Here is a 72,089-nt window from a genome sequence, read left to right as displayed (position 1 = left end):
GTTACACAAACTTACTTGAGCTATATCACACGACAAGTAGGTGAACGACACAAGATACTAGATCACACTATAGCACACGATATATCAAAAGCTGCAAGTGTGAACGTGTGGATATAGAGGGTATGCTTGAACGATTGATCTTGTACAGAGAAATAGCCAACACAATATAATGAGCACAAACAATATGCAATGTATGTATGCTCAAGTAACACAAGTAAACCACAAGTAAGGAGTTAGGGTTAAGGATAACCAAGGTCACTGAGACAAAGATGTATCCCGATGTTCACTTCCTTGGAGGGAAGCTAGTCACCTTTAGAGAGCTGGATGTTACCACGAAGGCACACCAACACCACGAAGGCTCACCCTATTCTCTCTTTGAGATAACACCACGAAGGCGTTTCTCAACCACTAGTGGTAAGCCTTTGAGGTGGCTTCCAAACCCTCACAAACTTTCCGGGGGTAATCACACGGATTGATTCCTCTCCGAAGTACTCCTACCGCCTAGGAGTCTCCAACCTCCAAGAGTAACAAGATCACGGGGAATTCTCAAAACTTGCTCAAATCTCAAATAGCTTGGGTTGAGAGGAGGAGGGGGAGACGATCTATCTTTTGATTGGAACAACTCTAAAAGGGGCTCACAAATGCTCTTGGGATCTAAGATTAGGTGTGAGCAAATGTGTGTGAGGTAGAAATGTGTTCATATGAGGATATGGCTGGGTTGGGCGACCACTCATGAAGTGGGAGGGGGTATATATATAGTGGGGAGTCTAAAGTAACCGTTGGGGTCACTTAAGTCTGACAGTGGTGGACATCCGACAGTTCTCGGATGTCCGGACGCCCCCAAGGGGTCGGACGTCCGACAGGGGTCGGTCGTCCGAGGGATGTATATATATATCAGGAACCACTGTGTAGTCGAACAGGGACCGGACGTCCGGAAGGAGTAGGATGTCCGAGACTTTGGCTCTATTCACGGGCACCGGTTTTCCGAAAGCGGTTGAACGTCCGGCCCACGGACGACAGGGGGAGGCCGGAAGTCCGAGTTATTTGACTCTGAATTTCTTTGGTGCAAGGTTCTGGTTTTCCGAAGTGGTCGGGCGTCCGGCCCTCGGACGTCCGGAGGGAGCCGGAAGTCCGAGTTATTTTACTCTGGATTTCTCTGGTATAAGGTTCCGGATTTCCGAAGTGGTCGGGCGTCTGTCCCTCAGATGTCTGGAGGAAGCCGGATGTCCGAGGCTTTGGTTCTGTTTTTGAGATCAAAGCAGAGCAGTGGAAATGTGTTATGAGCAGAAAAGTAGAGATGTAGTTTGAGCAAGTTCATCGCAAAACCCGTGATCCCCTCATAATAGTGCGGGACCCCTAAAGACTCAAGAATCATAAAAGGGTGATGATGATCCATACTTGAGTGTATACTTTTATTCGCTCATCATCACTCCGCACCACTAACGTCAAAGGAACTGATACCTTTGAGTTAGCCCTTTCACTTGAGCTTGATGTTGTTGTTCCTTCTTGGCTCAAGTTGAAAGCAAGACATGATGAAGTCTTCAAGTAGCTCTCCCATACACAATGTGGAAAGCCTAGCTTACGTATTCATCTTCATTTGTCCACCATGTGAACATCCACAAGAATCAAGCATGTAGTGCTCAGGAATGCTTATCTTGATCTTGTCCTGGTTAGCACATGAGCTTTTCCTTATCAACACATGATCATTAACAACAGCTTAAAGGGGATTTGTGATTAGTTATCTATATGTGTGTTGTCAGCAACACCAAAACACGATTAAGGGCATGACTGCACTTTCAATCTCCCCCTTTTTGGTAGTTGATGACAACATACATATAGCTCTCAAAAATAGTAATAAACATGTGTGGCTTAGGAGAGATTTGTTACGATGCTTATGAAGCTCCCCCTGATTATATGCATAGTAAAAATAGGTAAGTGCGGGAGCTCCCCCTTAATGCGTGCTTTGAAGATAATAGCATGATATAACATTACACCATAATAGTTCAACAATACATAGCATATCATATGAATCAATAATTCATAGCATATCATATGTATCAAAGCATATCATATGAATCAATAGGATAGCATAAAACTCATCATCATATGACACAACGATAATATCACGATAGCTCATCACCACATGATAGTTTAACAACACATCATCCATAAGTGATGGCATAGCACATCATCCATAAGTATCGTTACATGATGACATATCATTAAGTTCGACATACTACATCATACCATACATTATGAGAGAAACCAAAATCGAAACTAAGATAAGATAATGTCCTCCCCCTTTGGCATCAAGGACCAAAAAGGAAGGAACCCGGCAATGCTACCACATACTAAAATATCACCCTCATCAACATCATCATCATCAGGCAGGCCACTGCCACCAGCCTCGTGAAGGAAGTCAGCCCACTCAGGGCCAGATGGGAAGCCAAAGTCAGAAGGAGGAGCAGCAGGAAGATCCTCATCGTCACTCACATCAAGAGCACCCGAGTCTCTCAGACGAGCCTTGAGGGCATTCTTGGAGGAGATGAGGCGAGAAACCACATCATGAGTTTGACCGCACTAGAAAGAGAAAGCCTTCATCATGGTAGAATGTGCCTTGCCAATGAATTTGGCAAAGAGACCGAGAGGAGCTGAGCTGGATGAAGGGGTTGTTGACCGGGCAGCAGTGCGGTGAGTGGAGGTGGATGAGGTTTTCATAGGAGCATAGTCATCCGCCATGTGATTGGGAATGGCCCACTTGTGATGCGTGTGAGTGGGAGCAACAGTGAATTCAGCAACATGGTGAATAAAGGCCTGGATGAAGGGGGCATGAGTGAAGGCTCGCTTGTATTGAAGACTAGCGACCCGAATCTCATGCCAGAGAAAGTGAGGCACATTAATCTTGCGCTTGGGCAACTCGTGTAAATGTGACATGATATCAATACAGTAGCCGCTGCAGGTTCCCCTGTCACCCATCTTGGGATAGATGGTGCGGATAAGACACTGAAATATGATAAAGAAGGGAGAGCGCCAGATGGATACTTGGTTAAGATCCTTCATCCGTTCGTCTGCATCAAGTTCACGAAGTGGTTTGAGGAGAAGGCCACATGCCTCAATGGGCTTAGGTGCATGGTTAGGATCATTCTTATGGATTTTGGTGCCGGAGTCGGGGAAACCGAGTGCGTTAACAAACTCAGCATAAGAGGCTGTGAACTCAACATCAGAAGTCATCCAGCTAACAGTGTTGTTTGAGCCAAAGAAACATGTGGCATAAAATTGATGAATAGCGGCACTGTTAAAATCGCACCGAAAAGCAAAGGGGGCAGCGAGCCCCGATGACTTAATGAGCTCAATGGCACCCGGGTATTTCGCTCGGTGAGTGCGAATATGCTCAAGATCAATATAATGTACTGAGAGACCCTTAGGAACAATGACAGTAGAAAAGATGTCCGCTTGGACGTGTGTGTGGAAACGTGAGTCCATAGAGTCACGTTCAATAGAAAATTGGTTAACATCGCGGCGGAATGTAAAGTAGGAAGGCTTAGGAACCTTGGTGAAGTCCTTGACTTCACGACCTAAAGTTCAGGAGGAGGCGGTGGCATATATGAGGGCCTGCGAGTCCCCGGCTTCGATGTAGTCTTCCAAACGGCAACGTATTCAGCACGTTCCTCAGCTGCAAGCTCATCCTCGAAGTCAGAGCCATCAGACAAGGAGCGGGGCTGTGGAGGAGGACGCCGGGCGAGCCGTTTGAAGGGACGGCGTGGTACATCGGAGTCATCCGACCCCATGCCAGGAGTGGCACGAGCGGATGAGCCAACAGTGTTCTTCCGGGCAGTGTGCTTAATCTTGGGCATGATGGAAAAAAAGGCCTACACGATTGGAAACCCAACGGGGAACGGTCATGGTCAAAACACATGAACGAACACATGAGCTAGTGAGAAGGGGAACCAATCACGAGAGAAAACCGAGAGGATACCTGCAGATCGAGAGAGGAGAGGAATGGAAGAAGGATCCCACGGAGGAGGACAGCCAGATCGCGGGGCAGGGCCCCTGTGGCGGCGAGGTCGCTGGGCCGAGCTCCTCAGGCAGCTGGCGGCGGCTGTGGAGGCGGCGGTGAAAAAGGGGGGCGCGTGGGGGCTAGGGCAAGGCCCAGCCCGCGCCCCTCTATTTATAGAGGCTCCCGATGTGTCGGACGTCCGACGGGCGTCGGACGTCCGGAAGCCGTCAGCGGTCGGACGACCAACAGACGTCGGATGTGCGGAAGCTGTCAACAATCGGACAACCGAGCCGTGCCGGATGTCCGAGAGGGAGGCAGACATGACTGAATCATGATGGTGAGATGGTTCAAGTGAATAGAGCGGAGGTAACATCCAACAATATTTCATATAGTGACTATACCTTCCCAACGCTCGAACAATGGAGTGTGTGGTGGGTTTAACCACCAAGTTCGAGTGCTACCTCGAGACAGGGACACTTAAGCATTTTCTGTCTTGCTCATGATGGTGAGGTGATAAGGAGTATTCTCGCATGTGTAACAACCAAGGGCTTCTCAACTAACATATTTTGGACATGGTATGATGTAAATATTCTAACTCGATTACTATGATACGAGTGGGTCCAAAATACGATCAAACGCATGAGTGCATAGGATCATGCACAAGTTATCCTATTATAAGAGCAAGGCTCATGACACAAGGGCCATGGCACAAATTTGTCTCATTCATATGACCATGAAGAGCTAAGAGAACACCAACACTAAGCATTTCATCAGTGTGATTGACAAGGACATGCAGGAAATTACAAAGTGGAAAAAGTATTATGTTCATGCAATGATGCAACCTACACAGGGTTGACTCTAATGTTATACATGTATGAAGTAAATACTTGTTACCAGAAAAGCATTGGTATGGCGTAGAAGTAGCCGAGTCCTGTCTTGACTCTAATTTCTTCGTAACCAGCACCATCTTCTCCTGAGAATAAGTCAAGATAGCATTGCTTCTCCAAAGTACCTAAACCACCATTTAAGCACAATATGGTCCCCAAACTTATTGGGTCCGAAGTAGTTAGTCCAACTACAATATATATAGGGTAAGATCACTCAATTATGTGCATATAGATATAAGTTTTACTTTCAAGCACACATTAACCTTTTAATGGATACGTCTGATTTACCATATACATATATTGGATCAAAGATACGATAGACACGACATGTGCATCTACACATAGTAGATATGCCTACACAAGCCTATCAAAATCCAAGGATATACAATTTGGACAAATGAACACATAATTGTCAATTACAGAACATTCATGTCGTCCAAAATGGATCAGGGTGACAAATCAACATATGATAGCACCCCAAGTTCAACACATGAACCGGTCAAAGCATCAAACCATGTAAGGTATGCATTTCGCACAACCTTACATGCATGTCTCACCCGAGTAGATGTATAAGTGTAGGTAATATGATTATAACTCCCACAACATTATGAAATAAATCGTAGGAGCTCAAAGACATGCATGGGAGATTACAGGGAGACACATGAATTTCTCGGCAAGTTATGTAGGTCAAATGAAGACAAAGCCGAAATAGAATGACCATGAAAAACACTACCAAGCCAGAGATACCATGTGTGAGAGAACACAATGGTATTTAGAATTATCAGTGGTGGTAGATTCCAAACGAGCACAAAGATCGTTTTATACTCACACAAGTGTGATATGGGAGTTCAACCATAAGCATAATGTTTAGATGTCGTACGTTAACATCCCAATTAGTTAGATCATAGTGTAGAGAAATAATTCGAAAGGCATGCATCAACTATGCCCTTCTTTTGGGTACGATCTAGCGGCTAAGCCATGAGTATTGGTGTAGTAGAACGTCATACTCACGCACATCTAAGGGATTTAGACATCAACATGGTTATTATGCGAATTAAGACATGTGGAGCATGACACGCCACACAGTTATAGAATAACCCCATGTGGTAGATTCTGAGTAGCATACATCGGATGTTTATCTTACCAGGGGATGTGACGTGCATAAAGCATATCACACTCCCTTAATGTGATAATCCATGTATTTATCATACAAGGCAATCAATCATCCAACTAAGCTGATAAGTGGATGCCAATTTGAACTTCGGATGGCTTTGACATCCAACGGAATGATTGGATAATCTTGCACCGTGAATACTAGATGGAGTCCAATACATATATACACATTTTGGGTTAGTGATGTGCATAGAGCATAACACTCCCCCTTAATGTGATGAGCTATTAACGTCTCAAAAGACCCACACAACGGTGCAACTAGGATGCAAGTAATGATCAGGACTACACACAACTATATGACATACATAACGACCTACACATGATAGATAACACATAACAATCATACTAGTAGGCGGAACATGTCAAAGTACATGCTAGGTACCAAACCTAGACATGAGAAGGAGTGGGGCAGGTAACTTTCAATGTAAACAATTTAAGTACAAGTTACCGCAAAGAGGCACATTGGATATGGGATATGGGCTCGATAATCCAACTGACTTGGCTTGAGATAATACAAATGATCAAGAGTCCTCAAATCTTCATTGGGTATCCAAGTCTCCAATGTCCTCCAAAGTCACCTATTGATCAAGTTTGAGCTTGTTGGTCCCCAACTACGTTGGGTCCTAAGAGGTTAGTCACAATAGGCTTGGCAACCCAAATGGTTCTTTTCTTGACACCATTTTGAGTACCAACGAACTTGGCAAACACATTGCCAACCTTAACCTTCCCAAGGGAATAGCTATCATCAATAGTGATTGGGTTGGATAAGTTACCTCTCGTTCAAGACGAAGCGACGTGACCCTTCTCACGACATAAGTAACAACATCTACCCTTTGCTTTCTTCCTAGTTGATTTCTCACCTCGGGGAGTGTTGGCTTGGGTCTTATTGGGAAGAGGCCTTCCTTCAACTTGTAGCTGAGTATGTGATTGAGTTTGTGGCCGCTTCCCTTGTTGCTTGTGGCTTTGAGACTTCGTCTTCAGAGGGCAAGATCTAACATGGTTCCCTTTAACTTTGCACTTGAAGCAAATGATTTTGGCCGAATTCTTGACTTGTTCTAGGCCCCTCTTGTTCTTGTTTGAGTTTACTCCAACATCATTTTTATCATTCGGAGATGTTTGCTCACACAGGACGTTGTTGAGTGTGGACATCCCTTCATGACACTGTTCCAAGTCTTTCTTCAAAGAAGTGACTTGGGCCTTGAGCTCTTCGATTTCCTCTGCACGGTTAGTATCAACGCAAGTACTAGAGGAAGTGTAAGCTTCAATGTTAGAGCAACAAGGCAAGGAAAGTAATTCATCACACGATGTAGAAACATTATGAGTAGACGAATTACGAGGACTAGCACATGGAAATATATTACTTTGACTAGAAGTAGTGCCATTTTCCACATGAGGCTCACTTGATGTTACCTTGGTGATGATAGCCTCATGAGCTAACTTTTGCACATTATGGGATGTTAGAAGATCGGCATGAGATCTTGTGAGCATTACATGGTTTTCTTCCAACTTCCCATAATTGCTAGTTAGTAAATCAAGTTGAGCACGTAGCTCAGCATTCTCCTTCAATGTTGATACTTCAAATGAGGTAGAGTTAGATGTACAAGTATCATCAACAATATGAGAGGAGTAAGTAGCAATTAGAGACTTCTCATGAGTAGATTGAAGCTCCTCATAGATCTTAGAGGTTTTGATGAGCTCTCCCTTGACACTATTGCATTCAAGGAGAAGGACCTCAAAATCCTTTTTAAGTTTATCATGAGCAACTTCAATCTCTTCTTTTGAAGATCTTAAGTCTCTACATGCTTGATGACTCTTCTCAAGTTCATGTTCAAGTTGTTCACTTTTAGCTTGTTCATGATTAAGTGAATCATTACAATTTTCAAAGTAAGCAAGAACATCTTGGAATCTTTGAAGAGTGTTATTTTTAGCTTTATGAAGAATTTTACCGATCACATAGATATTTTCAGTCAAGTCATCATCATCATCCTCATCGCAAATATCATCGTTATTGCATAGATAAGATGATACCTCATTATTACCTCTTGCCATGAGGCACATGTGAACTGGAGGAGTTGATGATGATTCTTTTGGTGAATCGGATTCTTCATTAGTCAAAAGTACTTCATATTTCTTGATTTCCCCTAAACGATTAGTCATAGGACAACTAGGGAGAAACAAGATATTTTGATCAAGAGGACACAGGAAAGCAGGCATATCACCACAGACATTTGTCGAGGGATCTTTAGGTGAAATGCATGATCTATCAGCACAATAATTTACACTATGTGTGGTGCTAGATATGCTCGTGTCCATAGAGGCTACGACATTTTCATCAACATACATTTCTTCACTCACCATGTCATTACCTTGTGAGATTGAAGATGCTGAGGTGTGCAAGCAATCAGATCTGGAAGTAGTGGTGGACTTTTATGATCGAAAAGAGTGAAGAGCTCATGCACCAACTCCTTCATCATATTATCATCTTCATCAAGATTGGACCCATCATATATATCTTCAAGTTTAGTCCAAACTTCATGAGCTGACTTGCAAGTCGAGATAGACTTAAACACTTCAGGACTTATGGTTCGATGAATGGCAAGAAAAGCCTCACAATCAAGATACATTTCATTGGTAGATGAAGATGCATCATCCTTTTTGTCGGCAATCCCTACAAGAACAATTCGTAAAGTATTTGGGCCCATGGCCCGAAAGTGATGGAGCATACGAATTCTCCATAGGGTATAATTTGTGCCATCAAACTCAAAAGTGTCATTGTGCACTAATCCAATAGTCGACATCGATACTCTCTAGGTCATGAAACCTAATTAAAGAGATACCTTGCTCTGATACCAATTGAGAGGACCACGATGACGCCTAGAGGGGGGGTGAATAGGCTATTTAAAAACTTCTTCGGATTTGGCTTAAGCCTAATGCGGAAATAAACTAAGAGGATACTTTTCAAGCACAAATCCTAAATGCAATAGGCACCGCAACGTGTACCAACAACACGATCTACCAGGATGGACACAACACGGTTACTAACAAGCACAAGTAAGTTACACAAACTTACTTGAGCTATATCACACGACAAGTAGGTGAACGGCACAAGATACTAGATCACACTATAGCACACGATATATCAAAAGCTGCAAGTGTTAACGTGTGGATATAGAGGGTATGCTTGAACGATTAATCTTGTACAGAGAAATAGCCAACACAATATAATGAGCACAAACAATATGCAATGTATGTATGCTCAAGTAACACAAGTAAACCACAAGTAAACCACAAGTAAGGAGTTAGGGTTAAGGATAACCAAGGTCATGAGATAAAGATGTATCCTGATGTTCACTTCCTTGGAGGGAAGCTAGTCACCGTTAGGGAGGTGGATGTTACCACGAAGTCACACCAACGCCACGAAGGCTCACCCTACTCTCCCTTTGAGATAACACCACGAAGGCGTTTCTCAACCACTAGTGGTAAGCCTTTGAGGTGGCTTCCAAACCCTCACAAACTTTTCCGGGGGTAATCACACGGATTGATTCCTCTCCGAAGAACTCCTACCGCCTAGGAGTCTCCAACCTCCAAGAGTAACAAGATCACGAGGAATGCTCAAAACTTGCTCAAATCTAAAATAGCTTGGGTTGAGAGGAGGAGAGGGAGACGATCTATCTTTTGATTGGAACAACTCTCAAAGGGGCTCATAAATGCTCTTGGGATCTAAGATTTGGTGTGAGAAAATGTGTGTGAGGTAGAAATGTGTTCTTATGAGGATATGGCTGTGTTGGGCGACCACTCACGAAGTGGGAGGGGGTATATATAGTGGGGAGCCTAAAGTAACTGTTGGGGTCACTTAAGTCTGACAGTGGTCGAACATCCGGCAGTTCTCGGATGTCCGGACTCCCACAAGGGGTCAGACGTCTGACAGGGGTCTTCCTAGGGATGTATATATATCAGGAACCATTGTGTAGTCGAACAGGGACCGGACGTCCGGAGGGAGCAGGATGTCCGAGACTTTGGCTCTGTTCATGGGCACCGGTTTTCCGAAAGCGGTCGAACGTCCGGCCCATGGACGACAGGGGGAGGCCGGAAGTCCGAGTTATTTGACTCTGAATTTCTCTAGTGCAAGGTTCCGGTTTTCCGAAGTGGTCGGGCGTCCGGAGGGAGCCGGAAGTCCGAGTTATTTTACTCTGGATTTCTCTGGTATAAGGTTCCGGATTTCCGAAGTGGTCGGGCGTCCGGCCCTCGGACGTACGGAGGAAGCCGGATGTCCGAGGCTTTGGTTCTCTTTTTGAGATCAAAGTAGAGCAGTGGAGATGTGGTATGAGCAGAAAAGTAGAGATGTAGTTTGAGCAAGTTCATTGCAAAACCTGTGATCCCCTCTTAATAGTTCGGGATCCCTAAAGACTCAAGAATCATAAAAGTGTACTGATGATCCATACTTGAGTGTATACTTTCATTCGCTGATCATCACTCCGCACCACTAACGTCAAAGGAAGTGATACCTTTGAGTTAGCCCTTTCACTTGAGCTTGATGTTGTTGTTCCTTCTTGGCTCAAGTTGAAAGCAAGACATGATGAAGTCTTCAAGTAGTTCTCCCATACACAATGTGGAAAGCCTAGCTTATGTATTCATCTTCATTTGTCCACCATGTGAACATCCACAAGAATCAAGCATGTAGTGCTCAGGAATGCTTATCTTGATCTTGTCCTTGTTAGCACATGAGCTTGTCCTTATCAACACATGATCATTAACAACAGCTTAAAGGGGATTAGTGATTAGTTATCTATATGTGTGTTGTCAGCAACACCAAAACACGATTAAGGGCATGACTGCACTTTCAGAGTTGTTCCGTATTTAATTTTCGCGCGTGTACGGATTGTTCAAACCTAGTATATAAAATTCTCATGTTTTTTGAAACCTTTTTCCATGTATGTTAGAGTAGTTGTTGGTATTTTTGTATGTAGGATTCCGTAGCTAGTTTGCTATACCGTGTTTAGGACATATTCCCGCATATACGTGTCGCGTTGTTTTTATTTTGCAACCCCTCATGTTATATATGTTTTCGGGCTAGAAAAATCCATAGAATTTAACTATGCATTTAGTTTTAGCTTTTGAGCAAGTTAGTTCGCGTGTTATTTTGCCGTGATGCCCTTTTGTTTATTTTGTGGGATTTAATCCGTGCGTGATATGAAGGAGTTGTCAACTAGAGGTTTGCCCTTGGGTGTGTAGACTAGCCCCTGGTAATTTTGGTTGACATAGAAATCAATGTTGAGGTGTGGTTTGATTGCTCTCAACTTGCTAGGAAATAGTGCTGATTTGGAGATGCTGAAATATTTCTAAGTCTGAGATATGTTATATTTTGTTGTTGTCTTGTCATGAGTTTTTCAGGTGTTCTGTAGCTCTTTTGAGGTTGGTGCAATGGAGTTAGTTGTAGACTTTAGGATTCTATAGCATGCTGTGAACTTTCATGCCATTTGGAGTCATGTAGCTTATGGTTTTGCTGCTGTCAATATGCCTTCAGATTGAAAACTGCACTGTCATAAACTGTGTTTTTCACTAAGTCTGAAACTGTTTGTGAGATGCCTTTTTGTGACTTCTTTTCCTACTGATCCATGCTCCATGCTAGATATTATTAGTTGTATGTTATAGTGCATCTTGCCCTCTATCGCCTCATGCCTTGGTTGAGCATATTGGAGTTGCGTAGCTCGTAGTTGTGGGGTGTAGAAAATGCTATGTGGCTGATTTTGGCAGATTGTGTCTATTTCTTGTTTAGCTCATAGTTGTTGAACCGTTGCTCCGTTTTTATCGTGTCCTATATGAAACTTTTCTTAGAATCTCATGTAGTTTCATATTATCTTGCTGGTTGTGTGTTTTGGAATGCTCGTAACTATCGTTGCACACATATTGCATTCATGCCATCATATCTTGCGGTGTTTGTATCTTTTGTTCCGTAGCTCCGTTGGAGATGTTCTTTAGGTGTAAGTTTTTTGTAACGACACGTAGAATCACGTGAACCTATTTGTTTTGCTCTTTAACAAACATTTAAAAGTGTTAGTTCAGATCTGGACAAAATTACAAATTAACATATGAGGTCATCCCGGAGATGCTATATGTCATTTCCGACCTCATTTAAAATGCCTAGATAGGTAGATTAATTACGCTTCATCTCTTGCCATGTTTAACCACAATTAATATTGTCGTGTACCTAATCGGGATATAACTAAATAATCCGTATGTGGAGTTTCGTCAATATGCAACTCGTTGCATATTGAACTTCACTCAATGTGTAGAGTTTGATTGTTGTGAATTGACATGTCATGTCTTGCATATATTCAGCTGATCATGCATCATATGTGGATTGCATCTTGTCGTCCATGTGCCGTGGTGAATAGAGTTGATGCTTGTTTCCGGATTCCTTCGTCTCGATAGAGTTCCGCAAGCGTGTCGGAAAGTGAGGACCCGTTCAACTACGTCGGTTCGTCTCCTTCAAGGAGTCGTTCTTCTTCCAAGCGGGATCTCAGGCAAGATGACCATTTCCCCAGATACCATTACTCTCATTGCCATGCTAGTTATTTCGATTCTATCGTAATTGTCTCGCTGCCTACCACCTGTTAAATGTCAGCCTCTCAACATTGCCATGAAAACCTCCAACATGTTCACAACCTAGCAAACCACTGATTGGCTATGTTACTGCTTGCTTAACCGTATGATAGCGTTGCTAGTTGCAGGTGAAGTTTCTTCCATGTGATGGTTCCTTGTTATATCACCCTATTAAATGCTATTTAATTTAATTCACCTATATATTGGTAAAAGGTGGAAGGCTCGGCCTTTCTAGCCTAGTGTTTTGTTCCACCTTTGCCCCCTTAGTTTCGGCTACCAGTGTTATATTCCATATATGAGCGCTCCTAACACGATCGGGGTTGTTATGGGGACCCCCTTGATAATTCGTCTTAAATTAAAACTGGTTTGGCAGGGCCCAACTTTGGTTTTACATTTGCCTAATAACTAATAAATGCATAGGGACCCGCCGACACCCGCGGAGTAATTAATCAACCCCCGGGCCAGTGCTCCGCATGAGTGTTGGTCCAAACTGTCAGACTACGGGGCCATCGCGGGGCAACCTGAGGTTTGGTTTCTCTAGTGTGACCCATCCGACGTGTCCTGAGAACGAGATACGCGGCTCCTATCGGGTTCGTCGACACGTTGGGCGGCCTTGCTGGATTAGTGTTACCTTGGACGAAATATCTTGTGCATCGAGATTCCGGTGATGCTTTGGGTAATCTTAGAGTTGAAGTTTTCCACTAAGGAGTCCGACGAGATTGCGAGCTTCGTGATCGAGGATTTCTATGCGGCTTGTGGTAATTTGTGATGGACTAGTTGGAGCACCCCTGCAGGGTTAAATCTTTTCAGAAAGCCGTGCCTGCGGTTATGTGGCAACGTGGAAACTTTATTTAACACTGGTTCTAGATAACTTGAAGTTAACTTAATTAAAACTTGCCAACTGAGTGCGTAACCGTGACTGTCTCTTTCGCGAGTTCCTTCTCTGATCGAGGACACAGTGGGGTTATGTCTGACATAAGTAGGTGTTCAGGATCATTCTTTTGATCACTATTAGTTCACGTCCGCTATGCGTAGGTCTTTCCCCCTCTTTATTCTTGTACTCGTAAGTTAGCCACCTCATATATGCTTAGTCGCTTGCTGCAGCCTCACCACTTAACCATACCTCACCTAATAATCTTTGCTAGTGTTGATACCTTTGGAAATGAGATTGCTGAGTCCCGTGTGGCTCGCAGATTACTACAACACCAGTTGCAGGTACACGTAAAGGTTACTTGACGCGAGCGCGTTGATTGTTCATTTGGAGTTGCTTTTTCTTCTTCTTCTTCTTCTTCGATCTAGAATGGATTCCAGGCCGGCAGCCTGGGATAGCAAGGATGGACGTCGTTTTCTTTTCTCGTTTGTTTTCGTCCGTAGTCGGACCCACCTCTTCTTCATGATATTATGTATTGTACTGATGTGACTCTGATGTAGCTTGTGGCGAGTGTAAGCCAATTCCATATATCTCATCTTTTCAGTACATGTACTTGTAATGATATCCATTCTTGCGAAGCAACGAGATGCGCTTCTACCCCTGACGAGGCCCTCGTGCCAAATTAAGGATAGGGTCGCGTCTTGGGCGTTACAAGGGGCCCACTGGTTAGTTTGACCAGTCAACCCCACTGTTGATTGCTCATGTCATCATGGCATCATGTTGATGTCATATTTAAATTATGAAATTGAATTAAATCTATTTATTTATAAAATAATTATTAGAACTTTAAAAAATAATATAAAATAATCTGTAGTCCGGATGAAAATATTTTGTACCTGAAAGTTGATGCCAAAAACGAGACAAACCAGGATACGCTGTCCGTTCGTGTGTCACGCGTCCTTAGCATAACGAACATAGAATTTTTCCATCATTTTCGTGTGTCTGGTAGTAGCCACACACCCGGGAGACATCGTCAAATATTTTCCTGATCCGTCTATGACGTGTAGTTCTATGTTAGATCAAGCCTAGCACTGCCTATTGCCATGTCATGCATCAGGATGCATCTATCTGCTTTATATTTATTGTTTCTTTACCCTCTTCTCTCCGGTAGACGCTCACGCTGCTGCCGGGTAAGACTACCCTCTTGACGACTAGCCCTTTGTCGTTGAGCAGTAAGTTAAGCAACCCCCTTGATCATTCCTATATCGCTTATTCCTTCTCCCTCATGCTTGCATTAGATTTTGCTAGTGTTGTAGATAACTCCTATTCTGATGCATAGCATTTTTTTGATACACTATTATATACTCTACTGCAATATCAAATGCTTAGTATAGGTCGCTTAGTGATGCCCATTGACCCTAGTCCAGTTTCCCCCGCTTTATCATGGAAGTCTGGATCTATTGATCGATGAGCCAAGACCCATCACATCACAAGTAGTTGCATCACTCGAGGCGCTCGAGGAACTCGACGATGGGGATGGTCGGGGTCGCGCCGCCGCGGGACACCTGGACGAGGTTGTTCTCGGTGGGTTGGGAGGCGACGGAGTAGGTGAAGTGGCGGGACTCGGCCTCCACGAGCGACGCGAAGAGGCGGAGCGTCCTCGGGTTCCTATTGCCGCCGAGGCGCAGGACGTTGGAAGCCGACGACGCCATGGTGCTGGATCGAGGAGCTTTTTGCGAGAGCGCTAGGGTTTGCTTTCGCGAGATCGAAGGAGACGGTTGTAGCGGTAGAGATACGTAAGTATATGTATTGTCTACCCCGTATTTGTACAGCCATACGTTATGTGGAGGTAAAGCTACCTTTCCTTTCTTTCTTTTTTCCAGTCGAGTACATGGGCTACTGGAATTTTAAGCGAGGTCGTCGCCACGTCGGGTGGTCTTGCTAGACTTGTCTTACCTTAACGATATAACTTGTGCATGTGGATTCTAGTGAGACTTTGGGATTTCTTAGAGTTGAGGTTTTCTACTAACGAATCCAACGAGATCGCGACTTTCGTGATCGAGGATTTCTATGCGGCCTGTGGTAATTTATGATGGATTAGTTGGAGCACCCCTGCATGGTTAAATCTTTCGGAAAGCCATGCCCGGGGTTATGTGGCAAACATGGAAACTTTGTTAACATCCGGTTCTAAATTACTTGAACATAACTTAACTAAAACTGTCAATTGTGTGCGTAACCGTGAGTGTTTCCTTCAGAGTTCCTTCTCCGATCGAGAACACGGTGGGGTTATGAATGACATAAGTAGGTGTTCAAGATCACTTAGTGATTATTCCTAGTTCACGACCGTCATGCGTAGACCAATATATATTTAATTCTTGTTCAACGTAACTTAGCCACCATAAATCTTTATGTTGCTGTAAACTCAAACACATACCCCATCCTTACCCAACAACTTAGTTAAATTCGCTGTCATGGTCATGAGATTGCTGAGTCCTCGTGGCTCACAGATTACTACAACCACCCCACAGGTACAGGTGAAATAGAGGCAGGTTCATTCGACGTTACTGAGATCAAGTGGGAGTTTGACGAGGAAAGAGGTCAGATGTATGAGACGTACCCCCAGGACTAGAGGCACTTGGTCGTGATCATGGGCCTAGCAAGGCGGCATAGCATTAGCTTTTGTCGTTTATCTTGTCCATAGTCGGACCCTATTTTCCATTTGAATAATGATTGGCAGTGTGACTCTGTAATTTAGCTTGTGGCGAGTGTAAGCCAAATCATATTACTCTTCCATCTATTATGTATTGCAATGTTCATCCTTCTTGCAGAATGCTTAGATGCGACTCTTTCCCCTTTTGAGGCCTCACCCCCAAATAAGGAAAGTGCCTCATCTTAGACGTACAGTCCACTAGGAGGCTTTCGAGCCGCATCGACCTGACGAGCCGCAGTCGTCGCACCTCTCGTGTATTCGACTCTTGCTGAGGTCCCTCCCCAGCTTTCGCTGGAGGAGGAGCCAGCTTTGGCGGAAGTGGATTCTTACCCCGTCCAGCCAAATCAGGCCTTAGCGACGGCACACGCAGGGCTCTTCCCGAACCTAGCACTGGGAACCCAGGCTTAACACGCTGCGGAAGAACCCTAGCCGCCAGAGAGGTATTCGCACAGAAAGAATCAGCCGCGAGGGAATCCGCCGTATTGCCTATGTCATCATGACCTACCTCCACGCGGGCCTCGACCCGGGACACATAACCATCAATCAGTAGACCCAAACACGGCACATGTGCAACCGGGAACATATTTTGCAAGACAGGTCGAACAACCAAAATACTGCATGCATTTTCCTTTAGCAACTTGCCGAAATCATGAGAACAACCCTCGGCCGAATACCCAGTTATTGTTGTGCCTAACGATTCAGCCTGTAAATCCGGCCCTACCAAATTTAGTAAAGAATTCAAACATGCGTCCTGCAGATCCCGGATCGGCAAGACCACCATCGGCGTCGTCGTCTTCCCGGACTCCGGCCGACACTTCTTCTTCTTGGTTACGAGAGTCCAGTTTTCCGGCTTGATGCAGTCGGATAAGGTTAATGGAGGCAAATGTATCTTAGGGATCGGTCTGATCCAGGGACGGACTGCCTTCGACTTCGCCTTCCTATCTTTCCTCGGACCTCTCCCGCTCGAGCGAGGCTTCTCGTCAATGGCATAGGTGAAACGACGTCCAGACTCTCCTCCAACTCGTCCTTATCCTCTTCTCTCACTAGAACCCAAAAACGACCGCCAAACCGCGAATGCGCAACATGCACTGGAGAGGTAGTGAGGTCAACACATACGTGAGATGCAGACGTAGACGCCGTTGCCTCGACTTGCGGCGAAGGGATTGGTTCCCCCACCCCAACCAGATACACCTCGATCTCCAACTGCAGTCCAAGATATACCACCTCTCCCTCCTGCAGATATTTGCCGACGAGGATGTCACCATCATCACCCCTCACCGTGATCCACCGAGATTTCGGATGAAGGTATAAATTCCCATGCCAGTCGCCTCCCCCATGAACGGTAGAGAAACGCGCCAGCCATCTAACGTACGGGAAAGGATCAGCCGATCCAAGATCAGAAACCTCTCTCGAAGTGAGCGGCACCGGCGCATCTACGACCGGAATAGTCTTCGGCAGCAGCGACACGGGCCCAGTACCCACACCAGAGACCGGAACAGCCGATTGCAGATCTAGGACCCCGCCCGACGTAGGCACCACCTGCGCAACCGCGGTCGGAGGAGGTTCCAACGGCAGCGGTGCTGGGGACGCAGACGCCATCCGTCGTCAGTTGTTCATATACAATGTGCATGTGCGGGCGCCGTGTGGATATGCGGGACCATAAAAAAACTTGTGGCTTCTACGCGAATGACCGCTTGACCCACTATCGGGAATACTCCCTCCTTTCCTAAATATAAGACCTTTTAAAAATTATGCTATGAACTATATATGGATGTACATAGACATATTTTAAAATGTAGATTCACTCATTTTGTTTTGTATGTAGTCTTCTAGTGGAATCTTTAAAAGGTCTTATATTTAGGAATGGAGGGAGTACATGGCAACACAAAACGAATAGGGGGTGAGGAGAGTACGTGGAGGAGGGATTTATTTAGCAGCAGTGTAACGAGCTGACGGATCGACTCTTATGAGTAGTGGAAATAAGGGAGCGGACTGCAGCTGGATGAGAGCGCGCGACAAACGAAGACACCGCAACAACCAGAGACGGCATGAAGCTCCGCATCGAGCCGCGTACATAGGCAAGCCACCGACTGCTTGACACTGAAGGACGTGCGGCTCTTAGCAGAGTATTTCTTCAGCGAGGATTTGTTCTTTGCGCAGGCAGGGGTCGGCTCAACCGTGTCCGTGGCATGAGGCACATCCTTGGAAAATGGGGTTCGTGCCCTCCACCCTGGCCCGGGTACGGTAGCAGACGAGGCAGGGAAGACATCGACATGTCCATGGCACCAAACCTTCACCCTAGCAGGCCCAAGACGATCTAGTGAAGAGAGGTCGACCTCAATTTGCTTCACAATAAGCTCACTAAACGCCATGAGAAAAAGAGAGGAGCGCAGATCCGACGGGACATCATCACAGATAACCCCAAACATCCACTAGTAGAAAACAGGGCATTGAGCCAACCACATTGGACCCAGATTGGATATAAACCGGTTCTAAAGGGTCTGTCCGCTGGGCCCCCTCCCTGCAGCAAATGGCCGCAAGGCCTTTAGAACCGGTTTGTAACACAAACCGGTCCTAAAGGTTTTTGGACCGTTTGCTGCAGGGAGGGGAGCCCAGTGGACAGACCCTTTAGAACCGGTTTGTATCACAAACCGGTGCTAAAGGTTTTCTCATTTTTGCAGCAACTGCGGGGCCCCGCTGTCAGACCCTTTAGCACCGGTTTTTAACACAAACCGGTCCTAAAGCCCTCCTCCCCTTCCTCCCCGAGCACCCCTATATTCCACCCCGAGCTCAGCTCCATTTTTTCCAGCTCGAGCTCAACTCCATTTTTGCTCTCTCCTTCCTCTTGGGAGCTCTAATCCATCCCCATTTTTCTCCACCATTTGTCAAGATTGTTGGCACCCATCGGTCCTACGGTTAGCATCAACATTACCTCTTCCGACATTGCAAGTTTTGCTCGTTTTCTTGCTCATTTCATTTTTGTTGTGCTAGCTAGGTGTTTGATGAAATGCCTAAGCTAGAGAGAGTTCATCATTTGTTATGTATACATATGCAATTTGAGCTCAAATTTAATTATGATTTGTGGTTTTTTTTAGTGTCGCGCGCGTTGTCCCCTTCCTCACCGCCGTCGATCGCCCCGTCACCGACACAACCTTGGTGAGCCTATTGTTTTTATTTACCAAAACAAATTTTGATTTGTATGATTTAAATATTTACTTGTATATAATTTTCTTATTGTGTAAGATTTTTTTTATATGTATAGCGCCATGGTTTTGATATCCGTCCCTGTTGGCCCTCGTCCAGTCTATGATTCGGATGTGGTATATTATCTTTTATAACTACATATTTTCATTTCCTGATTATATATATGACAATTAATTACGCCGACCAACTTGACGTAGATATTTTTATCTAGGAGGTAGTGGAACCGGAAATGCCAATCGACCCTATTGTTGAGAAGTTACACTTACTTGAACAACAAAATGTTGGCCTGAAAGAAAGATTGAAAAAAACTAAAGAAAGGTTGGAAAAAACTGAAAGAGAGAAGATGACCTTAGAAAAGGTTCTTGCCGGTGTCGTCGATGGTCACAAGAGCAAGATGGACGCAATGCGCCTGAAGATTAGAAAGATTAGAAAATATGCAATTAGTAAAGAGGCTTGGTATCATTATGCCGTCGGGTCAATTGTTACCTTTGTTGCGATTTTGATCGCATTTGTTGTCGTTTTTAAATGCATTAACTAGAGAGAGTTTTTATGGTTGGTTTCAGTGTGTATTTTGATGAGAACTATATATGTATGGTCACTACGCTACTTTGGTTTTAACGTGTGATGAACTTTTTGTATTAATTAATTAATTTAGTCATGATGATTTAGCATAATGGTTTTTGATAAATTTATATAATGCAAATGAACCGGCAATGGATGTACAGTGATCGACGTCATCCCGAATTCCTTAATGGCATGCATAGTTTTCTCAATGTGGTTGAGAAAAACAGGCAAAATGGATTTATTTTTTGTCCATGTAAAAAATGCCAGAATAAGAGGAATTTCCCTAACTCAAGAACCATACACACCCACCTGTTGCAAGAAGGCTTCATGCCCAGTTATTTTTGTTGGACCAAGAACGGAGAAAGAGGGGTTGTAATGGAAGACAATGAAGAAGATGAGGATAATGATAACTATCCTATGTCCGGTGAACACGGTGATACTGAAATGGGGGAAGACGAGCCTGAACTTGAGGACATTGTTGATGAGTCTGATGATGATCTTCGTCAGGTCATTCGTGAAGAATAGATAAACTGCGCAAGTGAAAACGAGAGGTTGAAGTTGGAGCGCATGTTAGAAGATCACAAAAAATTGTTGTAACCAAATTGCGAAGATGGCCAGAAAAAGCTGGGCACCACCGTGGAATTGCTGCAATGGAAGGCAGAGAATGGAATATCTGACAAGGGATTTGAAAAGCTGCTGAAAATAATGAAGAAGATGCTTCCAAGAGATAACGTGCTGCCCTGCAGTACGTACGAAGCAAAGAAGGTTGTCTGCCCTCTAGGATTGGAAGTGCATAACATAGATGCATGCATCAATGACTGCATCCTCTACCGCGGTCAGCACAAGAATTTAAATGCCTGCCGGTATGCGGTGCATTTCGGTATAAGATCAGGCGAGATGACCCTGGTGATGTTGAGGGCGACGATCGCCCCAGGAAGAGGGTTCCTGCCAAGGTGATGTGGCATGCTCCTATAATACCACGGTTGAAACGTTTGTTCCGAAACAAAGAGCATGCCAAGTTGCTGCGATGGCACAAAGAAGACCGTAAGGAAGACGATATGCTGAGACAACCCGCTGATGGGTCGCAGTGGAGAAACATCGACGATAAGTACGAGGACTTTGCACGTGACCCAAGAAACTTAAGGTTTGGTCTAAGTACAGATGGCCTGAATCCGTTTGGGGAGCAGAGTAGCAGTCATAGCACCTGGCCCGTGACTCTATGTATCTATAACCTTCCTCCTTGGTTATGCATGAAGCGTAAGTTCATTATGATGCCAGTGCTTATCCCAGGCCCGTCGCAACCCGGCAACAACATTGATGTGTACCTGAGGCCATTGGTTGATGAACTTTTAGAGTTGTGGGCTGACGAAGGTGTACGTGTGTGGGACGAGTACAAACAGGAGGAATTTGACCTACGAGGGTTGCTGTTTGTAACCATCAATGATTGCCCGCTCTTAGTAACATCTCAGGACAGTCAAACAAGGGATACAACGCATGCACACACTGTTTAGGCGAGACTGAAAGTATACATATAGGCAAGAATGTGTACCCGGGGCATCGTCGATTTCTTCCAGACAGGCATCCCGTAAGAAAGAAAGGAAAGCATTTCAAAGGCGAGGCAGATACACGGAGGAAGCCAACCCTCCCTAAAGGTACTGATATATATGACACGGTCAAAGATATAAAAGTAATCTTTGGTAAGGGTCCTGGCACACAATCTGTTCCGAATGACGCCGACAACCACGTAGCCATGTGGAAGAAGAAATCTATATTCTGGGAACTACCCTATTGGAAATTCTTAGAGGTTCGCTCTGCGATCGACGTGATGCACGTGACGAAAAATATTTGCGTGAACCTGCTAAACTTATTGGGCGTGCATGGGAAGACGTCTCATTAATGACAACATTGTTGAAGATGAGCTATACTTGTTGGCCAAGCAACCATCTTCGACTGCATTGACCTTTAAAGGGTACGAGATAAATGGTAACACATTTTACACGGCAGACCAAGATAAAAAGAGCACCAACCAAAACAGTGGCATCCGGTTTGATGCAAAAGACGACAACGGGCAAAGGGTCACATACTATGGTTACATAGAGCAGATATGGGAACTTGACTACGGACCTTCCTTTAAGGTCCCTTTGTTCTGGTGCAAATGGTTCAACCTGTCAGGCGTGAAGGTAGACCCGAAGTACGGAATGACAACAGTGGATCAGAAGAATCTTGGGTACGGCAATGATCAATTCGTCCTAGCCAATGATGTGGCTTAGGTTTTCTATGTGAAGGACATGTCTAGCAGACCGAGAAAAAGAAAAGATAAGGAAGCGAATACATCAGACGATGAGCCAAGGCGCCACATAGTTCTTTTAGGGAAAAGAAACATCGTGGGAGTCGAGGACAAGACAGACATGTCAGAAGATTACAATAAATTTGATGAAATTCCTCCCTTCAAAGTCAAAGATGATCCAAGCATCCCGTTAAATGATGAAGATACTCCATGGTTACGGCGCAATCACAAGAAAGGCAAGAAAAAAAATAGATAGGGGGTGTTGTTGGTGATGTGTAATAATGTATTAAACCTTTTATGTAATTGTGTTGACCATTTTGATAAATATAAAAAATTTGACCAGTTTCCACTAAATTTGACCATTTTGATAAATACCATTTTTATTTTTTAAGTGTTAAAATGACATTTAGACAATTTGTAAACAAAATATCAGAAAATATAAATATGTTGTTATAATATTTGATTTTACAAAAGCTTTTTGAGTCTACTTTGATTTTATAAATAAATGTAAAAGAAAACAGAAAAGGGAAACAAAAAAGAAAAATAAAAGAAGAAACAGGAAAAAGAAAAAGGAAACAAAAAGAAAAAGAAAACAGAAAACAGAAAAAAGGAAAAAAGAAAAAGGAAAAAAACCTTTAGGACCAGTTTTTAACAACAACCGGTCCTAAAGGTGGGTTCGCTCGGGCGCCCAATTTTTGGACCTTTAGTACCGGTTTGTGTCAACACCAACCGGTGCTAAAGGCTTGTACTTTTCTTTTTTGTTTCCCGGTGCCGCCGTCTTCTCTCCTTCCCGCACGTCTTCTCTCCTTCTCTCCTCGCCGAGTCGACCCTCGCCGCGCGCCGCATCCTCGCCGCCCCACACCGTCGCCTCCTCGCCGCCGTCGCCGCCCCACGCCGTCGCCGTCCCACGCCTCCTCGCCGCCCCACGCCGTCCGCCGCCCCACGCCGTCCGCCGCTCCACGCCTCCTCGCCGCCCCACGCCGTCGTCGTCCCACACCTCCTCGCCACCCCACGCTGTCCGCCGCCCCACGCCTCCTTGCCACCCCACGCCGTCCGCCGCCCCGACGCCGTCTGCCTCCGCCGCCCCCACGCCGTCGTCCGCCGCCCCCACGCCTCCACGCCTCCGTCGCCTCCACGCCGCCGTCGCTAAGTTAATCATCGGAAAGTTAGAAATTTTTTGTTAAGTTAATCGGAAAGTTTTACGGAATCGTCGGAGTCGGAATCGTCGGAAAGTTTTGCTAAGTTAATCGGAAAATTATTAGTTAGAATTTTTTTGCTAAGTTAATCGGAAAGTTAGAAATTTTTCGCTAAGTTAATCGGAAAGTTTTACGGAATCGTCGGAGTCGGAATTGTCGGAAAGTTTTGCTAAGTTAATCGGAAAATTATTAGTTAGAAATTTTTTGCTAAGTTAATCGGAAAGTTTTACGGAATCGTCAGAGTCGGAATCGTCGGAAAGTTTTACGGAATCGTCAGAAAGTGAATCGTCGGAATCGTCGGAAAGTGAATCCTCGGAATCGTCGGAATCGTCGGAAAGTTTTACGGAATCGTCGGAAAGTTTGACGGAACCTTCGGAAACTTTCCGATGATTCCGTAAAACTTTCCGACGATTCTGACTCCGACGATTCCGTAAAACTTTTCCGTAAACTTTCCGACGATTACGACTCCGACGATTCCGTAAAAAATTTCCGTAAACTTTCCGGTTCCGTAAAAATTTTCCGTAAATAATTTTGCTAAGTTAAATTCTTGTTACTAGCAGGGTGTTGAGCTATGGATCCCCAAGAACCAGATGATCCGCACGCCGATCAGCTCACAGAAATTGGTGAGGCGGAGAAGGAAAGATACATGTGCCAGATGATTTTTGAAGATGCAACGACCATATATCATGATGACGACGGTGGACATGCGTTTAGCAATCAATTTTTGAACGACTCCGGTGACGGAGCTGAGAATATAGAAGATGTAGTAGATGCAGAAGTGCCCTCCGGAAGAAACTCTGCCAATGTATATCTCAAGTCACTGTTGACGCAACAATTAATTTGTATTGCACTTACTAACGAATCATTATTTTCCTGTTTAGGCGCCTTCCGGAACAGCTAGCGCAAGTACTGAGACAAAGTCGAAATGAGGCCCGGCCGCAACGTTGAAAGATACTGCAAGGTACTCGATCGATAAAGTTGCTGCTGATGGCAAACCACTGGAACCCCCAGAAACTTATCACAAATTTGTAAATCAGTGCGGAGTTGTTGTAAGAGACCTGGTCCCGATCAACTTAATAGAATGGAATAAGCCGAAGACCGGCGCCAACGTTGGAGCTACTTATGTCGATGACAGATTGAAAAGAGTGCTTTGCGACATGGTCTGGCTAAATTTCAGCGTAGCGGAAGATAAGAAGAAGAAAGTCGAGGAGTGGGCTTTGAAGAAGATGGCCACACAATTCCAGAGGTGGAAGAAAGACTTGTGGAAGAAATATAAGGACGAAGATCCAGTTTTCACTGGGCACCTAGTGAAGATAAGAGACGCTTGGCCTGATTTTAAGGTGTACAAGAAATCGGGTGTCTTTACATCCCGATCAGCCACAAATACGGAGAATGCGAAGAAGAAGAAATATCACCATATTTTGGGGTCAGGTGGCTACATGACTGCCCTGCCTAGGTGGCGACGCTATGAAGATGCGCTTCTGAAAAGAAATATCATTCCACAGACATATGACTGGCCCGATAGGTCCAAGTTCTGGTTGTTCGCGCATGGGGCAACGTTGGACGCTGAGAATGGGATGATTGTTGCGGAGGGACCATGGTCGGAAAAAATAACATAAGTCGTATCAGATCTAGAGAAGGCAATAGAAACTGTTCGAAAAGGAACTTTTGTTCCCAATAGAGAGAACGACGAGCTCACGAAGGCACTCGGGAACCCCGAAAAGTGGGGACGAACACGAGGCTTTGGAGCCACTACCCCGTGGAACCAAGGGTTTCTGGCGGACCTTGGCACTTACAGAAGCCGTGGTAGAAGCAAGAGGAAGGCGCTGGAACGGATATCGACATTAGAAGAAAAGGTGGCGTTTCTCTTGAAGAAAGGGGGACACCCTATACCTGACACTGAAGAGGAGGAAGAAGATCCTTCACCTGACGCTGATCAGCAGCAATTAGAAGACGATCCTGTAGCAGATGCCGTCCCATCTCAGCATAGAAGCAGCGTGGGTTCCACGCAGCTGCAGCTAGAAGACGGTCATGCAGTCGAACCGTCGGCGCCTCACTACCCCGTGGATGATATCACGGAGAAGAAAAACTGTGAGATACATATGCCAATGGGGAACATATCCTTCATGGTGGCGTCAGGCTATGCTTTACCGAATCAACCTGGAGCAACCTACCATGGTGGTCAGATTCCAGCATCCCATGCTCGTGTCGGGTTGTCAACAATTACGCCGGGATGCCAGTCAATTGAGCTTGATATTCCTGGAGGTGAAGGCGAGAAGACACTCGGAGAAATGGAGCTTGGTATCATCTTGTGGAAGAAGAAACACATCGTGTTTCCTAACGCGGCGCCAAGGCCACCGACTCCTCCAGGAACAAATGCACCACCTCCAACAATTACTGAATGTTGCACCACATGTAAGCCTATTTTTAATAGTTTTTTCACTTTCGTACAGAGAATGCACGACCTCCAAGTACACCCCCCAACGCACCTCCAAGTACACCCCACAACGAAGATTGGGAGCCCGAGGCCAAGAGTCCATCGCCCATGCACTCCAGTGAGCCGACGGATGCGCCCACTATGGGTACGGCAAAGCGGAAGCTGCAGTTCAGAAGAAACGGGACTCCTCCCAAGAAGAGAGAAAGGAAACCCAAGAAAGTCAAGACTCCCCCGAAGTTACCAGGCCTGATGACTCCGGAGGAACTAGACGAGGCCGTGAATGCCAAAAACAAAGCATGGTTCCAACGGTTTCCCCTGAAGCCCCCTCCAGACATCTGGAAGGAAACTCTGAAGAACATACCAAAGTGGAAAATTGAGCGTACCATCGACAACTTATATTATCCTGAACCGCCGCCACCGCCGCCCCTTTCAGACTATGAACGGTACATTGAAAAGATGCACACCGCACAGATGAAGCAGGCGGAGCAGACGAAATGGGGGAAACAAGTTCCCCAGCTCGGACAACAAGAAGCACAGTCAATTGCCCCGCTCAAGGTGTTATCTGACCAGGCTTCAGTGTCCGGTCCACGCATGGGCGATGTAGGTTACGCTATTGCTGATGTGGTATATAAATATAAGCCCGAGCACCCTCTGGTCGAAAATCCTAGTGCTCTAACAACCCAACTATGGAATTTATATGTTTGGTACTTGGAGGCCGCAAGGCAAAAGAGAGACTGTATCATGGCGGCAGTTCAGGATCAACACTACTTCGGAGAGTACGGTGTGGAGGTTGGGTTCGATGATTTTTTCCAGATGTACAATCAACGTGCCCTCGACAAAGCTATCGTCAGCTGCTACTGTTTTTAAGTGATTTATCTGTCTAATTTAATTATTTAGTTAAGCTCGCGTTCATTGCCCGTATAATTATCACTCACGAGACATTCTTTTTGTACGCTACTATGCAGAATGAAGATTCGTGAATGCAGGCTGGCAGGAATATGGGACTTTGGGTTCATTGACCCGTATTCGTTTCATCAAGAGACAATAGAAAAGTTCAACAAGGATACACCGGATGATTTGCTAAGGTTTTTGAAGCGACAAAGTACCAAAAAAGAAATACTTTGGCCCTACGGATTCAAGTGAGTGTTATTGTCTTGTACACATTCCATTTTGCTTACCTGATGTTAAGTGTAATTGATGAGTATGCATGACTGCGTGTGTACACGTGCGCAGGTCCCACTTCATATTGTTCATCATTAGAATCGATCAAGGACAAGTTGAAGTCTGGGACCCGTTAACCTAGGACGCTGACACATGGAAGAGCGCGCGTCAGATGCTTCAAAGGTATATATATCGGCCTCTTTCGTTCATCCGGCTCTTTTTCGTTCATTTCCTGATATCAAGTAAGTAATAATTAACTCTTGTATTCATTTTTCTTTGTCGGCCAGGGTTTGGCAAATGTTCATCAAGGAAGAACCCGGTACATGGGCAGACAAGCTCCACTTTCAGATTAACAAAGTAAGTAGTACTACGTACCCTGGTTTCAATACCATTACCATTCTTTTGATTATTATTAATTTGACTTAATTATGTTCTCGTATATAGGGCGTCCCGCAACAACCACCGGGCACTGATTATTGTGGATACTACGTTTGCGAGTACATTCAGAGGATTATCAATGAGAAATCCCGTACTTCCACAAATCTAGAGGTACGTAACCGAATCTTCACAACTTTATTTATGTTGCCATCAATTATGTTTAGTTTTGTTCATAACTTAATTGTTTTCATCTACTTCTTTTAAAGCTGCAACGAAAGCGAGCGATGCTCAGACCAATCCAACGTTGCAAGGCAGTTGCAGAGGAATTGGCAGGATTTCTCCTCACGCAAGTCATAGATGAAGGCGGAGAATTTTTCCATGCTATGAACCAATAGCCAGCTCCCTTCTCTATGCAAGTATACACCTATAGGAAATGAACTTCAAATTATGTAATGATAATCGGTCGAGTACTTCGTGTTACATGTATATATGTACTTTTATTTGGTGCATCAACATTTAACCGCAAACACGGAATCGGAAACACTTAACCGCAAACACGGAATCGGTGTTTCCGAATACGTGTTTCCGATTACGTGTTTCCGATTCCGTGTTCGTAAAAAACGGAACATGGACACACGGAATCGGAAACAAGGTATCGGAAATACGGAATCGGAAAGACGTAAACGGAAATACGGAACCGGAAACACGTAAACAGAAACCCTGAAAATACGAAACACGGAAACACCGAAATACGGAATCGGAAACCCTGAAAAGAAAAGAAAAAAGCATTAGGACCGGTTGGTGTTACCAACCGGTTCTAAAGGTCCTCCGCCTGCGCGCACTCTTCGGCGCCCACGTGGAGGCCTTTAGCACCGGTTTGTAAGACACCGGTGCTAAAGGGGGGGGGCCTTTAGTCCCGGATACGTAGCACCGGATGTGTATCCGGGTCCAAAGGCCCTTACCAACCGGTTCTAATACCCCTTTCTCCACTAGTGATCAGACACAGAGCCAACTGAATGATCTCCGCCAGCATCACCCTTGACAGATACCACCACTTGGAGAGGTAAAGTGAAGCTCCAACATGAAGCCATCATTTTCAGACCCTCCTTAGCAAAGCACAACTGTGCAAAGAAAACACCATCTTTGGAACAGAGTATGAACATGTAACTCTAGTTTAGAGTTGGCTTTCCTTAATCTCTCCGACACAAAATTATAAATTGTTTATTTATGTTTATGCTGTATATGCACTAGTGATGTCATCCATGGAGACGCATCGGTAGCAGTGCCGTGAAACAAGCAGTCCAAGCACTAATTGGAGATGGAGGTTCCAGTTTGCAAGAAAATAAGGCAAATGTTCAGAGTGAAGATGTTAAGGTCAGCGCTGGAAGAGTTGATGTGGGAAGGGATGCTCAAGAAAGAGATGAGGAGACCAATAAAATGACCGATGATAGTGTCATAGAGTTTAGAGTGGAATGACACACCGGATACTTGTGGCGATGAACATACCAGTTCGCATGCGCATAATTCGGGCAAGAGCAGTGAGTCTGAATGTGTAAGGGTGTTGTTGGACATAATGTGCATGAAAAACTAACATGATCTAAGAATAGCCAAACCTATTTATATAATAGCTACACTAGATGCAGCAATTTCTCACATGCTTGACAATTAGATTGCAGAATCTCTAACCCCCTAAAAAAATCTTTACTCTCCCAAACATGGTTATGTGGTTCACCACTCAAATGAAGCATTGTGAAATCAGATGTAAGTTCAACACTCAAACTAAGTACACACTTTTCCGACTAGAACAACAGCAGACTGTTTTAAGAAGTCATAGAAGCATACAACAAACATATATAGAGAGAGTTAGTCAAATGCTTTGAACAAATTCAGGCCAACAATTTTCCATTCATATCTGAAATTCATTACAATATGACTTGATAGTCGGTACATTGCAGACTTGCTTAGCTTAAAGCTTCACCCAAACACACACACACAAGAGTTCACTAACCAATGTTACTCGTCAGAAACTGCAACTTTAACTCACCAAGACGCCAATGCCTAAGAATCCAGTTCAGCTAAGATTAATTTTACAGGAAAGACAGCAGAGTCTCCAAACACCAGGCAGCTCACATGATTACATGTGCATCGACAAGTTCAATTCTATTCCTTTTTCCTGCTGCAAGCCGGGGTAGCAAACGGGCGTTTTCATTTTGCAGCGAGTGCGTTTTACGCTCTTTCCCGTGCCATAATTGCAGTACATGAGTTTCCATTTTTGGCTCATCTGCTTTACTTTGATTTATTGATTGAAAATGCCCTTTATTTACTTTAAACCCTTAACTTAGGACCAGGTGTGGATGTAGTGTAACTATGTCATACACATCTTAACATGGTTTTTGCTGCCTAGATGCATGGAGATTCTGCTGAAAATCTTGTAAAATTACTAATGACTGAAAGGGATTGAAAGAACACTAGCAATCTTGGTAATTAAGTGCAGAACCTAAAGAGACAAAGATTAACGAAACTAATGCATGGATGGTTTAGGAATCTAAAAGACTAGCAAAGGCGTAATACCACTGGACTCAAGCAAAGAATTGGTTGCTTCCTTGGTGCTGCAGCAGTGACACGGTTTTTGCTTCGGTAGCTCCCCCCATTCCCCCTTCTTGCAAGCAGAGTTGAAGTGGACTCAAAAGACACCGCAGGAGTTGGCCCTCAAATCCTCGCCATCTTGGGCGCGACGACGATCGGGTTATGGCGCGCGATCTGCTCCTGGCCGGGCCTGCCCTGTAGTCGAAGAAGCAGGTGTGCGCGTCGGCGTGGCGGTGCGCGCCGCAATAGGTGGCCCCGCACCGGCAGACGAATCCAAGCAGTCCCACCTTCTTCTGGCACGCGCTGCATCGCTTCTTCTCGGGCGTCTCCTCCTCGCCTCCAGCTTTCGTACAACGCGATGGTCAGCGACGGGAGGCCGGACATGGCGGCGCCATCGAAGGCCTTGACATCCAGCAGCTGTTGTTCTTTGAAGCACTTGGAGCAGAGATCGTTTGTCCCTGCGCCGGCGAAGAACCCGCAGCCGCTGGCGCACAGGATCGCGCCGCCGGCCTGCTGCTGCTGCTGCCTCGCCTCCATGTTGTCGAGCGAGAGATGGAGCAGGTCTCGCGCGCACGAGACGATCGTGCTCTCCCCGAGACGATTGATTGATCGCGAGATTTCGCTGCGCAGCAAAGGAGGAATTGGTTCGATGATTACACAGGCTTGTTTCGTGGCCTTTTATAGGAGTACTACGGAGCCCATGCCCATCGACCATGATTCAGGACCTCGTCACTTTCGTTCGCTACTCGGACTCGGAATCCGATAAGTGCAAGGAGACGCCGGCGCCAACCAGGCAATCCGGTCCCACCACGGACCGTGTTCTTTTCTCGACGATCCGGTCGGCCGTCGGTGCTCCGGGAGGTGCCCGGGATGCGGCCCCAGATGGTGATCATCTCCCGCGCCGGCACCGCGAGCTGCTGAACCTGAACTTGGACGAGGTGGCGACGGCGGCCACGAAGCTTGGGTTCAACGTGACGGTGGCCGAGGCTGGGGCCGACATGCCGGCGTTCGCGGCGCTGGTGAACGCGGAGGACGTGCTGCTGGCGGTGCACGGCGCCGGGCTGACGAACCAGATCTTCCTACCGACGCAGGCGGTGGTGCTGCAGATCGTGCCGTGGTGGAGCATGGACAGGATGACGACCAACTTCTACGGGCAGCCGGCGCGGGACATGCAGCTCCGGTACGTGGAGTACTACGTCGACGAGCAGGAGACGAGCATGACAATGGCAACTCTGAATCTTCAGATTCAGCCTTTACACTATTGTACTGCATGCAGTGAAAATGTCAATTTTAAATCTCCACATTCAACATTTTTCTACAGCTTAGATTATCTCATATGAAAATTAAAATTCAAAGTAGCATACATACGCTCTGTTTAGAACCACTCAGATTATATAATCCAGTTTTTATAATCTATTATGTCTCCAAACATGACAGATTATGATGTAGATTATAAAAACTAGATGAGCAGATTATTGAAAACTCATAATCTACTCTACCCAGCTAAAATCTGATTATGGATTGCTAATGACCCATTACCCTTGTAAAGTTGAAAATAATTACATTCCTGCCACCGCCACTCTTCTCTTTTTTTGAAAAAAAAACAGAGGACACACAGGTCATTATGCAATGTAAAACCTAGATTATAGTTTATATAATCTGACCTCCAAATATGTCCACCTAGATTATTTTTATAAATCAGATTATATAATTTATTTTCGTAATCCAGATTATCATAATCTATTATGGTTTCAAACAGGGCCATAGTACTGGAAATAACAAAATCAACAAACCAGCGAGCAAGTACTAGCATGTGTAGCAATGTAGCATACATAGTACAGGAAATAATAAGACGAGTATTAAATATCCCCTCTATAAACTAGTATAAGAGCTCTTTATTACTAAAATAAGTATTCTAAATATTTTTATATTAGTTTACGAAGGAAGTAGCAGATGTTGTCGTAACAAGGCTGTACTAGCATGCCTACATTTCATGTTCTTGAGAGCATAATTGTAAGGATTGCAAACGGAGACAAGTTAATACCATACACAATCTTTATCTAATACTAAATCGGCTATTGCTTTTGCCCGTTCATCCATCGTGGCGTTTTTACAAAAAAAACTCCTGTTTTATGGTAATTAAACCCGCAGTCCTTAAGATCAGTGGAAAAAAAGTTTCACCTTTTTATTAAAAAAACCTGGGCAGCTTCGCTCCGACGCATTCCGGCGCTCCTCCTCCCGCTCCTCTCACCCCTCCTCCTCCTCCCCTCGCCGCGCGGATCCGTCGGCCACCCCTCCTCCTCCTCCCCTCGCCGCGCGGATCCGTCGGCGGCGGGTCTCTGGCGCACGGGTCTGAGCATAATTGCAAGGATGGTAAATAGAGACAAGTTAGTAGCATACACAACTTATATTCAGAGGGCAATTCGGAACTGTAAAAGAAACCATATTTAACTCAAATGCTCCCCAAATTTACCCAAAGCTTGCTACAATTGAACAATTGATTAGCAATATTATGTAGTGCACACATACCTCACTTAATAGTAGTGACCTTGATTAGGAGTATTGGCACGTTTATCATTAACTTTTTTTCCATTCTCCCAAGGATGGACAAAACCCATAATGTGTGTCCTTATGCACCAAAGCACAAAAGGATCTTCGAAATGGGAGCCCTTGTGATATACAGCTTGAGGAGAGCTTCTATGGGTCCCCCCACGTGTCGTCCCCGCAGGCGACCGAGGGCAAGCCCTAGAGTCGCCCCCTCCACCCCCTTCGGGACTCCCCCCTCGCCCGCTGCGAGGCAAAGCCCGGACGGCGTAGCGATCGGGGGGGGGGGGGTGATTCCTTGTTTCCCCTCAGCGTGGCGCTCTGCTAGCGTGGGGTAGTAGGTTTGTTAGATAAAAACGAGATCAACAAGACACGAGAGACACGAATTTTTACGTGGAAAACCTTGCGGGAGAAAAGCACGGACGCACGAAGGCGCAATCACTATGAGGGTGGAGTATTACAAGCACGAGATGACTGGCTGTCTTTAGGTGCGACTACATGGAGTATATATGAGGGGCAATACATGAGAGTCCTTGGAGGACAAGTAAACGAGTTGTACTCGTACGCGTCGGTACCAACGCCAAGGCCCACACCGTTTGTACTACGTCTAGTCCAATACGGTAGAATTTGGATCACAATTTAACAATCTCCACCTTGAGCCAAATTCCCTCGAGTAGTCGAAGAAAGTGAATAACTCCACCCAAATCAGCATATGCGTCAAAAGTCCATAGGACTAGTGAGAAATACCAACTAAGCCTGAGCAAAGCTCAAACTTATTGGTAGGAACTGGCTTTGTCATCATATCAGCAGGATTATCATGAGTACTTATCTTGCATACCTTCAAATCACCTTTAGCAACAACATCTTGAACATAGTGAAATCTGACATCAATGTGTTTTGTTCTCTCATGATATATTGGATTCTTTGTAAGGTATATAACACCTTGACTGTCAGAAAATATGGTAGGGCAAGATGAATCTCCACAAAGCTTAGTGTACAAACCTCTCAACCAGATAGCTTCTTTGCATGCATCAGAAATAGCCATATACTCGGCATCGGTAGTGGAACAAGCCATAATAGACTGCAAAGTTGCTCTCCAACTCACAGCAAGACCACCGATGGTGAAAACATAAACTGTGAGTGATCTTCTCTTATCCAAATCACCAGGAAAATCAGAATCAACAAAACCAACAAGTCCATCTCAAGTTTTCCCAAACTTTAAATAAGCATTAGAAGTACCTCACAAGTATATGAAAATCCACTGAACTGCTTTCCAATGCTCTTTTCTAGGATTAGCCATGTATCTACTAACAACACTCAATGCATAAGATAAATCCGGACGAGAACAAACCATGGCATACATAAGTGAACCAACTGCACTCGAATAGGAAACTCTAGACATGTACTCAATATCTGCATCTGACTCAGGACATAAGGCTGGTGCTAATTTGAAGTGTGCAGCTAACGGAGTACTTACTAGCTTGACATTATGTGTTGGGAACATTGCATGGAAAACAAAAAATTTCCTACGCACACGAAGACCTATCATGGTGATGTTCATCTACGAGAGGGAGATCAGATCCACATACCCTTGTAGATCTCTAAGCGGGAAGCGTTAAGAAACGCGGTTGATGTAGTGGAACAGCTTCGTGATTGAAATCACCGCCGTCCCACGAACCGTCCCGATCTAGTACCGAACGGACGGCACCTCCGCGTTTAGCACACGTACAGCTCGATGACGATCTCCGTCTTTTTGATCCAGCAAGAGAGACGAGGAAGTAGATGAGTTCTCCAGCAGCGTGACGGCGCGCCGGTGTTGGTGATGATCTATTCCTGCAGGGCTCCGCCCGAGCTCCGCAGAAATCTAATCTAGAGTAAGAACTACGTGGTATAGGTTTGATTTGCACGTGGCAAAGTTGTGTCTCAAAAGCCCTAAAACCACCAATATATATAGGAGGAGGGGAGGGGCTAGCCTTGGGGCTCAAGGGAGCCTCAAGGGCGCCGGCCGAAGGGGAGGAGGTGGACTCCCACCCCAATTCGGGTTGGGGGAAGGAGTCCACTCCTTCCCACCTCCCTCTTTCCTTTTTTTTCTTTCCTTTGGTTTTTTCTCCTTGTGGCGCCATAGCCCACTTGGGCTGGCCTCACCAGCCCACTAAGGGCTGGTGCGCCACCCTAGTGCTATTGGGCTCACTCCCAGGCGGGTGGGCCCGTCTTGGTGAATATCCGGAAACCATTCGTCACTCCCGGTACACTGTCGGTAATGCCCAAAATCTTTCCGCTGACTAAATGAAACCATCCTATATATCAATCTTCGTTTTCGGACCATTTCGGAAACCCTCGTGACGTCCGTGATCTCATCCGGGACGCTAAACAACCTTCGGTCACCAACACATATAACTCAACTATACTAAAACGTCACGGAACCTTAAGTGTGTAGACCGTGCGGGTTCGAGAACTATGCAGACATGACCTGAGACACTCCTCGGACAATATCCAATAGCGGGACATGGATGTACATATTGGATCCTACATATTCTACGAAGATCTTATCGGTTGAACCTCTGTGCCAAGGATTCATATAATCCTGTATAACATTCCCTTTGTCCTTCGATATGTTACTTGCCCGAGATTCGATCGTCGGTATCTCTATACCTATTTCAATCTCGTTACCGGCAAGTCTCTTTACTCATTCCATAATAGAAGATCCCATGACTTACACTTGAGTCACATTGCTTGCAAGGCTTGTATGTGATGTTGTATTACCGAGTGGGCCCCGAGATACCTCTCCGTCACACGGAGTGACAAATCCCAGTCTTGATCCATGCTAACTCAACGGACACCTTCAGAGATACTTGTAGAGCACCTTTATAGTCACCCAGTAACGTTGTGACGTTTGATACACACAAGGTATTCCTCCGATGTCAGTGAGTTACACGATCTCATGGTCATAGGAAATAATACTTGACACGCAGAAAACAATAACAACAAAATGACACGACCACATGCTACGTTTATAATTTAGGTCTTGTCCATCACATGATTCTCCTAATGATGTGATCCAGTTATCAAGTGACAACACTTGCATATGGTCAGAAAACCTTAACCACCCTTGATCAACTGGCTAGCCAACTAGAGGCTTACTAGGGACATTGTTTTGTCTATGCATCCACACATGTATCTATGCTTTCATTCAATACAATTATAGCATGGATAATAAATGATTATTTTGAAACAGGAAATATAATGATAACTATTTTATCATTGCCTCTAGGGCATATATCCAACATTATGCATATTAAAATGACGAAGAACTTTATCAATATATCCCTTCTGATTTAGATATAATTTTCCAGACGGTTTATCTCTGGATATTTCCATGCCAAGTATTTTATTTGCTGCACCCAAATCCTTGGTCTCAAATTCATTACTCAATTGCTTCTTTAGTTCATTAATCTCTAACATTCTCTTTGCAGAAATTAACATATCATCAACATAAAGGACCAAATAAATAGCTGAACCATAGACAGTTTTCAAATAAACACAACTATCATAACTAGACAGATTGAATCCTTGAGAGAGTATAAAGGTGTCAAATCTCTTGTAACACTGTCGAGGGGATTGCTGCAATCCATAAAGAGATTTCTTTAACTTATAGACAAGCTTTTCTTTCCCAGGAATAACAAAACCTTCAGGTTGTTCCATATAAATATCCTCTTCTAACTCTCAATGTAATAATGCAGTTTTAACATCCAATTGTTCAAGCTCAAAATCATTCATGGCAACAATACTAAGTAAAGTGCGAATAGAGCTATGCTTCACAACAGGAGAAAAGACTTCGTTATAGTCAATACCTCGAATTTGGCTATAACCTTTAACAACCTACCATGCTTTATATCTTGTCTCATCATTAGGAGAAAACACCTTCCTTTATTTTGAAAACCCACTTGCAACGAATAGGTTTCTTCTCTCTAGGTTATCTTATCAAATCCCAAGTGCCATTATTTTGAAGTGATTCCATCTCATCATGCATAGCAGTCATCCACTTATTACTATCACCAGAAACAATAGCCTCGGAATATGAAGAAGGCTTAGCATTACCTTCAATTTCTCCTGCAACAGATAAAGCAAAAGAAACAATATTGCACTCCTCAATTAACATTTTAGGTGCATTAATACCCTGCCTAACTCTGTCAAGTGCGAGATTCCAAACGGGTGGAACAATAGGCTGGTTTGGAGAGACATGCTCATCATTAAAGACGGGTTCATCATGTGCATCAACATTTTCCTTATCAGAAGTATCACCTGAATCGATAACATGCTCCACCTGAACAGTAGGCTCCTGAACAATAGATTGTTGTTCACTCTCAAGAGGAACATTAGTAGATGGAACATCATGTAACAGAGCAGATTCATTAAATATAATGTTTCTGCTAATAACAATCTTTTGTGTTTCAGGATTCCACAATTTAAAACCTTTAACACCAGATTTATAACCAAGAAAGATGCACTTAACAGCCCTAGGCTCCAATTTTCCATTATCAACATGAGCATAAGCAATGCAACCAAAAACTTTCAACTGTGAATAATCAGCAGGTGAACGAGACCATACCTCAATTGTTGTTTTCTTATTAAGAGCAATAGATGGTGAACGGTTCATGAGATAACAAGCAGTGGAAGCTGCCTCAGCCCAAAAACGCCTATGCAAACCTGCATTGGACAACATGCAACGGGCTCTCGAAATAAAGGTCCCGTTCATATGCTCAGCAACACCATTTTGTTGAGGAGTATAAGGAACGGTGTGGTGTCTGACAATGCCTTCAGACTTGCAATAATTCCCAAATTGCTTAGAACAGAATTCCATACCATTATCAGTGCGAAGTATTTTTTACCTTCTTTTCAGTTTGTCTCTCAATCATAATCTTCCACTCCTTAAAAGCTGAGAAAGCTTGCCATTTATGTTTCAAGAAATAAGGACAAACCTTTCTCGAATAATCATCAATAATAGTCAACATGTAACTAGCACCACCTAGTGACTTTTTGCAAGATGGTCCCCATAAATCAAAATGCACATAATCAAGAATACCTTCAGTTCTATGAGTCGAAGTGTTGAACTTCACCCTCTTGTGCTTGCCGAAGATACAATGCTCACAAAATTTCAATTTAATAGTTTGATATCCTTTAAGAAGACCTCTCTTATTTAACTCTGCCAAACCAAGTTCACTCATATGTCCAAGACGCATATGCCAAAGGTTAGAAGCATCACAATCAGAATTCTTTGAAATAACCGGAGTAGCGTTACCTGAAACGGTAGAACCTCAAAGGTGATAAAGACCATTGGTCGAACTTAAGTCACCTTTCATCACAATGAGAGAACCTTTGGTGACCTTCAAAACGCTATATCCACCTGAATACTTGTACCCCTTTGCATCAATGGCACTCACAGAGATAAGATTCTCTTCATCTTCAGAATATACCGAACATGTGTCAAAGTTCTGATTGTGCCATCAAACATCTTGATTCGAATGGAACCTATGCCTTCAATCTTGCATGGTGAATTGTGAAAACCCAAAACGGAACCACCGGCAGTAGTAGAATCAAAAGTAGTAAGCCAATCTCTATGCAGGTGATACGTCTCCATCATATCTTCTTTTCCAAACTCTTTTGCCCTTGTTTTGGACTCTAATTTGCATGATTTGAATGGAACTAACCCGGACTGACGCTGTTTTCAGCAGAATTGCTGCTACTGCAACAAAAGACCTTCCAACGGCGCCAGAAATAGAAGTGTTGCTTGATACTCCTCAGCAACGGCACCAGGAATCCTTCTGCTATGGCTACGCCTTAAGGGACTTCCTACGCAAATATGCAAAGGATTTCCCCCGTGGCATTGGAGCCTTGCGTTGGTGTTCCCTCGAAGCGGAAAGGGTGATGTAGCACAGCGGTGGTAAGTATTTCCCTTAGTTTGAGAACCAAGGTATCGATCCAGTGAAGGAGTATCACAAGAGCCTGCACAAACACAAAACGCTTGCTCCCAACGATATGAAGGGGTTGTCAATCCCTTATAGATTGTTCGCCAAGTGAGAACTGAAAGCAACAAAGTAGCAAAGCAAAGTAAAAAACAAAAGTGGAAACGATAGATGTGAATAGACCCGGGGGCCGTAGTGTTTACTAGTGGCTTCTCTCATGAAAGCAAGTAGACGGTGGGTGAACAAATTACTATCGACCAATTGATAGAACCGCGCAAAGTCGTGACGATATCTATGGCAATGATTATATCTATAGGCATCACGTCCAAAACAAGTAGACCGATGCTTTCTGCATCTACTACTATTACTCCACACGTCGACCGTTATCCAGCATGCATCTAGTGTATTAAGTCCAAAAGAACAAAGTAACGCCTGAAGCAAGATGACATGATGTAGATGGACACTCTCATATCTACGACAGAGCCCACCTTGTTACCCTTGATGGAAACTACACGATGTCTGCCTTGCTGCCCCTACTGTCACTGGGAAAGGTCACCACACGGTAAGAACCCAAAACCAAGCACTTATCCCATTGCAAGAATCATAGATCTAGTTGGCCAAACAAAACCCAAGACTCGGAGAGACTTACAAGGATATCAAATCATGCATATAATAAATCAGCAAAGACTCAAATATATATCATAGATAATCTGATCACAAATCCACAATTCATCGAATCTCGACAAACACACCGCCAAAGAAGATTACATCGGATAGATCTCCATGAAGATCATGGAGAACTTTGTATTGGAGATCCAAGAGAGAGAAGAAGCCATCTAGCTACTAACTACGGATCCGTAGGTCTGAAGTGAACTACTCACGAGTCATTGGAGGGGCGATGATGATGATGAAGAAGCCCTCCAACTCCAAAGTCCCCTCCGACAGGGCGTCGGGAAGGGTCTCCAGATGAGATCTCGCGGAAACGGAAGCTTGCAGTGGCGGAAAAGTATTTTCGAGGCTCCCCTGATTTTTTTCTGATTTGTAGGGAATATATAGGCGCAAGATCTAGGTCAGGGGGCGCCAGGGAGGCCACAAGCCTGCCCACCGCCGCCCCGTAGTGGCGGAGTGGGGGCTCGTGGGCTCCCTGTAGCCCTCCTGGCTTGGCCCACAGGCCCCCTGATCTTCTTTTGTTCGGGAAAAAATCATTTTGGGGATTTTATTCCGTTTGGACTCCGTTCCAAAATCAGATCTGAAAAGAGCCAAAAACACAGAAAAAACAAGAACTGGCACTTGGCACTGAATTAATAAGTTAGTCCCAAAAAAGATATAAAAGGTACACAAAACATCCAAAGATGACAAGATAACAACGTGAAACCATAAAAAATGATAGATATGTTTGAGACGTATCAAGTATCCCCAAGCTTAACTCCTGCTCGTCCTCGAGTATGGAAGTGATAAAGAATGAATTTTTGATGCTTTCATGCTACCTAGCATAGATGTCCTTTGTAACTCCTCTTATGTGATGTGAATGTTCAGTTCCATTAGATTCAAAACAATAGTTTGCTATTGACGTGGAAACAATAATAATTCAAGCAAACTAGCAAGGTAATCATGAACTTTCAAAATAACAAGGCCAAAAGAAAGTTATCCCTACAAAAGTATATAGTCTGGCTATGCTCTATCATCATTGCACAACGAATTTAAATCATGCACAACCCCGGTATTGGCCAAGTAATTGTTTCACACCTTTACTTTCTGAAACCTTTTCAACTCTCACGCAACACATGAGCGTGAGCCATTGTTTTAGCACCATAGATGGTGTGGAGTGTGGTGGAGGTTGCAAGACAAAACAAGGAGAAGATGGTCACATTAACTAGGTATATCAATGAGCTGTGGAGATGCTAATCAATAGATATCAATGTGAATGAGTAGGGATTGCCATACAAATGATGCACTAGAGCTAAGAGTATGTGAAAGCTCTTAAAGAAAACTAGTGGGTGTGCATCCAACTTGCTTGCTCACGAAGACCTTAGGCAATTTTGAGGAAGCCTATCATTGGAATATACAAACCAAGTTATATAATGAAAATTTCCCACTAGCTATATGGTGGTGACAAAACGAGAAACTCTCAATCATGAAGATCATGGTGCTTAATATGCACAAGTGTGGAAAAATGGTAGCATTGTCCCTTCTCTCTTTTTCTCTTTTTTTTGTGGGCTCTTTGGCCTCTTTTTATTATTATTATTTTTATTTTGGTGGGAATCTTTGGCCTCTTTTATTTCCTCACATGGGACAATGCTCCATTATTGATGATCATCACACTTTCAACTCAAAACTTAGAGCAATGATGACTCTATATGGAATGCCTTCGGTAGTGTACCGTGCCAATGATCTAGCATGGCATAAACATTAATGGAAACATCATGCTAGCTATCTTACGATCATGCAATGGCAATGTAGACGTGGTGTGTCATGGTGGTAGTTGCATGGCAATATATCTCGTAATGACTTTGAAAAAGCCATAGTAGGTAGGTATGGTGGCTGTTTCGAGGGAGGCTAATGGTGGGTTTTGTGCACCAGCGAAAGTTGCACAGCACTAAGAAGATAGTGATGGTGGAAGGTGAAAGTGCATCTAAACCATGAACTCAACATTAGTCAAGAAGAACTCATATACTTGTTGCAAAAGTTTTAATAGTAATCGTAACAAAGCATTCAACGCATACTCCTAGGGGAAGGGTTGGTAGGCATAAACCATCGCGCGATCCCGACCGCCACTCAAAGGATGACAATCAATAGACTAATCATGCTGAGATTTCATCACATAGAGGTTCACCATACGTGGATGCTACAGGAATCACTAACTTAAACACAAGTATTTCTAGATCCACAACACCTTATTAGCATAACTTCAATATTACCATAACCACAACTCAAAACTAAATGAGATGAATCAAACTTCTCTAACTATTCAATGCACATGAAGGTGGAAGTTTTCGTATCCCTTTGGATAACTACCCCTTTTGAGACTACTTTCAAAGCATAGATCAACTACCAAGCCACGCACCGATGTGCTCTAAAAGATATAAGTGAAGCACACACAGCAAAAGTATCTAGCTCAAAAGATATAAGTGAAGCACATGTGAGCTGAATCGTCTACCAAAAGATATAAGTGAAGCTCGACAAAATCACGGTGAGTGCATGTCTCTCTCTCTAGGTGTGCAGCAAGGATGATTGTGACACAACAAAAATAAAAGACTCCTACGATACAAGACGCTCCAAGCAAAAACACATAACATGTGGTGAATAAAAATATAGCCCCAAGTAACGTTACCGATGGATTGAAGACGAGAGAGGGGATGCCTTCCCGGGGCATCCCCAAGCTTAGGCTTTTACGACATCCTTGAATCTTTTGGGGTGCCTTGGGCATCCACAAGCTTGAGCTCTTGCCACTCTTTATCTCTTTGTCCATAAGAACTTCACCCAAAACTTGAAAACTTCACAACACGAAACTTAAATAAAAACTCGTGATAACATTAGTATGAGAAAGCAAACCACCACTTCCTTAGTTACTGTAGCAAACTTAAATTATACTTGTGCTGATGTTGGGTTACTGTATTTTCAATCTTCCATGGCTAATACCCCCCGATACTATCCATAGTGTCCTCTAAATAAGCAACCAACACAACAAAAACAGAATCTGTTAACAGCAGACCAGTCTGTAGCAATCTGTATATTTCGTATACCTCTCGTACTTCAAAAATTCTAAAAAATTACGACAGTCTGAAGAATTTGTGTAGAAATCAGAAGCAAAAAGAATCACCCCAAAAGCTCTTACAGAAAAAAATAAAAATTCTTTTTGTGAGCAGAAAGTTTCTGTCTTTTCCAGCATGACCAAACGATCATTCCCAAGACTAATCATAACGGTTTTGCTTGGCACAAAAACAAAAACAAACACAAAAATCACAATCATAACAGAATTATGAAAGTGTGGAAAACACAAAACATAAAGAAAAAGGATAAATTCATTGGGTTGCCTCCCAACAAGCACTTTTTTTTAACGCCCTTAGCAAGGCGAAAGGTGATGGAATCACGTATAGTCATCTTTGGTGCTCAAACCATAAGTAGCCCTCATCATAAATTCATAAGGCAATCTTATTTTCTTTATAGGAAAGTGCTCCATGCCCTTCTTTAAAGGAAATTGAAATCTAATATTCCCTTCCTTCATATCGATGATAGCACCAATAGTCCTTAGGAAAGGTCTACCAAGAATAATGGGACATGAAGGATTGCAATCTATGTCAAGTACAATGAAATCCACGGGTACATAGTTCTTATTTGCAACAATAAGAACATCATCGATATTTCCCATGGGTTTCTTGACAGTAGAATCCGCAAGATGCAAATTAAGAGAACACTCTTCAATCTCATGAAAACCAAGAATATCACATAAAGACTTTGGAATCGCGGAAACACTAGCACCCAAATCACACAAAGAATTGCACTCATAGTTTTTGATCTTGATTTTGATAGTAGGTTCCCACTCATCATGAAGTTTTCTAGGTATAGAGACTTCTAGTTCGAGCTTCTCTTCAGGAGATTTCATCATAGCATCTACGATATGCGTGGTAAAGGATTTGCTTTGGCTATAAGCACGTGGAGAGTTTGCAATGGGTTGCATCAAATAAATGCATTCAAAGAAGGAGCAATTATCATAATTGAAGTCCTTGAAATCCAAAGTGGGACTTTCATTACTACCCAAAATTTTGATTTCTTCTGCTACACTCTCCACACCTTCATGATCAAGATAGGTGGAGTCCGAATCATTGGGGCATTTTCAACCAAAGTGGATTCATATCTAGCCCCTCCATCAATAGGTTTGACACACGAAAACAAAGATTCAAGAGGAGACACACCAAGAACTTTAAGATCTTCGTGATTTGCATAACTAGAATGCACCCTTTTAAACCATTCATGCTTAGCGCGAATTTCGGCGGTTCTTTCTTTGCTCTCATTCATGGAGACACGCATAGCTTTCAAAGTTTCATCCAAGTTGACCTTGGGAGGAGCGCATCTAACATTCAAAGCATCAATATCACAAGACATCCTATCAACGCTTTTAGCCAAATCGTCTATTTTGAGTAGTTTTTCCTCTATGGACGCATTGAAAATCTTTTGAGAGTTGATGAACTCTTTGATATTACTCTCTAAATCAGAAGGTAATTTGTTGTGATTTCCATAAGTGTTGTTGTAGGAATTGCCATAATTGTTAGAGGAGTTACTAGGAAAAGGCCTAGGAACATAGTTTCCTCTAAAAGCATTGTTATTGCCAAAATTGTTCCTACCAACAAAATTCTCGTCCAAACTAGCGTTGCTACTCTCAATCAAAGAAGATAGTGGCATGTCATTAGGATCTATAGTAGCGTTTCTACTAGCAACCAAATTCATCAACTCGTCCATCTTAGCACTAAGCGAGTTAATTTCTTCTATAGCGTGTACCTTTTTGCTAGCAGGTGACCTTTCAGTGTGCCACTGAGAGTAGTTGGTCATGATATTGTCTAGGAGTTTTGTAGCGTCTCCTAACTTGATTTCCAAGAACGTTCCACCTGAGGCGGAGTCCAAGATATTGCGATAAGTGAAATTCAAGCCAGCGTAAAAGATTTGTATAATCATGCACAAACTCAAGCCATGAGCGGGACAATTTCTAATCATAAGCTTCATCCTCTCCCAAGATTGTGCAACCTGTTCATGATGAAGTTGCTTGAAATTCATGATATCGCTACATAAGGAGATGATCTTAGGCAGCGGAAAATACTTGGATATGTAAGCATCTTTGCACTTATCCAAAGAATCGATACTATTTTTAGGCAAAGAAGAAAACCAAGTTTTTGCGCGATCTCGCAACGAGAAAGGAAAAAGTTTCAACTTAATCACGTCATTATCCACATCTCTTTTCTTTTGCATATCACAAAGCTCAACGAAGGTATTGAGATGGGATGTGGTATCTTCACTAGGAAGGCCAGATAATTGCTCTTTCATAACAAGATTCAGCAAAGCTGCGTTGATTTCATACGATTCCGCACTAGTGGCGGGAGCAATCGGAGTACTAATAAAATCATTATTATTGGTACTCGAGAAGTCGCAAAGTTTGGTGTTTTCAGCCATGATGACTTCAACAAACAAACAAGCACACAAGCAAGCAAGAAAACCAGCAAAGGAAAACGGCAAAGGCAAAAGAAAACGCAAAGGAAAAAGGCAAATGTGAAGTGGGGGAGAGGAAAACGAAAGGAAACTGGCAAAAAAGTAAATGCAAGAGATGAGTTTGTGAGACCTAGTTGGATAGATCTCTCCTTCCCCGGCAACGACGCCAGAAATACTTCTGCTACTGCAACAAAAGACCTTCCAACGGCGCCAGAAATAGGAGTGTTGCTTGATACTCCTCAGCAACGGCACCAAGAATCCTTCTGCTATGGCTACGCCTTAAGGGACTTCCTAGGCAAATATGCTAAGGATTACTCCCGTGGCCTTGGAGCCTTGCGTTGGTGTTCCCTCAAAGCGGAAAGGGTGATGTAGCACAGCGGTGGTAAGTATTTCCCTCAGTTTGAGAACCAAGGTATCGATCCAGTGAAGGAGTATCACAAGAGCCTGCACAAACACAAAAATCTTGCTCCCAACACTATGAAGGGTTTATCAATCCCTTATAGATTGTTCGCCAAGTGAGAACTGAAAGAAACAAAGTAACAAAGCAAAGTAAAAGCAAAAGTGGAAACGATGGATGTGAATAGACCCGGGGGCCATAGTGTTTACTAGTGGCTTCTCTCATGAAAGCAAATAGACGGTGGGTGAACAAATTACTGTCGAGCAATTGATAGAACCGCGCAAAGTCGTGACGTTATCTATGGCAATGATTATATCTATAGGCATGACGTCCAAAACAAGTAGACCGATACTTTCTCCATGTACTACTATTACTCCACATGTCGACCGCTATCCAGCATGCATCTAGTGTATTAAGTCCAAAAGAACAGAGTAACGCCTTAAGCAAGATGACATGATATAGATGGGCAATCTCATATCTACGATAGAGCCCACCTTGTTACCCTTGATGGCAACTACACGATGTGTGCCTTGCTGCCCCAACTGCCACTCGGAAAGGTCACCACACGGTAAGAACCCAAAACCAAGCACTTCTCCCATTGCAAGAATCATAGATCTAGTTGGCCAAACAAAACCCAAGACTCGGAGGGACTTACAAGGATATCAAATCATGCATATAAGAAATCAGCAAAGACTCAAATATATATCATAGATAATATGATCACAAATCCACAATTCATCGGATCTCGACAAACACACCGCCAAAGAAGATTACATTGTATAGATCTCTATGAAGATCATGGAGAACTTTGTATTGAAGATCCAATAGAGAGAAGAAGCCATCTAGCTACTAACTATGGACCCGTAGGTCTGAAGTGAGCTACTCACGAGTCATTGGAGGGGCGATGATGATGATGAAGAAGCCCTCCAACTCCAAAGTCCCTCCGGCAGGGTGCCGGGAAGGGTCTCCAGATGAGATCTCGCGGAAAGGGAAGCTTGCGGCGGCGGAAAAGTATTTTCCAAGCTCCCCTGATTTTTTCTGATTTTTAGAGAATATATAGGCCCAAGATCTAGGTCAGGGGGCGCCAGGGAGGCTACAAGCCTGCCCACCGCCGCCCCCTGGTGGCGGAGTGGGGGCTTGTGGGATCCGTGTAGACCTCCTAGCTTGGCCCACACGCCCCCTAATCTTCTTTCGTTCAGGAAAAAATCATTTCGGGGATTTTATTCCGTTTGGACTCCGTTCCAAAATCAGATATGAAAAGAGCCAAAAACACAGAAAAAACGGGAACTGGCACTTGGCACTGAATTAATAAGTTAGTCCCAAAAAAGATATAAAAGGTATACAAAACATCCAAAGATGACAAGATAACAACATGAAACCATCAAAAATTATAAATACGTTTGAGACGTATCAATTGCCATGGTGTTGTTTTTGCACAGAAATAATAGTTCTCGAAATGACCTGCAAATTTACAAGGATTTCTTGTGGAATATATAAAAAATACTGGCGCAAGAATCACCTGGAGACACGGAGCCAGGAGCTCACAAGCCCAGGAGGCCCGCCCCCATGGCCGGGCCTGACAGGCTTGTGAGCCCCTCGTGGCTCCGCAACCTCCAATTCCAGCTCTATATATTCTCTCTCGCCCGGAAAAAAATCAGAGAGAAGAGTTCATCGCGTTTCACGACACGGAGCCGCCCGCCACCACCTGTTCTTCCTCTGGAGGGCAGATCTGGAGTCCATTCTGGGCTCCGAAGAGGGGAAATCGACGCCGTCGTCATCACCAACCATCCTTCATCACCAATTCCATGATGCTCTTCACCGTTCGTGAGTAATCTCATCGTAGGCTTGCTGGACGGTGATGGTTTGGATGAGATCTATCATGTAATCGAGTTAGTTTTGATGGGGTTTGATCCCTAGTATCCGCTATGTTCTGAGATTGATGTTGCTACTACTTTGCTATGCTTAATGCTTGTCACTAGGGCCCGAGTGCCATGATTTCAGATCTGAACCTATTATGTTTTCATCAATATATGTGTGTTCTTGATCCTATCTTGCAAGTTGTAGTCACCTGCTATGTGTTATGACCTGTCAACCCCGGAGTGACAATAGCCGGAACCACTCCCGGAGATGACCATAATATGAGGAGTTCATGTATTCACTAAGTGCTAATGCTTTGTTCCGGTTCTCTATTAAGAGGAGACCTTAATATCCCTTAGTTTCCATTAGGACCCTGCTGCCACGGGAGGGATGGAGAATAGATGTCATGCAAGTTCTTTCCCATAAGCACGTATGACTAAATACGAAATACATGCCTACATTACATTGACGAACTGGAGCTAGTTACATGTCTCCCCATGTTATAACTGTTACATGATGAATGTCATCCCACATAATTATCCATCACCGATCCAATGCCTACAAGTCTTTTCCAACTGGTCCTTGCTATGTTACTTTACCGCTACTACTGTCACTGCTGCTACTGTTACCTCTACTAATGTCCCTACTGTTACTGTTACCGCTGCTACCATTACTATCACGCTACTCTACTACTGAAACTTTGCTGCAGATACTAAGTCTTTCAGGTGTGGTTGAATTGACAACTCAACTGCTAATAATCGAGAATATTCTTTGGCTTCCCCTTGTGTCGAATCAACAAATTTGGGTTGAATACTCTACCCTTGAAATATGTTGCGATCCCCTATACTTGTGGTTTATCAAGACTATTTTCTGGCGCCGTTGCCGGGGAGGCATAGCTCTATTCTCTGAGTCACTCGGGATTTACGTCTGTTGATCATTATGAGGAATCCGAGAGATCCAAAAACTAAAGTCTTGCCCTCAACTACGAGGACACGTAAGGAACTGCCATCTAGCTCTGCACTTGATTCACCTTCAGTTATGAGTAAATTTGCGACACCACCACCTACTAGAAACTCTGATATGTCGCATGTGCTTGATGATGCTACTTCTGCTATCCATGATGCTTATGATGATGCTTTGCTTGATACTGCTTTGCCATTGGGTGCATTTCTTGATGCACAAATTGCTAGAGTTGCTGCTGAAGGTGATAATACTTCTGAAACTGATGAAATTATTGAAGTGGAACATGCTGTTCCACCTGTTAGAACTAGCTCTCCTAGATATGAATTGCCTAATATACCTGAGGGTTATGTTATGGAGGGAGAGGTAGCTGAAGACTTTCTTGCTTGTAAAGATAGCTATGATATTAAGAATTTATTGCGCAAGTGGAAAGAAGAATCTCTGAATGCTAGAATGAAATACGATCCTAAGTTTGCTACTTCACCCATCTTTGTCACTGATAAGAATTATGAATTCTCTGTCGATCCTGAGTTAATCACTTTGGTAGGATCTGAACCTTTTCACGGTTATGAGTCTGAAACAATTGTAGCACATCTTACTAAGCTGAATGATATAGCCACCCTATTCATGAGTGAGGAAAAAAATTAGCCATTACTATATCCTTAAGTTGTTCCCATTCTCAATAGAGGGTGATGCTAAGACTTGGTTTACTTCTCTTGCTCCTGGTTGTGTGCGTAGTCCCCAGGATATGATATACTACTTCTCTGAGAAATATTTTCCTGCCATAAGAAACAAGCTGCCTTGCAGGATATATATAACTTTGTGCAAGTTGAAGAAGAGAGTCTCCCACAAGCTTGGGGGAGGCTTGTCCAGTTACTGAATGCTTTGCCTGATCACCCTCTTGAGAAAAATGAAATACTTGATATCTTTTAGAATGGACTAACCGATGCTTCTAGGGACCACCTAGATAGTTGTGCTGGTTGTGTTTTCAGGGAACGAACTGTGGAACAAGCTGAAATTCTATTGAATAATATCTTGAGCAATGATAATGCTGGGACCATTCTCGAACCACCTCCGAAGCCAACTCCGAAGAAAAGAGGTATTCTATTCCCCAGTCCTGAAGATATGAAAGAAGCCAAGAAATCCATGCAAGAGAAAGGTATTAAATCTGAAGATGTAAAGAATCTACCACCTATTTAAGAAATACATGGTCTTGATAACCCAACACAGGTAGTAGAGGTAAATTCTCTTCGTAGATTCAATGAGAGTGATATTCCTTATATAAACCTGCTAGCTTATGCTTAGAGGAATTTGATAACTTCGTTGCTAAATAACAAAGTTTCTATGATTATGTTAGCAGACAATTGGAACAAAATGCTCGTATGATTAATCATATAAGTGCTTGTGTGGATAGAAATGTCAATGATCTTAAGCTTTTGAGTAAACATGCCTCTATGGTCACTACTCAAGTAGAACAAGTACTTAAGGCTCAAAATGACTTGCTCAATGAGTTGAATGACAATTCTGTTAAAGTCATCACTAGAGGTGGTAGAATGACTGAGGTACCTTTGTATCCTGAGGGCTATCCTAAGAGAATTGAACAAGATTCTCAAGGAGTTAACACTGAGGCACTTAGTCATCCTGGTAATAGGAAGAAAAAGAAAGATGATAGGAACTTGCATGCTAGCAAACCTGTTGCTGTTACACCTGAGAATCCAAATGATGTCTGTCATGGGTATAAGTATGACAGTAGATGTGTAGGGTACGAAAGGATGGGTAGAGCCTTAGCTACGGCGAGGTTGTATGAGTTCAGGCCCCTCTACTGTGGAGGTAAAATCCCTACGTCTCAGTGCTCTTGGGAGCTTAGTGTCGAGTGGAATATAGGATTACCGTAAATGCCAACCCCTGCACAAGTGGGGAAGGGCGGCTTATATAGAGTGCGCAACCCTTCACAACGGCCCGGTGGACAGGGGTGGAGTAGTGGCGAATAAATGCCTACGTTACAGGTAACGTATGCCTTAAATGCTAATAATGGTGTATGAAAACGTATGACCATTGCCCTCGAGGGAGGTTACGATGTACAGAGTGGAATTCAGTCGGTACGTTTAATACGCTCCGAATGCTCGTCACCGACTGGACGATGGGGTGTCGTCACCGGCTGGATGATGGGGAGTCCTTAGTTCAGTCGGAACTGTTAAAGGGCCTTGTCCTTTATGAAGGGTAGTCCTTGGGTAGGACCTATAGGGCAGGCCTATGACCCTGCCCTGGGACTATAACCCCATCATTAGTCCCCGAATGGATCGAGGTTGGAACGATGAAGTGATGTGTGGAGTACGAATCCGACTGGTATGGATGTGACTTTGGTGTTGTTTTGCCTCGATCCATTTTATCCTCTCAACCAGTGATCCGAGTGAATATACCAGGGAAACGAACCGTCAGGGACCGAGTGCTTCTACGGAATCTTTCGATGTGACCGGTCAACTGACAGCAGCGGATTTTCTAGGATCCTCAAATTTCGGTTGCCGCGCGCTCAGCGGGGATGACGACATCGTCATCGAGTAGTTTCTGCCGCCTCGATTACCCCGCCTTTATCTTCTCCACTAATATCGCAGCAGCCTGTCGGGGGATAAGGTTTCGGGCCAATTGTCAGTGACCCAGTCGGAAGCTTATTTAAGCCTCTCCGACGGGTATTTCTTGTTGCGCTGCCCTTGTTACTCGCACTCGCCTCGCTTCTCCCGTAGCTCCCTGCGCGCTCCAAGCCTCCTCCTTCCTCTCCTCCTCTGCGGATCTGCTGCCTTCACCATGACGAAGGGGCAGACGTGCAAGCTTGAGTCGCAGAAGAAGAAGAAGAAGGCGACGGCCCCTGCTCAGCGGCGACAGCGGGCACTGCCGGTGGGTTGGATCCAGGGGGATTTCCTCCCCTCCACGGTGACGGCGGACGACTTGCTGGAGCTGGTGGAGCAAGGCATGATTGCCAACAAGTCGTGGAGGCTGTCGGTGGAAGGCGAGACGGAGCCGGCACCGCAGGAGGGAGAGCGCGTCTTGCTGCTCAGCCACGTGTACACGGGCTTCTCCTTGCCTCCCCACCCCTTCTTCAGAGGTATTATGAATCACTTCGGGGCGCAGCTCCATCATTTATCTCCAAACGCGATAGCCCATCTCGCCGCATTCGTCACCCTTTGCGAGTGCTTTATTGGATGTCCCCGCCCATTGGGGGCTCTTTAAGTACGTCTTATCCGCCAGATCCCAAACCGTCCAAAAACTTAGTCAGTCGGACGACAAGACTCATCTCCTCCAGCTCTGCGGGGGCTTAGGTGTCCAGAAGAAAACAAAGAGTAGCTACCCCCACTCCAATTGTCCGAGTCAGTTAGGAACTGGCAGTCGACCTAGTTTTATTGCCAGGACGTCGCTTGTCCGAATGCTGCGACGGGGTTGCCCCCTTTTAGTCTAGACCGTCCGGCCCCTCCCCGGCAGCTTGCGCTCTCAAAGTTGGAAAAGGTCCAGATCCAGCCTCTGGTCGACGCGCTAATAGCCGTCGTCCGCAAGGGAGTCACAGGCACGGACTTGCTGGAGACTTTTCTGGGTCGGCGCATCCAGCCGCTGCATGCCCGACACCATGCCATGTGGCACTATGTGGGGCTTGAGGATTCCACTCGGACTCACCCAGAGTGCGTGACCGGGGAGACGGTGACAGCGTGGGTCCGCGACATCACAGGCGCATGCGACAACCCCCAAGGAGCCCAGTGAGTGAGGCCCTTCCGCGCCGACAACCCTCCTCCGAATGAGGTGAGCGCATCTTGTCGAGTGCTTTCAATCTTCTTAGATTTATTTCTTTTCTTGTACCGCCGCCTGACGTCTGGCGTTGTCGACTGTATTTTGTGCAGGAGTGGACCAACTGGCATTCTCCCGTCTCGAACGGGAATCCAGCTGAGGAAGAGGAGGGCAACCAGAAGGGCAGCGTGGACAGCGCCGAGTACGTCTCCGACAACAGGGAGACAGAGGAGGAGACTGAAGAGGAGGAGGGGGAGGTTGGGGAGCAGAGCTCGCCACCTCCACCATCAGAGCCTCGAACTAAGCGCCGTCACGAACCGGTGGCTCCGCCGGCTCCTCCAGCGGCCCCGAGTGCTCCGCGAGCCTCTCCCGTGGCTCTGAGTGCTCGGAGCATGAAGAGGACTAGGGATGCTGCTGCCGAGCCCACGGACCAGCCGTCCAAGGTGGCCAAACCTAGCGGGCCCAAGCCTCGGAAAGCTCTGCCTCGGATGAGGATCACCGTTCCAGTCGCCTCAGCGTAAGTGTCTTGTTCTCCCATCTTCTTTCAGTATTTAACTGAACTCATGCTTACCGGTCGAGTGGATTTTACTCGACAGAGCTGCTACCTCCGCCACCTCTCTACCGCGCCAGGATGATGATCCCATGGATACATATAACGCTGCCACATCCCAGCAAGGTACATTGTGACGACTCCGAGAGTTTGTATTATTGTTTCGCCGAGTGCTGTCTTTAATCTTGCGCTTTTTCTGTAATCTCGTATTGTTCAGTCGGGCTTCCTTCGGAGATGATTCATCTAGAGGGGGACGACCAAAGGGGGTCAGGGCCAACTTTGGCGCCTGTGCTTGAGGTTGTTCCATCTGCTGCTGCTCCCACCATGGACGCGCCGCCGACCGGGACGATGCCGTCGACTGAGGCGGTGCCCCTCGCGGCGGAACCGACTGGAGCGGGACTTGGGATGCCCAAGGAGTCTTCTCTCGTGCCAGGTCCGTCGACCGTCTAGTACGATGCCTGACACCTCCCGGAAAACCAAGTGGGAGCCGCCAAGGAGGCCATGGTACAGGTGTAGTTGATGGTGGGTGATGCCAAGGGAGCGTACGACTCCATCGCGTCTTTGTACAAGAAAAGCTTGGAGCTCCGGGACGATATCTGAGTAAGTCTACTAGTAAGTATTTACTTTCCTCTTGTAACTCACTGGGGGTTTAAGTGATATACTCGGATATAGTAGGATTATTTTGCAGTGGGTTCACTCAGAGTGAACCCAGTGGGTGTAGTCCCCGGGACTTCTGTCGAGTGCTTGCACCGGCAATTGTCTTTATATGTATTTCCCGTTATCTGAGCAGATCAGAGCTGGTCTGCCCGAATATTACCAGTGGGGGCACTCGGAGTGCATCCACTGGATGTAGTCCCCGAGAGTAGTATTACTCAGGTCGGGTAATAGCATTCTCATAGATTTGTCTGTTTGTCATGGAGCTCAATAGGGTCGACCTGTTCGAGCTTCATGCCAGTGGGGTCACTCTTAGTGAACCCACTGGGTGTAGTCCCCGAGACCGCTGTCGATTGCTTGCATCGGCAGGGGTCTGAAGAACTTTGAGCTTTGTTTGTTTTCCTTGTTGAATGTGTCTGATCTTCCCTTTGCACTGATTTGGCAGAAGACTTGCGAAATGGGATCCGAGTACAATGCTCTGAAGGCTGAAAAGATTCAGCTTGCTGCGGAATTGGAGGCGGCTGTGAATGACTTGGCTGGTGTGAAGGGGGCTCTTGTTGACCGAGAGAATTCTTTGGACGAGTCCCGGGAGACCAACAAGGCATTGGTGGCCGAAATTGAGAAAATGGGCAAGCAAAGAACTGAACTGATGGGTCAGATGAAGTTGATGAACAGTCGGTGCATTTCGCAGGAGAAGTACGTCAGCGACTGGGCAGGGAAGATGATTGCACTGCTCGGTGGTAAGCTTTTTGCCGAGTGCTTCTTGATTTTGTAGTTCATTCTATGCTTACTTTCTGCTCGTCTTTTCTTTGCAGATTTTTGTCTGGACGCTGAGGCTGAAGCAGCTGACATTGAGCGGTCGATTGTTCTGAATGTTCCACTCGGCGACGAAGCCAATCGGGACATGCTCCGAGCACATATTCGCCTTGGCAGAGTGGGACCTTTCATTGGCCGCCTGCGAGAAGTCATCGGCCGGATCGACAAGGAGCTGTGGCCCGAAGACGATTCCCGGCGGGAAATAGAAGGGTTGATGACTCGGCTGGAGGACGTCCTGAACAGAGTGCAGGCATGGAAGAAGTCTGCCGCTCGTTGTGATGCGGACGTGGCGCTATCGCTAGTACGAGTGCACTGCAAGGAAGCTCGCGAAGAAAAGCTGAAGGCGTTGCAGGTCGCCAACACCAAGAAGCTTTGATTCGAAGATTTCATGGAGACCTTCCTTGAGACAGCCACTCGTATCGCGGACGGGATCGACCTTGACACCTTTGTGGAGCCCGCCTGTCCCGGTGCCAGTCCCGGTGACGCTTGAAAAACTTTATGGTGAACGCACTTTTACCTCGGAATGCCGAGTGTTATATGTATCAAACTTTGGACACTGCTGTTAGCCGTCACATTTGTGGTTCGGTGTGGATAAGCTTGATCCACACCGAGCCGATCCAACTTTGAATTTGAATCGAATATTTTGCTCTTCTTTCGCCAAGTTTTTTTTGACACGATTTTGGCTCGTGGTTTTTGTTTGGCGTTTCTTGGTGAAGCCAATGGCAAACATGCGGAGCATGTAATTGTCAGTTGTCTTCACATCCAGATGAACCTCAATGAGGGTCTGCTAAGCCTCCGAGTGGATCTCGAGGATACACTCGAAGGAAGCTTTTTACTTAGGCGATTTTGGATCGCAGCTAAGTCCGCGAGTGCGGCATCTCGTGCGCACTCGGAGTGAGTTGATACTCATGTAGTTGTCAGTTGTCTTCACATCCACACGAGCCTCAATGAGGGTCTGCTAAGCCTCCGAGTGGATCTCGAGGATACACTCGAAGGAAGCTTTTTACTTAGGCGATTCTGGATCGCAGCTAAGTCCGCGAGTGCAGCATCTCGTGCGCCCTCGGAGTGAGTTGATGCTGATGTAGTTGTCAGTTGTCTTCACATCCACATGAGCCTCAATGAGGGTCTGCTAAGCCTCCGAGTGGATCTCGAGGATACACTCGAAGGAAGCTTTTTACTTATGCGATTCTGGATCGCAGCTAAGTCCCCGAGTGCGGCTTTTAGTGCGCACTCGAAGCGAGTTTGAACTTAGGCGATTCTGGGTTGCAGCTAAGTCCCCGAGTGCGACTTCTCGTGCGCACTCGGAGTGAGTTGATACTCATGTAGTTGTCAGTTGTATTCACATCCACATGAGCCTCAATGAGGGTCTGCTAAGCCTCCGAGTGGATCTCGAGGATACACTTGAAGGAAGCTTTTTTACTTAGGCGATTCTGGATCGTAGCTAAGTCCCCGAGTGCGGCATGTCGTGCGCACTCGGAGTGAGTTGATGCTCATGTAGTTGTCAGTTGTCTTCACATCCACATGAGCCTCAATGAGGGTCTACTAATCCTCCGAGTGGATCTCGAGGATACACTCGAAGGAAGCTATTTATTTAGGGGATTCTGGATCGCAGCTAAGTCCCCGAATGCGGCTTTTAGTGCGCACTCGGAGTGAGTTTGAACTTAGGCGATTCTGGGTCACAGCTAAGTCCCCGAGTGCGACTTTTAGTGCACACTCGGAGAGAGTTTGAACTTAGGCAATTCTGGGTCGCAGCTAAGTCCTCGAGTGCGAATTTTAGTGCACACTCGGAGAGAGTTTGTACTTAGGCGATTCTGGGTCGCAGCTAAGTCCCCGAGTGCGACTTTTAGTGCACACTCGGAGAGAGTTTGTACTTAGGCGATTCTGGGTCGCAGCTAAGTCCCCGAGTGCGACTTTTAGTGCACACTCGGACAGAGTTTTTTACTTAGGCGACTCTAGGTCGAAGCTAAGCCCCCGAGTGCGACTTTTAGTGCACACTCGGAGAGAGTTTTTTACTTAGGTGACTCTGGGTCGCAGCTAAGTCCCCGAGTACGACTTTTAGTGCACACTCGGAGAGAGTTTTTTACTTAGGCGACTCTGGGTGGCAGCTAAGTCCCCAAGTGTGACTTTTAGTGCACACTCGGAGAGAGTTTTTTACTTAGGCGACTCTGGGTCGCAGCTAAGTCCCCGAGTGCGACTTTTAGTGCACACTCGGAGAGAGTTTTTTACTTAGGCGACTCTGGGTCGCAGCTAAGTCCCCGAGTGCGACTTTTAGTGCACACTCGAAGAGAGTTTTTTAGAACCGGAGTCTGCAAACGCGGAAGAATTTTGGACCTGCAAAAAATTAGTCTGCTTTGTATTACTTCAATGATACTTGTTCTTTACATTGCCTCCGTTAGCGGTCACGTGTAGAAGCGCTTCAGGAGATCTCCGTTCCATGCTCGTGGCTCGTCTGTTTCCCTGTCGAGGTTGTAGAGTCGATATGCTCTGTCGTTCAGCACCTTAGAGATGATGAAGGATCCTTCCCAGGCGGGAGCCAACTTGTGAGGCCTCTGCTGGTCCACTTGGAGCACCAGGCCGCCTGCTTGGAATGTGCGACTCCTGACGTGCCGCGCGTGAAATCTCCGCAGATCTTGTTGATAAATTGTTGAGCGAGTGAGTGCCATCTCTCGCTCTTCTTCTAGTAGATCCACTCTGTCTTGCCTGGCTTGCTCTGCTTCGGCTTCGGAGAAGAGTTCGACTCGTGGAGAGTTGTGGAGCAAGTCACTCGGAAGGACCGCCTCTGCTCCATAAACGAGGAAGAACGGGGATCACCCTGTAGATCTATACGAAGTTGTGCGGAGGCCCCAAAGCAGCGAAGGAAGCTTGGTGACCCATGCGCCGGCGGCATGTCCAACTTCTCGCAGGAGTCGAGGCTTTAACCCTTGAAGAATAAGTCCATTCGCCCGCTCTGCTTGCCCGTTTGTTTGGGGTGTGCCACAGATGCAAAATCCACTCAGATACCTTGGCCTATGCAAAAACCTTTGAATCTGTCCGAGTCAAAGTTTGTGCCATTGTCGGTGATTATGCTGTGCGGGACCCCGAATCTGGCTATGATGTCTCTGACAAACTTGATGGCCGTAAGGGCGTCAAGCTTCTTGATGGGCTTGGCTTCAATCCACTTGGTGAACTTGTCGACTGCTACCAACAGATGCGTGAATCCCCCTTGGCCTGTTCTGAATAGACCGACTGTATCCAATCCCCACACGGCGAACGGCCAAACAAGAGGGATTGTCTTCAGTGCAGACGTTGGCTTGTGGGACTTGTTTGAATAGAACTGACAGCCTTCGCATCAGTCGACCATATCCTTTGACATTTCATTCGCCTGCAACCAGAAGAAGCCAGCTCTGTATGCTTTGGCGATGATTGCTCTTGAGGAGGCATGATGGCCGCAGGTTCCCGAGTGAATTTCTTCCAGGATTAATTGTCCCTCCTCAGGGGAGATGCATCGCTGAAGGACTCTTGAAACGCTTTCCTTGTACAACTGGCCATCAATGACGGTGAAGGACTTCGACCTGCGGACGATCTGCCTCGCTTGGACTTTGTCTTCTGGTAATTCTTTCCTCAGGATGTATGCAATGAACGGCACAGTCCAATCGGGGATGAGAGCAAGAATCTCCATGATCAAATCCACCACAGCGGGGACCTCGACTTCAGTCGGGTCTATTGAGCTCTTCGGTTGTACCAGTTCCTGTGTAAAAGGATCTTCTTTCACCGAAGGGAGATGTAGGTGCTCGAGGCAGACATCACTCGGGACTGGTTTCCGAGTGGATCCGAGTTTTGCGAACTCATCAGAAGCTTGGTTCTTCAGTCGCGGAACATGGTGAAGTTCCAGACCTTCAAACTTCTTCTCGAGCTTCCTTACTGCGATGCAGTATGCAGTCATGGTGGGGTTCCTGTCATCCCACTCCTTCATCACTTGAGTAACCACCAAATCTGAATCGCCATAGACCATCAGGCGACGGACGCCGAGTGTGATGGCCATGCGCAATCCGTAAAGGAGAGCTTCATACTCTGCCTCATTGTTGGAAGAATCGAAATGTATCTGCAACACATACTTAAGCTTATCACCTTTTGGCGATATGATCACTACGCGAGCGCCGGAGCCATTCAACATCTTGGACCCATCGAAGAACATAGTCCAATGAGCTGAGTAGATGTGAGTCGGTTGCGGTTGTTCTACCCATTCTGCTATGAAGTCAGCCAGAGCTTGAGACTTTATAGCCTTCTTGGCTTCGAACTTGATGTCGCAGTATAACATCTCCATTTCCCACTTCGCCACTCGGCCTGATGCATCTCGATTGTGGAGCATTTCCGACAATGGAGCATCAGAAATGACGGACACCGAGTGGTCTTGGAAATAATGAGCCACCTTCTTTGCAGTCATGTAGATCCCATAAATAAGCTTTTGATAATGGGGGTACCTCTGCTTGGAAGGAGTCAGCACTTCGGAGACATAATATACTGGCCGCTGAACCTTGTACGCTTTACCTTCTTCTTCACGTTCGACTATGAGAACATTGCTGACGACTTGATTTGTAGCCGCGATGTACAGAAGAAGGGGTTCTTTACTGAGCAGGGCAGTAAGAACCGGCTGGGTGGAAAGCAGGGCTTTGAGGTCGTCGAATGCAATTTGGGCTTCGTCTGTCCACTCGAAAGTATCTGATTTCTTCATGAGTCGGTACAGAGGTAACGCCTTCTCGCTGAGTCGAGCGATAAACCTGCTCAAAGCCGCTAGGCAACCTGTGAGCGTTTGAACATCATGTATTCTGACCGGCCGCTCCATTCGGATGATGGTCCCGATCTTTTCGGGGTTGACATCGATCCCTCGTTCGGAAACGAAGAAACTGAGTAACTTTCCGCTGGGAACACCGAATGAACACTTGGCAGGGTTGAGCTTGATATCGTACTTACGAAGGTTGGCGAATGTTTCTGCCAAGTCAGTCAGCAGGTCGGAACCTTTGCGTGACTTGACTATGATATCATCCATATATGCCTCCACATTTCGACCGATCTGGTCAAGGAGGCATTTTTGGATCATGCGCATGAAAGTAGCTCCTGCATTCTTCAAACCGAATGGCATAGTGATGTAGCAGAAACACCCGAATGGGGTGATGAAGGCTGTTTTTAATTCATCCGGACCATACAGACGGATCTGATGATAGCCCGAATAGGCATCAAGGAATGATAAACGCTCGCAGCCCGCAGTCGAATCAACAATTCGATCAATGCGGGGGAGCGAGAAATGATCTTTCGGGCAGACCTTATTGAGATGCTTGAAGTCGATGCACATACGGAGAGACTTGTCCTTCTTGGGAACCATGACAACATTGGCGAGCCACTCGGAGTGGTGTACCTCGCGAATGAAGTTGGCTGCCAAAAGTTTAGCCACCTCCTCTCTGATTGTGCGGCGGACCGACGCAGGCGTTCTCGGACGGGCCGAGCAGCAGGATCCACATGCAGTTGGTGCTCAGCCAACTCCCTGGGTACACCTGGCATGTCAGCGGGCTTCCATGCGAAAATGTCCCAGTTCTCACGGAGGAATTGGATGAGCTCGACTTCCTATTTTCGATCAAGGGTGGTGGAGATGTTCGTCGGGGCGGCGGTGTCGTCCGTCGGGTGGATGTTGACTTTCTTCGTGTCGCCCGCCGACTGGAATGCGGACTCCAAAGCTGGCTTCTTCAAATGCATCAAGTCAGGGGGTCGGCTGTCTTCTTGTACTCATCCAGCTCGAGGATAGCCATCTGCTGGTCGACAATCCTCGACCCCTGCTGCAGACACTCCTTGGCCCGCTGCCGATTGCATGTGATCGTGATCACACCTTTGGGACCCAGCATCTTCAGCTTCAAATACACGTAACATGGACGGGCCATGAAACGCGCATACGCCGGACAGCCCAGAATTGCATGGTATGCACTGTGGAAGTCCACCACCTCGATGTCAGCTTTTCCTTGCGGAAGTTCTTGTCGGAGCCGAAAACGACGTCCAACACGATTTGGCCGAGTGACTTGGCCTTTCGTCATGGGACGACTCCGTGGAACTGCATGCTGCTCTCGCTAAGTTTGGACATCGGAATGCCCATCCCCTTGAGAGTGTCGGCGTACATGATGTTCGAGCGGCTGCCGCCGTCCATGAGGACTTTGCGCAGTCGGACTCCTTCCACCACCGGGTCGACGACCAGAGCCTGCCTCCCTGGGGTGGGCACATGTGCTGGATGGTCCGACCGGTCAAAGGTGATCGCAGTCTGAGACCATTTGAGGAACGTGGGGTTGGTTGATGTTGCCGTGTTCACCTCCCTGTTCACCAGCTTCAATCGACTCTTGCTTTCCACGTCAACAAAAATCATCAATGTTGCATGGACTTGGGGGAACGGATCCTCCTTGTCCTGATCATCTTGCTCGTTGTCCTTTTCACTCGGCTGCCCTTCGCCAAACCCTTGGATCAGGAGGCGACATTGCCGAGTGGTGTGCTTTGGGAATACGGCGTTGCCTTCTTCATCCATCTTCGTGTGGATTGGACATGGCTGATCCAGGATGGAGTCCCCGAACTGCTTCTTCTTGGGGGTGTACTGAGCTTTCCCCTTGCCCTTGAACTTGGCATTTGTAACGGCAGCTGCCTCTGCCTGCGGAGTGGACGGAGCTTTCTGCTTTTCCTTCCGATTGCTGTTCCCATCTCCGTCGGCGACTGCCTTGTGCTTGCCGCTACGTATGCGGTCCTCTTCTTCGCCATTTGCATAGCGTGCGGCTATCTCCATCATCTTGCTCATGGAGATGTCGCCTGTCCGACCGAACTTTAGGTACAGATCTCTGTACCGCACGCCTGCCATGAAGGCGTAGACTGCTTGATGCTCTGTGACTTTCTCCACCGTGTGGTAGAGGGTTGTCCAGCGCTGGATGAAATCGCGCAGGGGCTCATTCTGCTTCTGGACGCAGTGCTGGAGCTCCACGAGACCAGCAGGGCGTTTTCACGTGCCGTCGAAGGTCCTGATGAACTCTCGGGACAGATCTGCCCAGCTATAGATGCTTGATGGAGCCAACTTGTTCAGCCACGCTCGTGCCAAGCCATCGAGCATCAGGGGGAGATGTTTCATGGCAACCTGGTCATCTCCGCCACCGATCTGGACCGCCACTCGGTAGTCATCCAGCCACGTTTCTGGCTTGGATTCTCCTGTGAACTTGCTGATCCCCGTCGCCAATCGGAAGTTGGGAGGGATGTCAGCTGAACGGATGGCTCGACTGAAGCACTTGGGGCCAGAAATGATGGTCCTGCTTCCACTCGGACGGTCTCTATCGTGACCATCACGGTGGGCTCGACTCCTGTCGACCTTCCTCTCGGCGATGTACCCTCTTGCGTCGGGCCTTGGATCATACGTGTCACCGACTGAACGCCGATCATCGTGATGTTGGGGCCCGTAAGGCCCACCCCACGGAGGGTGCGTGAACGGCGACGATCTTCGGGATTCATGGAACGGCTCCCCCCTCTGCGTCGTTGATGAGAGTCGGGGCTGAAAACCGACCGATGCATGTTCGCGTGAACAGAACTATTGTGGATCCTGTTGTGCAACTGGGAGACCGCCGAATTCTGCTCCTGCCCCGTGTGCAACAGGGCACGGATCTGCTCAATCCCTCTACCAGCCTCTGAATGAGTCGGTTGGAGGGAATCGGCTATCTTGGCGGCGGCAACCAGGTTGAGGATGGGTGTGCGGAATACCTCGACATTGCTCTGACGAGTGCGTCGACTGGCAGAACGATGGTGTTGACGGCGAGCGCCGGACGATTCGCTGGCCTCGTGCTCGTTCCGACCAGTCCGGTGGGGACTTTCATGGGAATTGGCCATGAGGACTTCGGCTGCAGGCCCGCGACCCAAGTACTCGGAAGGTAAGTCAGTCGGAACTGAGTCGAAGCACTGGGACGGCGGCGCGACCACAACCGACTAGAGGACCGCCACTTGAGAAGACGCGCTCTGTCGCGCCTGGGCGTGTCGCACCCAGCGCTGAAGCCGCGGATGCCGGGACCGCTTGTTCCGGCGCGTGACGGGGGCGAAGGTCGACACCGGGGTCGAATGCTGAAGAAGAAGGACGCCGCGAGCAATGGCACGGAAGTGCGTAGCCCTGCGACTGGGGAGCGCCTCGATGTCGAGAGACGCTTCCCGAAGCCATGCCAAATCGTCGACGATGAAGGAGAGTGCGCTGAAGAGGATCTCACGACCCATGCATAAATCTCCGCCGGACGACATGATGAAAAGGTGAATTTGCAAACTCGCCGGAAGTCGCTTAGACGCCTGCCCCAAGGTGGGCGCCAACTGTCGTGGGTATAGGTATGACAGTAGATGTGTAGGGTACGAAAGGATGGGCAGAGCCTTAGCTACGGCGAGGTTGTATGAGTTCAGGCCCCTCTATGGTGGAGGTAAAAGCCCTACGTCTCAGTGCTCTTGGGAGCTTAGTGTCGAGTGGAATATAGGATTACCGTAAATGCCAACCCCTGCACCAGTGGGGAAGGGCGGCTTATATAGAGTGCGCTTCCCTTCACAATGGCCCGGTGGACAGGGGTGGAGTAGTGGCGAATAAATGCCTACGTTACAGGTAACGTATGCCTTAAATGCTAATAATGGTGTATGAAAACGTATGACCGTTGCCCTCCAGGGAGGTTACGATGTACAGAGTCGAATTCAGTCGGTACGTTTAACACGCTGCGAATGCTCGTCACCGACTGGATGATGGGGAGTCCTTAGTTCAGTCGGAACTGTTAAAGGGCCTTGTCCTTTATGAAGGGTAGTCCTTGGGTAGGACCTATATGGCAGGCCTATGACCCTACCCTGGGACTATAACCCCATCAATGTCTTTGTTTCTGATGCCAAAACACAATCTTGTGACGACCATGAGCCTAGTGATAATATTGATAGTGGTGTTCGTGTTGATGCTGAACCTAGTAATGATAAGGATGTGGAGACTGAACCTGATGTTGATCTTGATAACCCACAACCTAAGAAAAGGAGATACGATAAGAACGAATTTATTGCTAGGAAGCATGGTAAAGAAAGAGAACCATGGGTTCAGAAACCCATGCCCTTTCCTACCAAACCATCCAAGAAAAAGGATGATGAGGATTTTGAGCGCTTTGTTGAAATGATTAGACCTGTCTTTTTGCAAATGCGTTTGACAGATTTGCTCAAAATGTCTCCTTATGTTAAGTACATGAAATATATTGTGACTAATAAAAGGAAGATACCTGAGGTTGAGATTTCCACCATGCTTGCCAACTACACCTTCAAGGGTGGGACTCCTAAGAAACTAGGTGATCTCGGAGTGCCCACTATACCTTGCTCCATTAAAGGAAATTATTTAGAACTGCTTTATGCGATCTTGGAGCAGGTGTTAGTGTTATGCCTCTCTCTCTTTATCGTAGACTTGAATTGGATAAGTTGACACCCACTAAAATGTCTTTGCAAATGGCCGACAAATCAACTACTTTTCCTATCGGCATTTGCGAGGATGTGCCTGTTGTGGTTGCTAACGTTACTACCTTAACGAACTTTGTTATTCTGGATATTCCCGAGGATGATGCCATGGCGGTCCTCCTTGGAAGACCCTTTTTAAACACTCCAGGGGCTGTTATTGATTGCAACAAAGGCAATGTCACTTTCCATGTTAATGGTAATGAGCATACGGTGCACTTTCCGAAGAAACAATATCGAGTTTATTGCATCAATGCTATTGAAAAATCTTCATCAATTCTTATTGGAAGCTTTGAATGCCCTATACCTACTGTCAAGATGAAGTATGATTAACTTGTTGGGGATATGCACATCCCCGTTAAGGTAACCTAGTGATTATTCGAAAATTCTCCGGTTTTATGAGATTCAAAAAAAGTTTGTCAAGGAGACTTGATCAACCTCATTGACGAATTTCTTTTGATGACCATGAGATGGATGAATCTAGGAGTCACAATCCTCTGTTCCCAACATTTACTTTCTGTTGCTTAGAAGAAAAATTATAAATTTAGCTTTATTTTCTTTTTTTTTGCTTTCTCCATCCCTTAGAAAAGTGTCCCGAAAATAAAAGTTCTTCAAATGCCCTGAAATTCAAGTATGATATTTTCTGGAATTTTTGACAATTTCTGAGATAGGAAGCTAGTCAGGGGATGCACCCGTGGGCCACAAGCCCAGGAGGCCCGGCCACCCCTCCACTTATTCCAGCTCCATCTCCTTCTTCTACCTCCAGAAAAAAATCATTCCACAGCTCAAAACCGTGTTCTTGCTCCTCTTGCTGCATTCTCCGATCTCGTTGTGCAAAGCTCCATTCACCAAACTGTTTTGGGAAGTTGTTCCTTGGTATGTGACTCTCCATTGGTCCAATTAGTTTTTGCTCTAGTGCTTTATTCGTTGCGTATTTTTGCTGTCTTGGTGACCCTGTTCTTGAGCTTTGCATGTTCATTTTAGTTGGTCCCAAGTCGTTTTGATGCATGATATGGCCTCTAGGCACTTGTAGCAGTAGTTGCTATGAGTTTTGTTGAGCCTCGTTCACTTTTCTTTTGAGTCACTAAAAATTTCAGAGAAAGAAAAAGTAAAAGATGAGGAGGTTCCTAAGAGGCTCTTCAAGCCGTGACCCCAAGGAAGATGAAAATGAGAAGAAGAAACCCAAGTATCCGGTCCCCCGAGTTGCAGAAGTTCGAGCATGCGAGTGGCCAAGCGATGTGTTCTTACGTGTCGCCTGTCTTTATGAGGATTTTTATTAGTTGGTGGAGAACGCAGGCCTTACCGCATCTGTTGAAGATAAGTGTCCACAATATCTCCTCCTCACTAATATTTTCGTGCAAAGCTTTAATTCTATCCCAGGAATGATCCTCCTATGGTTGAGTTCAAGTTATATGTTATCCCCCAGCGTATGTCACTTCAGGATTTTTGCAATGTTTGCAAATTACCTTATGTTGGGGATATTCATGAACCTCGTCCACAGGACTTGGAGGCTTTCATTGATACTATTGCTGTAGAAGAGGAGAGAGGAGTATCTTGTGCTAGAGTTGCTAGCGTACATTTTCCCGTGCTTCTGTATCTCTCATTATTTGTGGGAAAATGTTTGATTGGTCGTGGGAAAGCTGGGGCTCTTAGATCCCCAGATCTTACGGTTTTGTTCAATCTTCATCTAGGCAGGTACATTATTATGCTCTCGGATATCGACGCATATTGGGGTATAGCGCCACCACAGGCGCCCGTGTCTGAGCTACCAGTCGAGTACCAGACGCCAGTTTATCAGTGGGAGCCAGAGGAGCTCACCCAGCAGTGGCACCCTCAGTACAGTCCGGAGTACCCCGGAGACGGTTATTTCCCTCCATGGGAGTAGACCAACTTAGGCCAAAAGCCTAAGCTTGGGGGAGTACGTGTTTCTCACCGACTTTATATTCATGCTCACACTTTCACTTTGATAGTCGGTGTTCACACCTTGCCATTGTATCATCCATGCTAGTTTATTTCTTTTTCTCGCTTTCTTCTCGTGTGTTTGTTTAAATTGAGAAAAATAAAAAACTAGTTGTAAGTTTGCTTTCCAGCTTCCTTAGTGTTTAAAAAAACCCAATAAGATTTCCCGTTCTTCTTTTGTTTGTTGGGAGCTTTCCTGTGTAAATAGTTTTCTTTTTCTTTGGGTCAAGGTAGAAGACCATGGTTAAAATGTCTAGTGGCTCTCACATGGATATCTGTTTATCCGTCAAAGAGCCATATTACTTTGTCTTATCCTCTGTGTTTGCTTGCAGATTCCAGTTTAGTCCAGTGCACGAACACTCTCATTATGATTCACATCATTCGGTCGTGCAAGTGAAAGGCAATAATGACGCTATATGATGAAGTGACTGAGCCTGGAAAAGCTGGTATGAACTCGACCTATTTTGTTTTTGTAAATATGACTAGCTCATCGTTCCTAATTCAGCTTTGTTATGAGAGAAACATGTTTGCAATGACAACTTAGAGATCATAGTTTCTGATGCCATGCTTAATTACCTAGGAGCTTATAATGGTTTGTCTTGGATGCCAACATGAATTTCAAGATGATTATGATGTAGTATGATAGGATGGTATCCTCCTTTGAATGATTCAAGTGGCTTGACTTGGCACATGTTCACGCATGTAGTTGAAACAAAATCAACATAGCCTCTATGATATTCAAGTTCATGGTGATTTATGTCCTACTCATGCTTGCACTCAATGTTGGTTAATTTCAATGCATATTGATGACTGTTGTCGCTCTCTAGTTGGTCGCTTCCCAGTCTTTTGCTAGCCTTCACTTGTACTAAGCAGGAATACTGCTTGTGCATCCACTTCCATAAACCCAAAGTTGTTCCATATGCGTCCGACAATACCTACCTATATGCGGTATCTACCTGCCGTTCCAAGTAAATTTGCATGTGCCACTCTCTAAATCTCCAAGTAATAATCTGTTTTGTATGCCCGAACCGCTCATGTGGTGACAAGGGGCGGTCAGTATCTTCCATGCTAGGTGTGTTATCCTCGATACATGTTTATTCACTATCACTCACGAGAAAGAGGCCGGTAATCCGAATGCCCAGTTCCATGCTCAAATCGAAAGTATAATTGCAAACAAAACTCCCCCTCGATTGTTGTTGGTATGGACGGCACCCGAGAATTTGGCTAGTCATGGAGTGTGATTGATCGGTGGTGGGGGAGTGATACGTCCATTTTGCATCATGCTTTCATGTTGATATTTATTGCTTTATGGAATGTTATTATACTTTGTGGAACCTTACTTATGCCTTTTCTCTAATATTTTGCAAGGTTTATTTGAAGAGGGAGAATACCGGCAACTGGAATTCTGGTCTAGAAAAGGAGCAAGTCTGAGTCCTCTATTCTGCGCAACTCCAAATGCCCTGAAAATCAACGTGGATTTATTTGGGAATATATAAAAAATACTGGGCGAAAGAACTGTGAGAGGGGAGCAACCAGGGGCCCACAAGCCTGGTTGCCGCAGCCTACCCCCCTGGCCGCGACAACATGGCTTGTGGGCACCCTGGTGGCCCACTGGCCCCCCTCTTTTGCTATATGAAGGGTTTCGTCCGAGAAAAAAATTAGGGTGGAGCTTTTTCGTGGATTCTCCTCTGCCACGAGGCGGAACTTGAGCAGATCCAATCTAGAGCTCCGGCAGGACGATCCTGCCGGGGAAACTTCCCTCCCGGAGGGGGAAATCGTCGCCATCGTCATCACCAACACTCCTCTCGTCGGAGGGGAGTCATCTCCATCAACATCATCATCAACACCATCTCCTCTCCAACCCCTAGTTCATCTCTTGTAACCAATCTCCATCTCGCAACTCCGATTGGTACTTGTAAGGTTGCTAGTAGTGTTGATTACTCTTTGTAGTTGATGCTAGTTGGATTACTTGGTGGAAGAGTTTATGTTCAGATCCTTGATGCTATTCATTACACCTCTGATCATGATTATGATTATGCTTTTTGAGTAGTTACTTTTGTTCCTGAGGACATGGGATAAGTCATGCTAATAATAGTCATGTGAATTTGGTATTCGTTCGGTATTTTGATATGCTGTATGTTGTTTTTCCTCTAGTGGTGGTGTTATGTGAACGTCGACTACATAACACTTCACCATACTTGGGCCTAGAGGAAGGCATTGGGGAGTAGTAAGTAGACGATGGGTTGCTAGAGTGACATAAGCTTAAACCCCAGTCTATGCGTTGCTCCGTAAGGGGCTGATTTGGATCCACTAGTTTAATGCTATGGTTAGACGTTGTCTTAATTCTTCTTTCGTAGTTGCAGATGCTTGCGAGAGGGGTTAATCATAAGTGGGATGCTTGTCCAAGTAAGGGTCGTAGCCAAGCGCCGGTCCACCCACATATCAAACTATCAAAGTAACGAACGCGAATCATATGAACATGATGAAACTAGCATGACAGAAATTCCCATGTGTCCTCGAGAGCGTTTTTCCTCTTATAAGACTTTGCTCAGGCTTGTCCCTTGCTACAAAAGGGATTGGGCGACTTTGCTGCACCGTTGCTACTACTTGTTACTTGTTACTTTCCGCTTGCTACGTTTCACCTCACTACACCATCACTTGTTACCGCTACTTTCAGTGCTTGCAGTTATTACCTTGCTGAAAACCGTTTATCAGAGCCTCCTCCTCCTCGTTGGGTTCGACACTCTTACTTATATAAATGACTACGATTGATCCCCTATACTTGTGGGTCATCAAGACTCTTTTTTGGCGCCGTTGCCGGGGAGGGAAGCGCCTTTGGTAAGTGGAATTTGGTAAGGAAACATTTATATACTGTGCTGAAATTTATTGTCACTTGTCACTATGGAAACTATTCCTTTGAGGAGTTTTTTCGGGGTATCTTCACCATGAATGGAAGCACGAGGAGTTGTTCCTCAACCTGAGGTACCTACTGAAAATATCTTTTATGAAATTCCTTCGGGTATGCTTGAGAAACTGCTGGCTAATCCTTTTACAGGAGATGGATCATCACATCGAGACTTGCATCTGATCTATGTAGATGAAGTTTGTGGTTTATTTAAGCTTGCAGGTTTGCCCGAGGATGAGGGAAATTAGCAAGTCTTTCCTTTATCTTTGAAGGATAAGGCGTTGACATGGTATAGGCTATGTGATGATACTGGATCATTGGACTACAATTGGTTGAAATTGGAATTTCATCAAAAGTTTAACCTATGCATTTAGTACATCGTGATCGGAATTATATTTATAACTTTTGGCCTCGTGACAGGGAAAGCATAGATCAAGATTGGGGGAGGCTTAAATCAATGTTATATTCATGCCCCAATCATGAGCTCTCGAGAGAAATTATCACTCAAAACTTTTATGCTCGGCTTTCTCATGAAGATCATACTGTGCTTGACACTTTTTGTACCGGTTCTTTTATGAAGAAGGATATTGTCCACAAGTGGAATTTATTGGAAAGAATCAAATGTAACTCTGAAGATTGGGAGCTTGAAGAAGGTAAGGAGTCAGGTATGAATTTTCAGTTTGATTGTGTTAAATCTTTTGTTGAAACAAACACTTCTAGATATTTTAGCGCTAAGTATGGACTTGGCTCTGTGATAATAGCTTCTCTATGTGAATATTTTGCTGCTCATGTTGATCTTCCCAAAGAAAAGTGGTTTAAGTATCATCCTCCTGTAGAAGTCAACGTAGTTAAACCCAATCTAGTTGAAGAGAAAGTCATTGCCTTTAGTGATCCTATTGTTCCTTGTGCCTACGCTGAGAAACCACCTTACCCTGCTAGGAAAAAGGATTATTCTAAAGTTCCAACTATGATACGTAGGGGTTACATTAGACCACTTGCACCCCCTGAGGAAATTAGAGTTGAACCCAGTGTTGCTATTATCAAAGATCTCTTAGCCTAAGACATATACGGGCATGTTATCAAATTCCGTGAGGACTCCGCTAGAATTGCTAAACCTCACACGAAAGACAAATACGGACCTGTGGTTGGCCTGCCCGTTGTTTCTATCAAGATAGGAGATCACTGTTATCATGGTTTATGTGATATGGGTGCTAGTGTTAGTGCAATAACCCGGTCCCTATATGATGAAATCAAAGATGAGATTGCACCTGCTGATTTAGAACCCATTGATGTCACTATTACGCTAGCTAATAGAGACACTATCTGCCCTCTGGGAATTGTGAGAGACGTAGAAGTCCTGTGTGGTAAGACGAAGTATCCTATGGATTTCCTCGTCCTTGCTACTTCACAAGATAGCTTCTGCCCCATCATATTTGGTAGACCCTTTCTCAACACTGTCAATGCTCACATTGATTGCATTAAACAGACTGTCACTGTTAGTTTCGAGGGTGTGTCTCATGAATTTAACTTTTCCAAGTTTGGAAGACAACCCCATGAAAAAGATTCGTCTGGTAGGGATGAAATCATTGCTCTTGCCTCTATTGCCGTACCTCCTACGGATCCTTTAGAGAAATATCTGCTTGAGCATGAAAATGATATGTATATGTATGAAAGAGATGAGATAGATAAAATTGTCTTAGAACAATATCCTATTCTCAAGAATAATCTGCATGTTGAACTGCTTGGGGATCCTCCCCCACCAAAGGGTGATCATGTGTTCGAGCTAAAACAGTTACCGGATACTCTTAAGTATGCCTATCTTGATGAGAAGGAGATATATCCTGTTATTATTAGTGCTCACCTCTCGAATCACGAAGAGAAGAAGTTATTAAAAACTTTGAGGAAGCATCATGCTGCTATTGGATATACTCTTGATGATCTAAAGGGTATTAGTCCCACTCTATGTCAGCACAAGACTAAAACCGATCCTGATTCTAAGCCAGTTGCTGATCATCAACGGAGACTAAATCCGAGGATGAAAGAGGTCATGAGAAAAGAAATATTAAAGCTTCTGGAGGCAGGTATCATTTATCCTGTTGCTCATAGTGATTGGGTAAGCCCAGTACATTGCGTACCTAAGAAGGGAGGTATCACCGTTGTTCCTGATGATAAGAATGAACTAATCCCACAGAGGATTATTACTGGCTATAGGATGGTGATAGACTTCCGGAAACTGAACAAGGCAACTAGGAAAGACCATTATCCTTTACAGTTTATCGACCAAATGCTAGAAAGGCTATGTAAACACACACACTTCCGCTTTCTAGACGGTTATTCAGGTTTGTCGCAAATACCTATTGCACAATCTGATCAAGAGAAAACCACCTTCACCTGCCCCTTCGGTACCTTTGCTTATAGACGTATGCCTTATGGCTTATGCAATGCACCTACCACCTTTCAAAGATGTATGATGGCAACATTCTCTGACTTTTGTGAAAAGATTTTTGAGGTTTTCATGGATGATTTCTCCGTTTACGGTTCTTCCTTTGACGATTGCCTCAACAACCTTGATCGACTCTTACAGAGATGCAAAGATACCAACCTCGTCTTGAACTGGGAGAAGTGCCACTTCATGGTTAATGAAGGCATCGACTTAGGACACAAAATATCTGAGAAAGGCATTGAAGTTGATAAGGCTAAGGTTGATGCAATTGAGAAAATGCCTTGCCCCCACAGATATCAGAGGTATACGAAGTTTCCTAGGTCTTGCTAGTTTCTATAGAAGGTTCATTAAATACTTCTCTAAGATTTCTAGGCCTCTTACCAACCTCTTGCAGAAGGATGTTCCTGTTGTTTTTGATGAGGATTGTGAGGAAGCTTTCGAAATACTTAAGAAGGCCTTGATAACCGAACCTATTGTTTGACCACCTGATTGGAACTTGCCCTTTGAAATCATGTGCGATGCTAGTGATTATGTTGTTGGTGCTGTTCTAGGACAAAGAGTTGACAAGAAGTTGAATGTCATTCACTACGCTAGTAAAACTCTAGACAGTGCCCAAAGAAACTATGCCACTATGGAGAAGGAGTTTCTAGCAGTTGTGTTTTCTTGTGAAAAGTTCAAATCTTATATAGTTGACTCCAAAGTCACTATTCACTCTGATCATGCTGGTATTAAGTACCTTATGGAGAAGAAGGATGCTAAGCCTAGGCTAATCAGATGGGTTCTCCTGCTACAGGAATTTGATTTGCACGTTGTTGACCAAAAGGGTGCCGATAACCTTGTAGCAGATAACTTGCCTAGGCTAGAGAATGTCCTTGATGACCCAAGACCAAGTGATGACAGCTTTCCTGATGAGCAATTGAATGTCATCCGCACTTCACATAGTGCATCGTGGTATGCTGATTACGAAAACTATATCGTAGACAAATACATACCACCCAGTTTCACCTACCAGAAAAAGAAGAAATTCTTCTTTGATTTGAGACACTAATTCTGGGATGATCCTCACCTTTATAAGGAAGGAGTAGATGGTGTTATTAGACATTGTGTGCCTAAACATGAACAGGGTAGATCCTGGAGAAGTGTCATTCCGAGGCCTACGGAGGACACCATGCTGGAGACAGAACTGCTGATAAGGTATTGCAATCAGGTTTCTATTGGCCCACTCTCTTCAAGGATGCCCGTAAGTTTGTCTTGTCTTGTGACGAATGCCAAAGAATAGGGAATATCAGTAAGCGTCAGGAAATGCCTATGAACTATTCACTTGTCATTGAACCATTTGAATTCTGGGCTTTGATTATATGGGCCCTTTGCCGAGTTCCAATGGGTATACTCACATCTTAGTTGCTGTGGATTATCTCACTAAGTGGGTAGAAGCTATCCCCACTAGAAATGTTGGTCACCACACCTCTATTAAGATGCTTAAAGAAGTCATTTTCCCAAGATTTGGAGTCCCTAGATATCTGATGACT

The 72,089-nt window shown here is 45.3% G+C and overlaps 2 pseudogenes; one reads left to right on the top strand and one right to left on the bottom strand.

The window, feature by feature from the left end:
* Nucleotides 1-30,177: 30,177 nt before the first annotated feature.
* LOC123429875 lies at nt 30,178-30,591 on the bottom strand (annotated as a pseudogene).
* Nucleotides 30,590-31,394, top strand: LOC123426048 (annotated as a pseudogene).
* Nucleotides 31,395-72,089: the final 40,695 nt, after the last annotated feature.

Source organism: Hordeum vulgare, chromosome 2H, assembly GCF_904849725.1.
Source record: "Hordeum vulgare subsp. vulgare chromosome 2H, MorexV3_pseudomolecules_assembly, whole genome shotgun sequence".
Taxonomy (NCBI): Eukaryota; Viridiplantae; Streptophyta; class Magnoliopsida; order Poales; family Poaceae; genus Hordeum; species Hordeum vulgare.
Note: the sequence above shows the minus strand (reverse complement) of the source record. Positions and strands in the feature narration are given on the sequence as shown.